Here is a 70,942-nt window from a genome sequence, read left to right on the forward strand (position 1 = left end):
GGAGGCTTCTGCTGGCGTGAATTCTCAGGCAAGAGGATAGGGTGCCAGTTGACAGAGGGCAGGTCTAGGATCCCTTCACAGATGGGAAGTGGTTGGAGGCCCTGAGCTTCTTGGGATGGGGAGGAATTCGGAAAAAATAGTGTTGTAACCAAGCAGGACTCTAAGGAGGCTTCCTAGGACAGACTCCACCCATCTCACCGCCCCTCCCTCCTGCACTGACTCCCCCACTCCCCGCCCAAGTGGCGGACTCCGCCTCGACCGTTGTCCATCTCCCGCCACCTCTCCTGTGGCCAAGGCAACTGGTCAGACTCCACCCAGCCTTCCCCTGAACCCCCGTGGGTTTGGTCCCTCGGAAGCGGCCGCCACCTGTCCTGCACCCGCTTCAGTGACTCCGAATCCTGACGGGGGAGTCCGGGCGGCTGCAGCAGCATTTCGTGACGCCGACCTGCCTCTCACGTCTCCGTGCCTTTCTTCCCTCCTGAGGGGATGCAGGGGGACGGCATCCAGCCGCGAGGGGAGCAGGAGCCCAGCGGGAAAGGAGCGCAGGGGCCTTTAAAAGCAGCGAGGCGGCGCAGCCGCGGTGTTCCCCGAACCGCCTCGGACACCCCGTTCCTCTCGGGTCTCAGGGCCCCATGTCCTCTCCTCCCAGGTTAATCCCCGAACTCACCGCCTCGCGCCGTGCAGAACCGGAGAGCCACGAGGAGCACCAGAGCCGCGAAACCAAGACGCGCTCCGGGGCCAGCCTTCCAGCCCATCACCAGCTGGAGACTGGTTGGATCCGACTTGGCGGGAGCTATTTATAGCCCGCCCCGCATTTCAGTCAGTTCTCCACCCCGGCCTCCTCCCCTCGTCACTGACGCCGGGCAGTAGCCGACCCTCGTGACTGACTCCTGTCTCCTCCCGTCCCTCAGCCTTTCTTTTCTCCTCCGAGTCCCTCTCGCCCCTCTACCTTCCTCCCCATTCCCGCCTGCAGTCTTCCTGCGGTGGTGGTTTACTCGCTCAGTCGTGTCCGACTCCTGCGACCCCGAGGGCTGTAGCCCGCCGGGCTCCTCTGACCATGGGGATTCTCCAGGCGAGAGGACTTCAGTGGGTCGCCATGCCCTCCTCCTTGGGATTTTCCTGACCCTGGGATCGAAGTCGGATCTCCTACGTTGCAGGATGAGTCTTTACTGACTGAGCTTCAATGGAAGCCCCGCTTTTCTTAAAAGACACAAGATTGCCCCCTGCACGCCCCAAAACACCACCCCCACCGGAAAACTCTGCGGATCTGTGGAAGGGCCTGGAGAGAGCCCTTAACTGCAGTGTCATCAGCAATATATTTTCTAGTAGTTTCTGTCCCAGGGTAGTCCTAGACATTTGGTGGGCCAAAGTAACTGCTCATTAGAAAGGGTTTGAGGACTGAGTCCGGAACCGGATTTACAGGATCCGCGTGGAGACGGGGAGCCTGTGCTCCCCCGGGCGCCCCCTGGCGGTCTCTTCCGGCTGCTTGTTCTACTCTGGTGTGGTTGTGCATGCTAAGTTGCGTCAGCCATGTCTGACTCCCAGTGCCCCATGGACTTTAGCCCACCAGGCTCCTCTGTCCATGGGGATTCTCTAGGCAAGAATACAGGAGCGGACTGCAATGCTCTCCTCCAGGGGATCTACACTGTGGCCTGTGTGATCCATTTTCTTCCCCCTCATAATTTACTTTTATGCTGTGTCCAAGTAGCATTGAGCATCTCAGGTTTACGTCTCAGGGCTATCCACTGATGAAGAGTGAGATCATCCATCACTCACTGGGGCTGACAAGACCTCCTGATTCTTGGGAAGTGGGTCTACCAATGACATTGAGAGGTCAACGTCTGTGACAGAGGGCTCCATCTCTCTGTTATCATGGGGCTCTTGGCCTCTGCTAGCTTCAGGGGTGACTGAGCCCTAACCTCCGAAGGTCGTGCTGACACCTCAGCATGGGTAGTGCTCCATTTCATGTCTTGTCACTGAGTGAGGCTGGGTTCCCTATTTACAGATGTGGAAATAGATGTGAGCAGAGTTTTACCGCAGTAGCAAGAGCAATCAGGTGGAGTTTCATGTTGTTGGAAGTATGCTAGTTGTCAACACTCATTAAAATCACCTCCCAGCTGATTCCACTCCCATCTGGGGTCTAGACTGTGTCCAGGTGCCAGGAGCATGCACGGGGTGGGGGGGGGGGGGGGGGTGGGGGGTATGGGGTGGGGGGGCAGGCCTGTCCAGAGAGCCCCATCTTCCCCCACCTGGCTGTCCTGACCAGGACACTAATGCTGTCTTTCTGCCTTTCTCCTGCTTTCCCAGTCACTTGCCTCTTTGCCAGCCTCCTCCACTGGGGCTACGTGGTCCCCGTGTTGCCTCTTGCCAGAGATTAAACCCAGGCCCCTGTCCCCAGGCCTATGCATGAGAGTCTTCCCCTGACACATAGGTCACCTGAACCCACCAGGTTGCTGCCTCACCCAAGCCTGAGTCCTGTCCTCCTCCCAGCCCCCATGTGTCTCTTGTTCCCAAATTGTTACACACCAGGCTCTTGGCCTCCTTCATCAATAGAAATCAACCAGAGGCCAGACAATAGAAATAAATCAAATTTCTTAATCAAAGGAAATTGAGGCAAGGGTTTATTGGGGCTCCTGCTGCAGCTGAGGGGAGAGAGGACAAATGACAATTTCGTTGCTTGCTCACTCCCCGAGGTAGTGGGGGGAGCTTGTTCCTTCTATGGGGTGAGGGGAGGGGTATTCCCAGGGGTCAGTCAGAGGGGTGGCTAGGTGGCTGGCTGAACCCTCAAGTGTTGTTGTATGCTGGGGGCACGTGAGGCATCCTGCTTTTGCTCTGGGCTCTTCAAAAGTGGCGGTTGGGTTTTTCATCTCTTTGTATCTTTTTCCCAGAATAGCTTCAGCTACTCCACCTAAAAAACACTCTAATAAAACCTTTTTATTTTATGTTGGGTATGGCTGATCTACAAACAGTGTTGGGATAGTTTCAGGTGAACAGGTTAGGGACTCACCTGCACACACACACACATATATATATATATCCATTTTCCCTACACTCCCATCCTGACAGGGCAGTCACATAACATTGAGCAGAGTTGTGAGTTCGTTCTTTGGGCTGGGAAGATTCCCTGGAGAAGGAAAGAGCAACCCACTCCAGTATTCTTGGTTGGAAAATTCCATGGACAGAGGAGCTGGCAGGCTACAGTCCATGAGGACAGAAAGAGTTGGACACACACAGAAAGAGAGCACACACACACAGACACACCATGTGCCATACTTAGGCCCTTGACGGCTATCCATTTTAAATAGAGCAGGGTGTACATAACCTTTCCACACTCCCTAATGATCTCTTTCCCTCATCCCTCCTCCAGCAACTAGAAGTATGTTCTCTAAGTAAGTCTGTGAGTCCCTTTCTGAGAATGCAAAACATCCTTATTGCTGATATGAAGGAAGTTTTATGGGTTTGACTTCAAGATCCAACCAGCCACAATATTTTCTTAAGCCAAAGCCTAATCGAGATCCAAGCCCTAACTCTCTTCATTTCTATGAAGGCTGAAAGAGGTCAAAAAGCTGCAGAGGAAAAAATCTGAAGATAGCAGGGGGTGGATTATGGAGTTTAAGGAAAGAAGCCATCTCCGTAACATAAAGTGCAGAGTGTAGTAACTAGACCTGATGTAGAAGCTGCTGCAAGTTTTCCAAAAGATTTAGCTAAGACAATCTATGAAGGTGGCTCCACTGAATCAGAGATTTCCAGTGTAGACAAAACATCCATCTATTGGAAGAAGATGCCCGCCAGGACTTTGATACCTGGAGAGGAGTAGTCAATGCCTGCCTTCAAAGATTCCAAGAACAGGCTGATTCTCTCGATAAGGACTAATGCAGCAGATTACTAGAAGTCAGTGGTCCCTTACCACTTGGAAAATTCTAAAGCCCTTTAGAATTAGGCTGAATCTGTTCTGCCTGAGCTCTGTAAGTGAAACAATGAAGCCTGGATGACAGCATACCTGTTTACAACATTGGCGCCAAGTGTTTTAAGTCCAATGTTGAGAACAACTGCTCAGAAAGAAAGATTCCTTTCTAAGTATTACTGCTGATTGACAAAGCATCCAAGAATGTGATGGAGAAGTACAATGAGATTCATGTTATTTTCATGGCTGCCAACACAACATCCATTCTGAAGCACATGGATCGTGGAGTAATTACAATGTTCAACTCATAGTACTTAGGAAGCACATTATAGGCTGTAGCTGTATAGATAGTTATTCCTCTCTTGGATCTGGGCAAAGTCAACTGAAAAATTTCCGCATTGAATTCATTAAAAAAACAACAACGATATAGTCTTTTAAAAGAACATTTGCTAATTTATTTTTTTGGTGGCATTGGTCTCAATTGAGGCATGCGGGGTCTTTGTTGGGTCGTGCAGGATCCTTCATCGCAGCACACAGACTCTCTAGTGGTGTTGCCTGGGCTCAGGAGTTGCGACACGTGGGCTTAGTTGTTCGGTGACATGTGGGATCTTAGGTCTCTGAACAGGCATCAAGCTATTATTCCTTGCATTGGAAGGTAGATTTTTCACCACTGGGCCACCAGGGAAGTCCCTTTACAGTGGATTCATGATTATAGATTCCACTGAGAACAGTGAATCACGGGAATAGGTTGAAATGTCAACATTAATGTGAGTATGGGAGAAGTCGATTTCTCCCTTCACAGATGACTTTGAGGGGTTCAGGAATTCACTGGAGAAAGTAAGTGCAGATATAGTGCAAATAGCAAGGAAGCTACAGTTAGAAGTGGAGCCTGAAGATGTGGCTGAATTGCTGCAGCTGCATCATAAAGCTGAAATGAAGGAGGGTTCATTCTTATGCATGAGCAAAGAAAGTGATTTCTTGAGACAGAAACTGTTCTTGGTGAAGAAGCTATGAAGTTTATGGAAATGACAACAAAGGATTTAGAATATAGCATAAACTTAGTTGAAAAAAGCAGCAGCAGACTGCAGAGGATGAACTTCAATTTTCAAAGAACTTCTACTGTGGGTAAAAACACTGTTAAAGGGCACTGCATGCTCCAGAGAAATCTGTGAAAGGAAGAGTCAAAGGATGTGGCAAACTTCATTGTTGTCTTCTTTTCAGATATTGCTCTACCCACCCCAACCTTCAGCAGCCACCATCCTGATCAGTCAGCAGACATAGAGACTGAGACAAGACCCTCCACCAGCAAAAAGATTTTGACTTGTGAAGACAGAGATGATGCTCAAACTACTTTATTTTAGAAACAAAGTGTTGTTAATGAAATCCTGTATATTATTTATTTAGTTGTAAAGCTATTGCACACTTAACAGATGTCGGACAGTGTCAATTAAACTATATACAAAGTGGGAAATGAAAAATTTGTGTAATTCACTTTATTATGATATTCATTTTATTGCCCTGGTCTGGAACACAGCCTGGACTATCTCTGAGATTTTGCTGTATCTACATGGCTTTTGGTCTACATTTTCCATCTGGAACTAACATTGGGTTGGTTGTGTAGTAAGATGGACAAATGATCTACTGTTGAGATACAGTGAAATATACATCTCAAGACAGGATTCAGTTTTACTCCTACAGACAATGTATGAGAACTCCTGTTATTGCATTTCCTGTACCACTTGATACAGATTTATTTTAAAGGCTGTCAGTTATATGAATATATGAGGATATCCCAGCAATTTTTTGTCAGGCTGATTATTCAAGATATGTTCAATCTTTTCACAGGTTTACAGTTCTATGAAGACCTACATGACCTTCTAGAACTAACACCAAAAGAGATGTCCTTTTCATCAAAGGGGATTGGAATGAAAAAGTAGGAAGTCAAGAGATTCCTGGAATAACAGGCAAGTTTGGCCTTGGAGTATAAAATGAAGGCAGGAAAAGGCTACTTTCAGTTTTGTCAAGAGTATACACTAGTCATAGCAAAAACACTCTTCCAACAAAACAAGGGAAGACTCTATACATGGACATTACCAGATGGTCAATACTGAAATCAGACAGATTATATTCCTTGTAGCCAAAGGTGGAGAACCTCTATACAGTCAGCAAAGGCAAGACCGGGAGCTGACTGTGGCTTAAATCATGAGGTCCTTATTGCAAAATTCAGACTTAAATTGAAGAAAGTAGGAAAAACCACTAGGCCATTCAGCTATGACCTAAATCAACTCCCTTATATTATGCAGTGGAAGTGACAAATAAATTTAAGGGATTACATGTGGTACACAGAGTTCCTGAAGAACTATGGACAGAGGTTCACGACATTTTACAGCAGGTGCTGACCAAAACCATCCCCAAGAAAAACAAATATAAGAAGACAAAATGATTCCTGAGGAGGCCTTACAAATAGCTGAGAAAAGAAGAGACGTGAAAGGCAAAGGAGAGAAGGAAAGATCTCTCCATCTGAATGCAGAATTCCCAAGAGTAGCAAGGAGAGGTAAGAAAGGCTTCCTAGATGATCAGTGCAAATAGAGGGAAACAATAGAAAGGGAAAGCCTAGAGATCTGTTCAAGGAAATTTGAGATACCAAGGGAAAATTTAATGCCAAGAGGGGCACAATAAAGGACAAATAGAAAGGACCTAACAGAAGCAGAAGAGATGAAAAAGGGGTGACAAATCAGACAGAAGAAGAGTACAAAAGAGGTCTAAACGACCTGGATAACCACGATGGTGTGGTCACTCCTTTAGAACCAGGTATCTTGGAGTGTGAAGTCAAGCGAGCCTTAGGAAGAATTACTAAGAACATAGCTAGTGGAGGTGATGGAATTCCAGCTGAGCAATTTAAAATCCTAAAGGATGATGCTGTTAAAATGCTGCACTCAATATGTCAGCATATCTGGAAAACTCCACAATGGTCACAGGACTGGACAATGTCGTTTTTCATTCTAATACCAAAGAATGTTGAAACTCTCATACCATCGTACACATTTCACATGCTAGCATGGTCATGCTCAAAATTCTTCAAGCCAGGCCTCACCCTGCTTATTTAACTTATACGCAGAGTACATCATGAGAAACGCTGGGCTGGAAGAAGCACAAGCTGGAATCAAGATTGCCATGAGAAATATCAATAATCTCAGATATGCAGATGACACCACCCTTACGGCAGAAAGTGAAGAGGAACTAAAAAGCCTCTTGATGAATGTGAAAGAGGAGAGTGAAAAAGTTGACTTAAAGCTCAACATTCAGAAAACGAAGATCATGGCATCTGGTCCCATCACTTCATGGCAAATAGGTGGGGAAACAGCAGAAACAGTGTCAGATTTTATTTTGAGGGGCTCCAAAATCACTGCAGATGGTGACTGCAGCCATGAAATTAAAAGACGCTTACTCCTTCGAAGAAAAGTTATGACCAACCTAGATAGCATATTCAAAAGCAGAGACATGACTTTGTCGACTAAGGTCCATCTAGTCAAGGCTATGCTTTTTCCAGTGGTCATGTATGGATGTGAGAGTTGGACTGTGAAGAAAGCTGAGCGCTGAAGAACTGATGCTTTTGAACTGTGGTGTTGGAGAAGACTGTTGAGAATCCTTTGGACTGCAAGGAGATCCAACCAGTCCATTCTAAAGGAGATCACTCCTGGGTATTCCCTGGAAGGAATGATGCTAAAGCTGAAACTCCAGTACTTTGGCCACCTCATGAGAAGAGTTGACTCACTGGAAAAGGCTCTGATGCTGGGAGGGATTGGGGGTAGGAGGAAAAGGGGATAACAGAGGATGAGATGGCTGGATGGCATCACTGATTCGATGGACATGAGTTTGAGTGAACTCCGGGAGACGGTGATAGACACGGAGGCCTCGCGTGCTGTGATTCATGGGGTGGCAAAGAGTCGGACACGACTGAACGACTGAACTGAACTGAACTGAGGCCTCAGCAGTAGGTGAACCGAGAACTTGCAATATACACTCTGGATTTAGAAAAGGCAGAGGAAGCAGAGATCAAATTGCGAACATCTGCTGGATCACAGAAGACGTAAGGGAATCTAGAAAAACATCTACTTCTGCTACATTGACTATGCTAGAGCCTTTGACTGCATGGATCACAACAAACTGGAAAATTCTTTAAAAGATGGGAGTACCGGACCACACTTACCTGTCTCCTGAGAAGCCAGTATGCGGGACAAGAAGCAATAGTCAGAACCGGACATGGATCAATGGAGTGGTTGAACTTCGGAAAGGAGTACATCAAGGCTATATGTTGTCACTCTGCTTATTTAACTTCTATGCCAAGTACATCATGTGAATTGCTGGGCTAGATGAAGCCCAAGCTGGATTCAAGATTGCCAGGAGAAATAACAACAACTTCAGATGTGCAGATGATACCACCCAAATGGCAAAAAGCAAAGAGGAACTAAAGAGCCTCCTGGGGGAGGTGAAGGAGGTTGAAAACTCTGGCTTAAAACTAAACATTCTAAAATCTAAGATTTTGGCATCCAGGTCCATCACTTCATGGCAATAATATGGGAAAAAGGTGGAAACAGAGGCAGATTTTATTTTCTAGGGCTCCAAAATCACAGTGGAATGCGACTGAAGCCATTAAATGAAAATTAATTTTAATTAAGAAATGAAAAGATGCTTGCTCCTTGGAAGAAAAGCTTAAGAAAATAAAAAAATAACGTAACAGTGGCCTCTACATGTCAGAGTGAGAGGAAGAATCAAACGTCTTTGTCTTTAAACCCAAGGGTAGAAATAGTTAAGGTTTTGAAAAAGACATGTCAAAAGCCAAGACAGGGCAGAAGCCAGGCCTTTCGCATCAAACAGTTGGTCAAGTTTTGAACACAAAGGAAAAGTACGTAAAGGAAATCAAAAGTGGTCCTCCACTGAACGCATGCATGATAAGAAAGCAAAACTGACCATCAAGGCAAGTGGTAAAACTGGTTTGAGAAGAAAGAAGAAAGATGTGGAGTAGAATGTGCAATGCAAAGACATTATTTTGCTGTAAAGGTCTATCCCGTCAGAGCTATGGATTTTCCAGTAGTCATGCAGATATGTGAGAGTCGGACCATAAAGAAGATGGAGCCCTGAATAAATGATACTTTTGAATTGTGGTGCTAGATAAGACCCTTGAGAGTCCCTTGGACTGCAAGGAGATCAAATCAGGCAATCCTAAAGGAAATCAATCCTGAATATTCATTGGAAGCCTGATGCTGCAGATGAAACGCCAATACTTTGCCTTCCTGATATGAAGAGCCAAGTCGTTGGAAAAGACCCTGATGCTGGGAAAAACTGAGGGCAGGAGGAGAATAGGGCAACAGAGGATGAGATAGTTGGATGGCATCAGTGACTCAATGGACATGAGTTTGAGCAAACTCCAGAGATAGAGACAGGGAAACCTGGCGTGCTATAGCCCATGGGGTCACAGAGTTGGACATGACTTAGCGACTGAACAACAATTCACCATATATGAACAGCTCAGTGGTCAAAAAGTTACAATTTATCTTATTTATTTGTAGTAATTCATTATCTATTCTGACTATGATCCTCTGTCAATGGGGAAATAAATCTACTTTTCAAAACAGAGATAGTGTGTGCTGTGAAGTCTGGCCTCTCCTTTGAGAGGGGGAGGCGCAGAGGAGCACAGGAGAGTCGCTACTGAGGGTGCAGATCTTGATGAAATAAAAAACGGTCTCATTGCACAAGTTCCAGGATATGTCTTTGGATCCAGGTATCAGGACTGGGGTTGACAGCTAGACTGCATGTAACTTTAAGAGCATTCTTTTTATTCTTGGCTTCCACAATAAATGTAGCTGAATCGTCAGTTCTATTTAATCCCATAAGGTGGAGAAAGGGTGAAATGTCCTGAGTTCCCTCCTTGATTAGAAAGAGAAAGTTGAAGTATTTATGTCTTTTGCAAGAGCGAGAAACTGACTTAAATATTTGTATTAGGAAATAAAATGACTAAAAGAGGCATTCAGACATAATATTTTATTTGTTGAAAATACTCTAAAGTTGTTTCTCTGAACATACAAAGAATCCCTGAGTCCTGTAATAGCCGATGGTACTTTTCTCCCATTATCATCATTTACAACAATGAGATTGCCATACAGAGAAGAGTCTGATTTTTCACAAACTAGAAGAAGACAGAAAGTGTCCTATTTGAGGAGATTTCTTGTTCAAGTAGTTGAACATTTCAAGTACATGGATTCCATCACTTAGCACCAAGAGAAAGAGGTAAAATAGGCTGGGAAGAAAAAAAAAGAGACTGAGGAGGCTGTTCACCAGATGTGACAAGAGACTCGAGACAGTGCAGCCACCTTGTCATCATAACTGGAAGGCAGGCTCCGAATTCCTGGGTCTCATCTCCTGGCTCTAAAGTGAACGCAGGAGAACAAAGGCGGCCAAGCAGAGACTGAGTCCTCAGGCTGACAGAGCCCGTTGGGCTTCCTGGGAGCACCGTCTCCTGCAGAAAAGAAACAGGTATGGGACCAGGAGGCTGAGGAAATCCTGTCACTTTCCTGGGGCTGCCCCTCCCCAGCCCCCCTGGTCCCGCATTCACTGAGGGGCTCCTGTGTCCTCCACCCCCAACCCCACCCCAGGCCCAGCAGCTTCTTGTCACCTCCTCCTTCCTTCCTGCATCACAGAGTCACCCCAGGCCCTGACACCCCCTGCTCAGGCTCAGGACTGGAGCCAGTGAGGAATCAATCTGCTCTCTTTACTGAGGTCTGGATCCTCCCTGAGGGGGGCTTAAAGGACCAGGGAGCAGGTCCCCAGAGGAGGGGTCTGGCTTCCTGACAGCCCTGGGGGACTGCAGGCAAAACTCTTTCTTTAGTTCCCCTCCAGCCTCTGAGCCAGCAGCACACACAGCTCTCGGGACTAGGATCCTTGCCCCCCACCTCTTCCTGGTCCCGCTCAGCTGGGTGCCTCCAACCCAGCTCAGGCCCACCATCCCCAAGCACCTCTGCTCAAGGCAGGGCCAGTCAGTGATGGAGGCTCTGGGTCTCCAGGAGGCTGGTGACATGCAGGCCACAGGCTGACCCACAACTGCTGCTGCTCCAGGAGCACAGGCCTGGCCTCAGCCCTTTTCCCAGTCTCTGCTGTGTGGCTCCTGCCTTGCCTGCTTGACCCAGGCCACTTCCTGTGAGAATGGGCCTTTGGAGTTGGGTCTGGGATGAGAGCCTTCCTCTTGGGATGAGAGCCCGACCCCTCTCATCTTGGGCCCTGGGTGGGTCCCCTCCCTGCTGACACATATCGTGGAGCCCCCATCCGGCTCTCAGCCCCGCTGAGTCCTGCCCTCACCCTGAGTGCCTGCTGTTCTCACACCACCTACCCTGGGCCCTGCCAGCCGGCAGTCTGTGCTCAGTCAGGGGACATGGCTAAACCCTTTAAGCATCAGTAGGCCCTCAGCCTAGTGAAGGCCCCTCCCTTTTCACAATGTCACCTGAAAGTGGGGACTTTTCAGCACTCAGGGCTGAGCTTGTCTGAGTTCTACTCTAAGGTGATATGGGGTCTTAATCAGCGGCTTATTTCCAGGATGAGGAGTTTCAGTGAGGGGCAGGGGTTGGCTGGGATTCACCTTCCCTGTCCTCACACCAGGCCCTGTGCCCCCGCCTTCCCTCTGAATTCTGCCCTCAGTACCTCTTCTTGTAAAGGATCCAGGCTATGATGCTTAGTATGATGAAAACGGCGAAAACCCCAAGGATGATCTTGGTTATCTGGTTGCTGGCTGGGGCCGTGGGCTGCACTGTAGGGGATGCTGTGGTTGGTGATGCTGTAAGGAGAGTAAGAGTGAAGCCCTTGTCCAGAACCCAAACTCGGCAGATGCCTCCTCGCCCCCCTGACTCAGTACCCCTACTGTGCAGATAGCCTGCACCCATCACTTGGAGGCCCCTGTGATAGATCCCCAGGTGAGATGGGGGGAAGGGAGGAGCCCAGTCCTACGGGGCTCTGATAGCTAATGGGGGAGCAAGGTTTCCAACACAGCCACTCAGTCCTGCTGTGACATCAGAGATGGTGACCTGAGGATGCAGTCCTCAGGAGCTACAGCAGAGGCAGTATTGACAGTTTTCCCGAAGTGGAATTGGTGACATTTAGAAGAAGATTCTGGAAAGAGGGTACAGTGAGAAATATATCCCAGAAATCAAAAAGATGTCTACAGGTTTGGGGTCAGCAAAAATCCATGTTCAGTGCTCGAAACGCCTGTGCTGTGAGGAGAGACATCAGGAGTAGAAGAGGAAAGAGGATGACAGAATGTCCCCGGGCCATTGCTTTCCCAGGAATAGCTCACCTATGATGGATCACATTCTCAAACACACACACACACACACACACACACACACACACCACATGGGAGTGGGTCCATGTCACCATGAGAGGACGACCACTTTCTCCTACTCTTCTCACTTACCCGAGGTCTTCAGCATTTTCTCCCAGCGCACCAAGAAAGCCTGAAGCCAGGCCCGACAGTCTCCCATGGAGACCTTCTTGAAGAAGTCGGTCACAGCCCTGTCATTCTCCCAGTTCTCTCTCATCTGGCTCCCTCCAGGATGAAACATTGTCCAGTGTCCATTCTCCAAATCAAAGAGGAGGCACAGCTGTCCATTGAAGCCAAACTCCCAGAATGCACTGGTGTGTCCATTGCCTTCACGCCAGCATGTCATCCTGGCCTGCAGGGTCAGAGGGCCTGATTCCTCTGAAGGAAAGAAAGAGCTCAGCCTCTGGGCTTGACAGATTCTTACCCAACTGGGTCCACCTCCCCTGGGCCCAGCTAATCTGGCCCTGGTCTCTCCTGCAACAGCTGCTCTTTCCACTGGACTACTAGGGAAGGACAGTATCCAATTTTTTTTTAACCCGAAAACAGTGGATGCAGCTAAGCCCCCAGTCCACTCCTCCTGCATTTGGATTTTCTAACTCACCCTTGTCTGTGTGTTTCTCTGGTGTAACATCAGGCATTTGTTCCTTGAGCAAGTCTCCAGTGTCTCTGAGTGTGACAGTCTGTGTTTCCCAGGTACTCATACTTTTCACTTCCTCTCCCAATGGACTCATGTACTTGATCTTAGCTGTACCGCAGTCATAGGAGAGAAAGACGTTTTGATCAACTTCCCCTTGAACCTCACACCATGGCTGATCATCTCTGGGCCAAGGACTGATGGTGAAATTATAGGAAAGAGAATGAGGGTCTGTGAAGGCAAAACACAGTGAGGGTGAGGTTGGGGAAAAAAACCTGTAGGCCCCTTTCCCTAGTTATGTGAGAGCGGAGTAAAGTGCAGGGCTGGGCTGACAGAGCAATAACACCCCACAACACACACCATACAGCCAGTGCCCCTCCTCTCCTTGTGGAGAAGGAGGAGTCCCCTACCTGGCAAATTTCACACATCCTGGCTGTGTCCCCTTGTCCACCAGGTCCGTTCCCAGCATCATAACCTTTGCAGAGACGTGCCATGCTGCTATGCAGGAAAAGCCTAGATGACAGAGGACTGTCAGAATCTAACCCCGGGTCCTGTGAGAGATAGGGAGCCTGTGGGGATGGCCCTGAGGAAGCAGGATCACAGGGAGGGGGCAAAGAGGCGACAGGTGAGCACAGAACCCCAAGTTGGAGATGGCAGAGTTCACAATTAGGGGTCACAGGACTTAGTAAGGCTGGGGAGATACTGCTGATCTCCCATTAGGATGGGTCTTGGAAGGCTGGAGAAAGGCCTGGTCCACATGGCATGAGAGAAAGTCCAGAACTTCCGAGGCAGGTAGTAGAAGAGGGGATCCAAAGCTCAGAGAAGTGAATCTGCCAGGGCAGACACGGTATGAAAGGGCAAGAAAGTGTCCAGGCCACCAGGCGCCATGGGAAAGCCTGATGGACTCTATCGAGCCTGAGAGGAAAGCGTGGATGAGAAGCATCTCCAACAACTCAAGGTTGAATTTTGTGGAAATCAGGGATAGTGGTAGGAGACCATGTTCCCGTGGGCTTCCGGCAGGAACAGGATGGAAAATGGGGAAAAATCAGATTCCAGGTGGAGTGTTGCATATCAGCAGCAAAGTTGGTACAATGGTCAAAGTGATTAGTGAAAGTTGCTAGTCGTGTCTGACTCTTGTGACCCTCATAGACTCTACAGCCCATGGAATTCTCCAGGCCAGAATACTGCGGTGGGTAGCCTTTCCCTTCTCCAGAGGATCTTCCCAATTCATGGATTGAACCCAGGTCTGCCGCATTGCAGGTGGATTCTTTACCAGCTGAGCCACAAGGGAAGCCCAAGAATACTGGAGTGGGTAGCCTATCCCTTCTCCAGCGGATCTTCCCGACCCAGGAATCAAACTGGGGTCTCCTGTGTTGCAGGCGGATTTTTACCAACTGGGCTATCAGGGAAGCTGAAAGTGACTGAGAGGCCCAGTGCCAGCCAGGGCCTGACTCAGAGAGCACAATGCTGGCTCAGAGCACAGGGTGATCTAGAGGCAGAGAGATGGCCAGTGAACCTGGATGCAAACTGCTTGATTGACAGAAACCAAGGAGAGACAATCACAAGACTGGATGATCAGCAGGCTGAAAGCAGCCATCCCTCCCAAACATCCCTACCAAAATTTCCAGAACTGAGCTACTTCTCAGAAGGCATCACCAGAGAAAGAAGCCCCGTCCCAGTGAGGAGGGCCCTTTCATCATCACAGCAAGTGCAGAAGTCCTTCCATTCTCTCCCGATGAGCCACATGGTTATTTACTGGGGTAAGTAAGTCCAATATTTTGGCCACCTGATGTGAAGAACTGACTCATTGGAAAAGACCCAGATGCTGGGAAGGATTGAAGGCCAGATGAGAAGCGGATGACAGAGGATGAGATGGCTGGATGGTATCACTGACACAATGGACATGAGTTTGAGTAAGCTCTGGGAGTTGGTGATGGATAGGGAAGCTTGGCCAGCTGCAGTCCATGGGGTCGAAAAGAGTCGGACACCACTGAGCGACTGAAGTGATCTGGAACTACTCCCACATTCATATGGGACCCAGTGCATTGCTAACATCATGCACAGGACTGTAGCATGATCATGGCCCCCGTGCTGTGAAGTGATGCTCCGAGGACCAGGCAAGTAATAGACACCTGTCCCAGGTCCTGCTAACAGTGGTTATCTCTGGGTCCACAGATCCATTCAGTGTCCATTGCACATGTCCTGGACTTCTGACATGAATGGACAGTCTGTATTGTTAGTAAACTACCATGGGTGAGGGTACCGTAGTCGTGAATTCCACATTCAGTCTTCTGACCCTGACTCCCCATCCCCTGATAGTACATGTAAACAACATCATCTCCTGGAGGAAATCATGGAAACGAGTACCAACCTACAATCTCCCTAGGCCTGCAGAGCTGTTGTCCCTATCTTATCTCCACACTGAATTAGCACTGAGGTCCTAGGTCTCCTCGAATGGTACATATGAAACATTTCAGGCTTCACAGACCCTAAGTCTCTGCTGCAACTGCTGTCCTGGCACAAGAGCAGTCACAACTGATGAATGATGAGTGTGGCTGGACCTGCTTCTTCGGCAGATGACCCAACAGAACCGGTGACGTCATAGCTATCTGTGTTTGGAAAGGGGCTACATGCTGTATGTGGCATTTTACTTGGAGGCTCACAACACAGACTCCTAGTGTCCTGAAGAAAGGATCCACCACTTGCAGTGAGAAAGCCCATACCATTCAGTGTGGCTCCTGGTATGGTCCTGGGGCCTGGCAGAGATGAGGCCTCTGGTCATGGAATGTCAGAGTTGCCCAGCATGATCTGGGTTCACCAACCCCTAACCATTAGTTCAGATAGGCCGGCCGTCATAGGATAGAAGTGATTATGTGGCTTGGCATAACCAGGGCCACAGGGAACAAATAAGATGTACCAGCAGGGGACCTAGGCCTGACACCAGAGCTGATACCGGGACACTATCCCCTGATCACACCTGTGGCTTCATGCAGTGTCCCCTACGGCTCCTTGAACCAAGGAAGCCAGTCTACAGCAGAGGGGGTGCATTAGCCCATAACAGCCAGATCCACACTCCTATCACAGTCCCACCACCAGAAGCTACAAGGCAGGACGGGGTATGTTTCTGGTTCATAAACAGACAACTGAGGCAGCTCTTGGATGATTCTCTATAGGATGGGTCACTCATTACTGGGGTCCGAAAGCAGGACCATGGACAAGTCTGGTTCTCAGTTGATTTACACGTTATATTTGGCTTCTGCTGCTCCACAAACGTGGAAGCTCCTTTTCCACCCAGAGACAGATACCAAATTGCCTAAAGAGACCTCGAGGTTTACTTTTTTCCGGAGAAAAACATCTGTCAACTCCTACCTTAATCAATAACCATTATAGGCTGCTGCTGTCCCAATTCCTAGACACTATGAATGTGGGAGCAAAGGGTAGAAGTAGGGATGCCCAGCCTCACCCTCGAGCCCTGTGTCACACTCTGGGAAACCCTGTTCCCGTCCCTCCTAAGTTAGGTCCTGGGGGGCAGGTTGGGGGGTTTTGCTGGGTGAGTTATCAGACAGAGGAATAAGATGCCAGTTGAGAGAGGGCATGTTGAGACTCTCTTCAAGAGATAGGAAGCTGTTGGAGGCCCTGGGCTTCTTGGGGCCATGGAAAAATGGGTAATAAATGGTCTTGTAACCAAAAGGGCCCTAGGGAGCCTGAGTGGGAAAGACCACCCCCATGCTATCTGTCTGCCTCTTGTTTGTAGAAAAGTTTTAGTCAGCAAGGCCTCCTGTGAGTCTCAAAATGGTGGTTTAAGACTTAAGGATTAGAACATGTGAAGATGGAGAAAGGAATACTCCTTAGGCTGGGAAACTGGTAACGATTTAGACTGTGAGCAGCCACAGAGCAGTGTCATGAAATTCCCAGTTCCATGAAAGATAAAAAAGAGCTGACTCAAGCCTCAAGTTGTTTCTACAGGAAGCAGACCCCCAGCACATCAAAACTGCTGGCTGCAAGCACGCAGACCCCCAGACTGGTTGAAACCATAAGCTTGTGGTGCTCAAACATTCGCCTTGTGCCAAAAACCTGACTGTGCTCAAGACACTGATGCACCCTGCAGCAGCCACCTCTGCCCCCTTTCTAACCTGGAAACTTGGAGGCAGTCTGAGGCCATTAGGTCACTATTTTCCCGGGGCTCCTGAGCAAACCAACTTGTCCTTTTTCACCACTTGTTACCTTCACCAGTGGTAGGATCTGGGTCATAACAAGCTTCAACTAGTAACAGCCTGAGCTGTCTGGGAGGAGCTTTAACTCCAGGGAGGCGCTGATCAGTGGCTAGGCACTGAGCGCCTTCCTCATGATGCATATGTAATTAAAAAAAAAAATTGAATTCTTTAATTTTTTCAAGTGTTTTAAAAAATCCATTTTATACTTAAGCCAGCCTTGAAGATAAGCACAAAATCTGTTTACTTTTTTTGTGTGTGTGTGCAACACAACTCGGGCACCCAGTCTGTGCATAGGACTATTCTAGGTGCAGTAAAAGGGATTCTTAACCTTAAAGCATGATTGCACCTTCTGGAATGGTGTTATCCTCCTTTTCCAGAAAGGAAAACTAAATAAAATCACCATTGTTTATTATTGACCTGCCCCAAATCCACTTCTGGCTCTCAGAACTGCTGCTGTTGCTGCTGCTGCTACTAAGTCGCTTCAGTTGTGTCTGACTTTGTGCGACCCCATAGATGGCAGCCCACCAGACTCCCCCATCCTTGGGATTCTGCAGGCAAGAATACTGGAGTGGGTTGCCATGTGCTTCTCCGATGCATGAAAGTGAAAAGTGAAAGTGAAGTCTCCCGTTGTGTCTGATTCTTAGCGATCCCGTGGACTGCAGCCTACCAGGCTCCTCTGTCCATGGGATTTTCCAGGCAAGAGTACTGGAGCCGGGTGCCATATGCTAAGATCTGCCAAATTTAAGATGTTTCAATGAATTCCGCTCCTACTTTCCCCCAAGTAAGAAGGCGGAACTCTTTATTAAAAAAAAATTTTTTTAAGGCAATTTTTCATGAAAGAGTAGTTTCTGTTTCTGTTGTATTTTTCTGTTTTTTCCTTCTATCTTTTAAGTTTTCTTCCTCCAACACTGCCTTTTCCTGTACAAGGCAACAGCATTTTTTCATTTTTCTTTTCCTAAGATGAAGTATTTTATCTTATAGACAATAATTCCCAAGACTAGTGATAAATATTAAAAAAAAAAAAAAGAAGAAGAAGAAAGAAACTTAAGGATTTCCCTGGTGGTTCAGCAGGTAATGAATCCACAGGCAATGCAGGAGACCTCAGTTCAATTCCTGGGTCAGAAAGATCCTTTGGAAAATCGAGTACTCCAGTATTCTTGAGCTTCCCTGGTGCCTTAGATGGTAAAGAATCCACCTGCAATGTGGAAGACCTGGGTTCGATCCCTAGGTTGGGAAGATCCCCTAGAGAACAGAAAGGCTACCCATTCCAGTATTCAACCCTGGAGAATTCCATGGACTGTATAGTCCACAGGGTTGCAAATAGTTGGACATGACTGAGCAACTAAGCCTGGCACATTCAAGGGAGAATCAACTATGTTACTTTGATGAAGTACAACCTAAAAGACACTTGACACTAAGTAGTCCAAGTATTTGTGTTGAAACAGTTTTAAAAAACTATTTATTTATAACACTGTTTAAAAATTTCTTGGTCAAACAATTTATACAAACCTTTTCAGTTCAACCTAATGAAAGTGATATCTAGAAAATATTCCATATCACTAAGTCTGTCTTAGAAAGTTTAGATGCTATGGCTTTCCTAAGGCACAGTGTTCTGGAAGACAATGTGCTTCTGCGGTGCTGGGTGATATATGTGACTGGCTGGCTCCAAGAGGGCCTCAGCAGGCACCTTTCCCCTGATGTTGGGGACACAACAGGCCCCCAGGGCTGCATGGAGCTCTGTGAGACACTGGGCCAGCTGCTGGAACTGGGCTTCTCCTCCGAATCTAAGGCCCAGCACAAGCCATCACAGCAAATGGTTCATCAGGACAGTTGATAGGCTGGGATATTTGATAACTTTCCATATCTCTAAAGAGTTGACATCTGTGTAGGGTATTTGACCCAGAGCCATGTACTCCTACAGTATCACTCTGAAGGCCCACACATCACTAGCACTGGAGAACTAAAATAAGTTATTTTTTTAATCTCTCTCTTTTTTTTTGTTTTGGTTGTATTGGGTCTTAGTTGTGGCACTTGAGATCTTTTTGCAGCATGAAGACTCTTAGTTGCAATATGCTGACTTCTTAGTTGTAGCATGCGGGATCCAGTTCCCCGACCAAGGATCGAACCGGGCCCCTTCATTGGGAGTGTGGCATCTTAGCGACTGGATCGCCAGGGAAGTCTGGAGACCTCATTCTTAACCATCATTAACCTCATTCTTAGCCATCCATCGATCCCACTTCTTCATTGTCCCCCACACAGTGAGAGTCCATGGGGAGGGAACAAGACTCTGGAGAGGAGCTATCTGCACTCTTAACTTGAGGTTGTCATCAATGGCAGAGCTCCTAGCAGCCAGGTCTTTGTGGAGGACTTCTCTTCTGACCAGGTAATCCATTCCACAGGCAATCTGACCTTGTGGACCAGGTCCTGTTGAGAAATTGCCTGCGGATTATTGGCCTCTACTAATTTGTGCTGCAGGCTCCCCTGGTGGCTCAGACAGTAAAGAATCTGCCTGCAATTCAGGAGACCTGAGTTTGATCCCTGGGTCGGAAAGATCACCTGGAGAAGGGAATGGCCACCCACCCCATTATTCTTGCCTGAAGAATTCCTTGGACAGGAGAGCTTGGCGGCCTACAGTCCATGGGGTGGCAAGAGTCGGACAGGACTGACTGACTAATACACACAGACACACAATTTGCAACGCTGTGAAAACTATTTACGATTCTCCTGATTCATGTAAGGCAATATCACCATGGGTTTTCTCTTTCTTCTATACACATAAGGGAAATAGGAGGAAGATTTCTATGATGAAGATCTCATAGCATGCAACATTCAGTAAGTATCATTGTCACCTGAATTTCAGAAGCTTAATCTCTGTTTTTACAAATGATTGCTGTTCTTTATTTGGATCTTTTTCATCTACATAAATCCCATGGAAAATACGCCCTAAACTACCTTCTTGGAGTACATTCTGTCTGTGGATAGAGTTATCCTCTCCTTGGATATTTGATATCCTTCACCTTAGCTCTGGCCTCCAAAAGAGTGGCACTTCTCAAAACACTCCTCTACCCAGCCACAAGGTAGGATAACGGGATGGAAGTACCACTGTTGGGTGTGTCTCCTCTCAGATACTGAGTCATCTGGGACATGGCTGAGACCACCTTTGGGAACTACTGGACACTGATGCTGTCTTCGAGTTCAATTCTTGTCATACTATGAAGGTGCCAAACAGCTGATATTATTACTACAGGAAATATACCTGCATGGCAAACCCCTGCACTGATATAAAACACACGGGTAGAAGTAGCTGGAGCTGCATGAACAGGATCATAAATAGTTCTGCTAGTGGCTTTGTCTCAGACCGAAGTTTTTTTGTAGCACATTTTCCTTCCTTTCAGATTTTTGAAGAAGGGAAGATTTTGAAGAATTTACTGTCAAGTTGAGCTGCATTTAGTATCATACCCTCATCATCTACTTTGCAGAAAAGGAAAGCTAGAGCCAATATAGTGCGTGGAAATCCCCCCACCCCGTGCCCCTTGCACGCCCCACCCCTACCAAGCAGAAATGCTGACCCGGGGCAGGTCCACGAAATTGTCTACTTGAAAACCAGCTTATATTCAACTTGGACTCTGCAGACCAAGTGAAAGACAGGACATCTGTTTCGCTGGTTAAAGGATAGACGTGGTGCCCAACAAGGCCACTTCTCTACTAAAAAGTTCTGCATCTAGACCAATGAGCCTAGGCACCAGGTCCCTGCTCAGGAAGAGGCTCACACCGGCCCTGGGATCCCGGGTGAGGCCCGGGAGCTGGGGGTGGAGCCCGGGGCCAGGGGTGGAGCCATGACTCAGCCTGATGGCCGAGAGTGCAGCCAGCAGCGACGGCTGGGACATGAGCACTCAACCCATTTAAGCCGGGAGTGCGCCGCCGCCGCCGCTGGGCACCCGGGTCCGCTCCGCGTTGATAACATACGGCCGGGAAAGAGCGCTGGTCCTTCAAGGGCCGGGAGATGGAGGGACCAGAAGGGTCTCTGTTGCACAGGTCGGGGCGTGAGGGTGTGCTTTCCGGGGCGGGTCTGGGTCTCTTCTCCGCGGGATGGCCGACTGGTCCCAAACCGCCCGGCTCCAGGGCTCCCACTTCTAAGGGGCGGTCTGGACCCTTGGGGGGCTTCAACCCTATTTCCTGCCGCGTCCCGGCCCCCTCTTCTCCCAGCGTCACTTCCCAAATTCCCGGCATTACTACTTCATCCATGTCACCCCGGTCCTGGCCCGGAGAGCCGGCAAGAAGCCGGGAGGAGCCTCCGAGGACTAAATGGGCCAGGGAAGGGAAAGAGGTGGGGGTGGCAGCGCCACCCTGTAAAATGTTTCGCGAAACCCTACGGACACCGCCCCCATCGCCTTCCCGGCTCATAACCCATCCAACCTCCTCGCCTTCCCCCGCCACGCCCCGAGCAGGGTCATGCCCGAACTCACCGCTGGACGTTCCGCTGAACAAGACCATCGAAAGCAAAACGAGGAAACCAAGACTGGTCTTGGAGCCATCCATGTCTCCCTTTGCCGCCTGGATCCCAATTTTTCAGGAGTGCGAGGCTGCCAAGCCAGAACCCGCGCTCCTCTCCCGCTAGCCCGCAGCTGCACTCTGGGCCTCCGCTCCTGCCCCGACTGCCTGGCCCGCCCCTCCGCCCTCAGGCCCCGCCCCAGGTTTCCTAGCAGTAACCACTAGGAACCCCCGCGCCGCCGGGGCTGGGCGGGGCATCCTAACAGCTCACTCCCTCCCTAGCCCGGCTTCCCTGAGTACTCGCCCGCCCACTTGCTTACGCGGTGCGCCAACTCTCAATGGTGACAGGAGACCGCCTAGTTCTTGTTGCTGAAGCTGAAACGCCAATACTTTGGCCACCTGATGCGAAGAACTGACTCACTGGAAAAGACCCTGATGCTGGGAAGGATTGAAGACGGTAGGAGAAGGGGGCGACAGAGGATGGTTGGAAGGCATCACCGACTCCATGGACATGAGTTTGAGTAAAATCGGGAGTTGGTGACGGGCTTGCAGTCCATGGGGTCCTAGAGTTGGACACGACTGAGCCACTGAACTCTTGTTTCTCACCTTGTTCCTTCTCAGTCTTAAGGCTCTTGTTCCTTATCAGATCGGGGGCACTCAGGCCAGTCATCTGAGTTGGGAGGAAACAAGGAACAAAAGAAAATTCTTGTTCAGGCCACTGGGTCGGGTCAGTCAGCGGACAAGCTTGTCCCTAAGTACCTGAATGGTCAGGGCATCAGTCGCAGTGAGGAAATCCCACCAGAGTCGCCATCTATTACAGAAAGGGGGACTCCTTGCAGGGTCTGACAGTGGGCTTTTGTCTAACACTGATAAGTGAATTGTTCTAGGAGACACACATGCTGACAGGGCAAGAGGCTTTTTTGGGAAGGGGCTACAGGGCGAAGAGCAGCAGGGTAAGGGAACCCAGGAGAACTGCTCTGTCACATGGCTTGTAGTCTCAGGGTCTTTGGTGATGGAGTTAGTTTCTGGGTCATCTCTGGCCAATCATTCTGACTCAGGTCGTCCCTAGTGTCAGATATGTGCTCTGGTGAGCTTTATTGATATTTCTGAGAGTTTATTTGTATAGCGCTTACTTTCCCTTAACCCAATTAAATCAAGCTCAGTTACAAATTCATTTTCATGTAAAGACAGAACCAGAGATCTCCTTGTTTTACTGCTTCGGTTTTTAAAATGCTATTTTTTTCCCCCTCACTCTGGGGGAGCACAGATGGATCAGATGGTTCCTGAGAACCCAGGTGAAAGACTTACATTTTGGAAGGGAGAAATGGAAGCTCCCTTTTTTGTTTGTTTTGTTTTTAAAGCCTTCCAAAATGATTGTGAACAGTGACTGCAGCCATGAAATTAAAAGATGCTTGCTCCTTGGAAGAAAAGCTATGGTAAAACTATACAGCATATTAAAAAGCAGAGACATCACTTTCCCAACAAAAGTACCTATAGTTAAAGCAACGTGAGAGTTGGCTGAGAACTGAAGAATTGATGCTTTTGAGCTGTGGTGTTGGGCAAGACTTGAGAGTCCCTTGGACAGCAAGGAAATCAAACCAATCAATCCTAAAGGAAATCAGTCCTGAATATTCATTGGAAGGACTGATGCTGAAGTTGAAGCTCCAGTACATTGGCCACCTGATGCGAAGAGATGACTCATTGGAAAAGACCTGGGAAAGATGCTGGGGAAGATTGAAGGCAAGAGGAGGAGATGACAGGGGATGAGATGGTTGGATGACATCACTGACTCAATGGACATGAGTGAGAGCAAGCTCCAGGAGATGGTGAAGGACAAGGAGGCCTGGTTCTTGCAGTCCATGGGGTTGCAAAGAGTCAGACACGACTGAGTGACTGAACAACAAGTAACCCATGCCCACAGTTGTAGCAGAGCTTTGCAGGAGCCATTGGACAGACAAAAGTACATAAAACAAAGATGCCTTTAAATGCACTGACTGAGAGAACCTATGAATGACAGAAAATTAACAAATAAGAAACAAGAGAGGGTCTTACTGGGAAGTGTCCTCTGGGGCACTTTGTCCAGCCCAGTCCAACTCTTCTCTCAACTGGGCCTTCTGCAAGGGGGCCAGTGGGAACCTCAAGCCTGAGGTGGGAACACAAAGCAAACAAGTGGTGGTGAAAATGGTGACCCAGCAGGGAGTCTCTTGAATGCAAAAGGACAGGAGTGTAGATATGAGGACCAAGGGGGAGCAAAAGGGAGGAGGCACAGAAAAGGCTGAAAAACGGAAAGGGAGCCATTGTCTTTTCAACCCCTGCACCTGTGGGTGTCTATTTATTCAGGCACCAACCTGCAGGCTTCCAGAAAGGCCAGTGAGGGAGGGAGCACCCTGTCCACTGCCCACTGGGGTGATCAAGCCCAGAAACCAGCCCCTTGTACATCGGCTGTGGGCCTGCAGCCCAGCGGTGGGATTCTCACCCAGGCGTAAACCAGCATATAGAGAAATCTGCCAGTTCACTGAGTTCCCAACGGAACTTCTCTTGGCGGCAGGAAAATAGAAGTGAGAATATCGGTATGATCAGACGTGCAGCCACTATCTAATTAGAGGTTTGAACCTCTATCATTCTCACAAATCTCCTATGAGGCAGAGCCTGCTGGACCAAGACCTGCAGGGTATGAGGTGGGTCTCTCCCACCAGCTTGTCACCCATCAAAGTGAGCCATTGATCAGAGGGAGCTTTGTCTCCTAAGTTGAGAGGAGTGATGCTGTTCTTGCCGAGGTCCACTCTCTCAGAAGGATAGGGCGGAGAGAGAAAAGGAGAGAAAGAAAAGTGGAGACATAATAGATGAGGGAAAGAGACAAATGGTGAGGGGGAGCAAGATGGCTGAATGAGGGCCCTGAGGCCCCCAGGGGCCAGGAAGTCAGACCAATCAAACTGGTGACTCTGAGCCAAGGTTCAGGTGGCCACCTGTCACCACAGGGAAGTTGCACCCCGAGGTCACAGAGATGCCTAGATGCTCTGGCAAAAAGGGGACAGTAGCCCTTCGTGGTTGCCACAGAGTATGTTAGCGACCAGGCTTCTTGGCCTGCTTAATCAATCAGTTCATTCAGTTCACTTCACTCAGTCGCTCAGTCGTGTCCAACTCTTTGCGACACCATGGACTGCAGCATGCCAGGCCTTCCTGTCCATCACCAACTCCCAGTGTTTACTCAAACTCATGCCCATTGAGTCAATGATGCCACAGGGGCAGGGACTCTGGGTTCGGCAGACTTGGGTATGGCTGGGTGCTGCAGACATGGGTATGGCATAAGTCCTCTTGGTGGAGGTTGCCATTAACCCCGCCAAAATGCTGCCAGAACATACACAGGACTGGTGAAATAAACTCTTGGAGGGCACAAACAGAACCTTAATCTATAAAAGTGGATAAGAGGCCAGATAAGAAATCCAGGTGAAGCTTCCCTGGGACACGTGCTGCAGTGTGAGGGCGCAAGCACCAGCAATGGGTCTCCTTGCTCATTCCCTTGGGAGGGGCGGTGGGGGGCGAGCTTGCCCCTTATATGGGGTGAGGGTAGGGGCAGGCCAAGGGTTAGAACCTGAGGGATGGCTTAGGTGGTCTGCCCACCATTATGGCAGTGCCCTGTGCAGGGATCATACCGTGTACCCTGCTTTTCCAGTTGGGTTTTTTATCTTTTCATTCATAATTAACCCCAACTTGGCATGCATACAGTTATTTTCATTCCCTTATAATTTCTTAGTATTTTGTTGCTGGAGGAGATCATTGTCCAGGTGCAAGCACTAGAGCAAAGGTTCACAGATCCCAGGTTTCAAGTCCTGGCAGATCTCAGTGGTGCTGTTGGACATGTTTTTCATCTGCGCTTTCCTCTCAGGCTCCATGGAGTCCATCAGGCTTTCCCATGGAGCTGGCGGTCTGCACACGTTCCTGCCCTTTCATACCATGTCTGTCCTGGCAGATTCACTTCTCTGAACCTTGGATCCCCTCCTCTCCCACCTGCCTCAGAAGTTCTGGACTTTCTGTTTCATGCCAGGTGGGCCAGGCCTTTCTCCAGGCTTCCAAGACCCATCCTAGTGGGAGATCAGCAGCATCTCCTTGGCCTTGCTAAGTCCTGTGACCCCCTAATTGTGAACTCTCCCTTCTCCAGCTTTGGGTTCTGTTCTCATTCTCCCCCACTGTGATCCTGCTTCCTCAGGAGCAGCCCCCAAAGGCTCCCCATCTCTCCTCAGGACACTCGGAGACATTCTCACAGTCCTCTGTCTTTAGGCCTCTCCTTCTGAGCTGGCCTGGCCCACCTCTGGAAAAAATTGTGTCAGTTCATGCTAGGTGTGGAGCTTTTGAACAGAGTGGAGATAGGCATATCCAGGACTGTGTGGTTTTTTGCGTGATCAAGGCTTCCTCCTCTTCCTCAGCCAGTAACTGGGGTGTGTTTAGGGTGGGGGGCGGCAGGCGGGGCCGTCCTGCTCTGTCAGCCCAGCCCTGCAGCCCTATTCTGCTCTCACACAACTGGGGGAGGAGGCCTATAGGTTTTTTTCTCCCAACCTCACCCTCACTGTGTTTTGCCATCACACATGCTCACTCTCTTTCCTATAATTTCACCATCAGTCCTCAGCCCAGATCTGGACAGCCATGGTGTGAGGTTCAAGGCCAGGTGGATGGAGAGGTTTTTCTCTCCTATGACTGTGGTTTTGCTATCATCACGTTCATCAGTCCCCTGGGAGAATTCTGGAGTTGAGGTCCCTATCATTTTCTGAAAATCAGAGGGGAGCCTGGTTGATATATCCCCTAAAAATGTCTTAGAGATGATCGTCCTAAACAGGACTAACACTAACAACAACGACCAAAAGGGACGATAATGACACACTGTCTTGATTCCTGATGTCTATTTTTATCTTATGTTCTTTCTTCATTTGCATGGACCTGAACACTTGAATTTGTATAGTTTCTGTGCTAGGGGAGTTTCCCTTTCAGTTCAGTCGCTCAGTCGTGTCCGATTCTTTGTGACCCCATGAATCGCAGCACACCAGGCCTCCCTGTCCACAACCAACTCCCGGAGTTCACTCAGACTCGTGTCCATTGAGTCAGTGATGCCATCCGGCCATCTCATCCTCGGTCGTCCCCTTCTTCTCCTGCCCCCAATCCCTCCCAGCATCAAAGTCTTTTCCAATGAGTCAGCTCTTCGCATGAGGTGGCTAAAGTACTGGAGTTTCAGCTTTAGCATCATTCCTTTCAAATAAATCCCAGGGTTGATCTCCAGCAGAATGGACTGGTTGGATCTCCTTGCAGTCCAAGGGACTCTCAAGAATCTTCTCCAACACCACAGTTCAAAAGCATCAAATCTTTGCCGCTCAGCTTTCTTTATAGTCCAATTCTCACATCCATACATAACCACTGGAAAAACCATAGCCTTGACTAGATGGACCTTTGTTGACAAACTAATGTCTCTGCTTTTGCTGTCTAGGTTGGTCATAACTTTCCTTCCAAGGAGTAAGCGTCTTTTAATTTCATGGCTGTAGTCACCAGCTACAGTGATTTTGGAGCCCAGAAAAATAAAGTCAACCACTGTTTCCACTGTTTCCCCATCGATTTCCCATGAAATGATGAGACCAGATGCCATGATCTTCGTTTTCTGAATGTTGAGTGTTAAGCCAACATTTTCACTCTCCTCTTTCACTTTCATCAAGAGGCTCTTCAGTTCTTCACTTTCTGCCATAAGGGTGGTGTCATCTGCATATCTGAAGTTATTGATATTTCTCATGCAATCTTGATTCCAGCTTGTGTTTCTTCCAGCCCAGCGTTTCTCATGATGTCCTCTGCAGATAAGTTAAATAGGCAGGGTGACAATATACAGCTTTGACGTATTCCTTTTCCTATTTGGAACCAGTCTGTTCTAACTGTGAGCTGTTCACCAGTTCTAACTGTTGTTTCCTGACCTGCATACAGGTTTCTCAAGAGGCAGATCAGGTGGTCTGGTATTCCCATCTCCTTCAGAATTTTCCACAGTTTATTGTGATCCACACAGTCAAAGGCTTTGGCATAGTCAATAAAGCAGAAATAGATGTTTTTCTGGAACTCTCTTGCTTTTTTGATGATCCAGCAGATGTTGGGAATTTGATCTCTGGCTCCTATGCCTTTTCGAAAACCAGCTTGAACATCTGGAATTTCACGTTTCACGTATCCAGGGAGAGGATAACTCTAAAAGATGTACTTTGGGGTGTATTTTTCATGAGGTTTTAGTAGATGAAAAATATCCAAATAAAGAGAAACAGTTAAAGAGCAAGCTTCTGGGTGGACAACGAACAACTTGAGCTGCTTACACTATGTCTGAAATGAAAGAGCTGTCGGAGCTCTATGAAGAGAGCAATGACCTGCAGATGGATGTGATTCCTGGTGAGAGTGACCTTCCGCATATCAGGGTAGGTGGCTGGAGCCCGGAGCTATCCCAGAACCCCTCCCGCGCGGCTGGTGCCCAGCCACAGCTGAAGGAGGAAGACCCCACCGATGAGGAGGCGGCCCAGCCAATGGCCCCCGAGGGGCCCCAGCCCTGGGGAGCAGCCAGGCCAGATCGCGGGCCCTGAATTCGAGAGCGAGAGCGAGATCGAGGGCGAGGGCGAGGAATTCGATGACTGGGAGGACGACTATGACTCTCCGGAAGAGGAGCCGCTCAGCGCTGAGGGCTACAGAGCATCAGCGGCCCTTGAAGAAGCCACCAGGATGTTTCTGAGAACCTCCAGAGCCAGAGAAGCAGCTCTGGATGGCGGGTTTCAGATGCATTCTGAGAAGACCCTGTTTGATCAGTTGGCTTTTATCAGAGAGTTTTCACTTATGGTTGTCAGTCGTCTGACTGAAGAACTAGGCTGTGATGAGATCATTGATAGAGAGTAGTTAAATGCTCTTAAGAGGGGAGGAAGCTGCTTGAGGAGAGACCCAGCATTCCACTGTCTTTGGGGTTCATTCCAAATAGTTCTGTGCCAATGAAAAGCTTGATCCTCCCCCCTCCACCCCACCCCCCACTCTCCCACTTCAAAAAAAAAGCAGAGTAGAAAAAGGTAGTGACTGCACAGTTATGAAAAAGGAGGAAAATTGTTAAAGCAAAGTACCTTAGTACTGTCGAAACCTGTTTTCAAGAATGTCCAGAGACACTTATGGCTTTGACTTTGTTGTTTATTCAGATTAATTTCCTCTTATTGGGGAAGATAATCTTTCATGTTTCACTGTAAGGAATGGCTTTGCAAGAAGTTACGACCAAGATAGACTGCCAGTCAAGAGCCCACTGATGATAATTATATGAGAAAAAAATGACCGATTTATCCACCTTAGGACATAAGTTTTGAGTTATTTAGACTGAAAGCATATTGAGAAAACTTTAAAGATTCAGCTTTGTGATCTATCCAAGCTGTGGTTATCAAAGGCTAAATTTTGGTGTAAAATAAATCTTCCACCCAGTATTCCTCAGGATCTCAAAGGATAATCTAGTCCCCAAAGAGGTATGTGTCATGTGTGCTATATCTTAAAACGTGTTTCCAAGGACAATGGAGATTTTGTTTGTATGTTTATCTTGATCATTTTTAAAGCTACTGTAACCTTTAATTAAAGAAAATTAGTTGCCTTGAACATTTTTAAAAGGCAAAAGTTAAGACATCCTTAATAATGTTTCAAATTTAGACTGTAAAATGTACATGAAGGTACAAAGAATACAAACTCTTTCAAACATCAGTATATACTAGGGAATTTTCTGTTTCTCTTGCTCTCTTTTTTCATTTAACTTTACAGGCAAAGGACTGGTTGAATTTCATAATGTAAGAAATGTTAAGTGAAAATTGTCCCGTAAAAGGAAAGCCCTACATCTAAAAAAAAGACATTATGAACAACCCTTAAAAGTTTTAAATCTTCCCAGAAATCCACCTCAGTATTTGAAGTTTCCCTCTGTCTCCTCCTCTGATTAATCTTGTTTTTGGTTATGCACCAGCATTCAAGATAATAAAAATTTCTTGTTGTGTAAAAAAAAAAATTAAGCTTCTGAAATTCAGGTGGCAGTGATGCTCACTAAAATTTGAAGGCTTCATCACAGAAATCTTCCTGATACCCATGTGTATATAGAAGGAGAAAAGCCCATGGTGGATTGCCTTACATGAATCGGGAGAATCTTAAATTGTTTCTATGGCAGCACAAGTTAGTAGAGGCCACAGGGAATTTCTCAACAAGACCTGGTCCACAGGTCTGTTGACATTGCCTGTGGGATTGGCTACCTGGTCAGAAGGGAAGTTATCCACAAACACCAGGCTGCTAGGAGCTGTGTGATTGATGCCAGCTTCAAGTTAAGAGTACAGACAACCCCTCTCCAGAGTCTTGTTCCCCATGGGATCTCACTGTCTGGGGAACAACGAGAACAATGGATCAATGGATAGCCCCTGAAAGTCTAGTTAATAATGAGTTCTCTGGACTTCCCTGGTGATCCAGTTGCTAAGGGTCCAGCATTCCCAATGCAGGGGCCCAGGTTCAATCCCTGGTTGGGGAACCAGATCCTACATGCACAACTAAGAAGGCAGCATCCTGCAACTAAGAGATCCCACATGATCATGACTTTGTGCCAAATGCTCTACAGGGACATCTACCCGTTTGAGATGGGCACGTACCTGAAAGGGGTTACCAAATAGCCCAGCCCATCAGCTGTCCTGATGAACCATTTGCTGTGATGGCTTGTGCTGGGCCTTCAATCTGGAGAAGAGGCCCAGTTCCAGGTCTTGTTGAGAAATTATAATAGTTATATATTGTTACAAAACAAATTATGCCCCAAACTAAATGGCTTGCATAACAGTAAACAGTGGTTACTGTTTCTTTGGGACTGGTTCAGCATGGGATATTGGCAAGGGGCCACCTGATGGGAAGAACTGACTCATTTGAGAAGACCCTGATGCTGGGAAAGGTTGAGGGCAGGAGGAGAAGAGGGCAACAGAGGATGAGATGGTTGGATGACATCACCAACTCAGTGGAGATGAGTTTGTGTAAACTCCAGGAGTTGGTGATAGACAGGGAGGCTTGGCGTGCTGCGGTCCATGGGGTTGCAAAGAATCAGACATGACTAAGTGACTGAACTGAACAGATACTACTGTGAGATACAGAGTCAGGTCAGAAGTATGAATGCGGAAATCCCTACTATGGTAGCCCTCACCCAGTGGTGTTTTACTAACTACAAAGATTGTCCATTCATGTCAGAAATCCAGGCCACGTGAAATGAGTGTGGTGTGGATCTGTGGACCCAGGGATAAGCACTGTTAGCAGGGCCTGGCAGAGCTGTTGACTGACTGCCTGGAGCCCCGAGCCTCACTTCAGAAACAGGGAGGCCATGACGATACTGTAGTCCCTGTGCATAATGCTCGTAACATGCCAGGTCCAACATGAATGTGGAAGTCGTCTCTGCTCCTTCAGGTTCACTTACCTGAGTCCATGGTCATGCGGCTCATTGGGAAAGAAGGAAAGGACTACTGTGCTTACTGTGGTGATCAAAGGGCACTCCTCACTGAAACGTAGCTTCCTTCTCTGGGGATGCATTCTGAAAAGGGGCTCCGTTCTAGAAATGAAATGCTCCTCAGAAGCAGCCCCCACATGCTCTCCATCTCTGGTAGGACACTGGGTTCGGTTCTGAAAGTCCTCTTCCATCTAGGCTTTTCCTGCAGGGCCGTCTGGCATGTATCCAGAAAGGCTGTGTGTTAGCCGATCCTGGGTACTGACCTGGTGGGCAAGGGCATATATCCAGGATGTGCAGTTTCTGCCCAGCAGGAGACTTCTCCACAAGGAAGGGAGGGGCACTGGCTCTATGGAGTGTTGGGGATGGAGCAGGAGGGACCATGCTTGCTCTGCCAGGCCAGCCCTGCACCTTCACTCTGCTCTCACATAACTGAGGGGAGGAGGCCTATGGGCCTTTTTCTGCCAACCCTGCCCTCACCTGCCTTTTGCCTTCACAGATGCTCACTCTCTTTGCTATAACTTTACCATCGATTCTCAGCCCAGACCTGAACAACCGCGGTGTGTGGTTCAAAGCCAGGTAGACGGAAATGTTTTTCTCTCCTATGACTGTGGTCATGCTAAGATCCAATTCACAAGTCCATTGGGGGAGGAGGTGAAAATGACAAAGGCCTGGGAAAGACAGACTGAAACACTCAGAGATGTCGGGGACTTGTTCAGGGAGCAACTGCCTGACGTTACGTCGGAGAACGACAGGGTCACAGGTGAGTTAGAAAGCCCAAGTGCAGAAGGAGCGTACTGGGGGCTTAAACTCATTCATTGTTTTCAGGGAAAAATAAAATAGAGGATATTGGTCCTTCCCTAGTAGTCCAGTGGAAGGAGCAGGCCTTGGAAGAGAGAACAGGGCCAGATTATCTGGGCTCAGGGGAGGTGGACCCAGGTGGGGCAAAGAATCTGTCAAGCCCAGAGGCTGAGCTCTTTGCCACGGCGGGGGGCAGACCCTCTCACCTTGCAGGGCAGGATGACATGTCGGTGTGAAGAGGATGGACACATTAGTGGATCCTGGCAGTTTGGCTTCAGTGGACAAATGTGCCTCCTCTTTGATTTGGAGAATGGACACTGGACAGTGGTTCACTCTGGAGGGAGACCGATGAGAGAGAAGTGGGAGAAGGACAGAGCTGTGAGCAACTTCTTCAAGAAGGTCTCCATGGGAGACTGTCGGGCTTGGCTTCAGGATTTCTTGGTGCGCTGGGAGGAAATGTCGACAACCATGGGTAAGTGAGGCTAGAAGAAAGAAGTGGTAGTCCACTCAAAGGGACATGGACCCACACCTGTGTGTGTGTGTGTGTGAAAGTGACCTATTCAAGGTGAGTAGTTCCTGGGAGAACAATGGCCCTGGGGATGGTCTGTGATCCTCTTTCGTCTTCCACCTCCTGAAATCTCTCCCTCATAGCACAGGCCTTTGAACCATTGTACGTGGATTCTTGCCGACCCCTAACATGAGGGCACCACTCCGATTCTAGAGATTTCCTTCTTATTGACTCTGTCTACAACCTTTTAAAAAATATCAGCTCTTCTAGTTCTGGAAATCTGTTGATACCACCTCAAACATCAGCTCCTGAAAGGACTTAATCTGTTCCCATCCTCATGTCACCTCATCTGATGTCACGCAGGACTGAGGGGCTGTGTGGGGACCCTCTCTCGCCCATTCACTGTCTGAGTTCTGTGGAGATGGGGCTCCTCCCTTCCCCCATCTCACCTCAGGACGTGTTTCAGGGGCTGCCATACAGTTGGTTCAAATGACTGCATGACACGAGACAGACTTGTGAACATAGCAGGGGAAGGACAGGGTAGGACGAATTGAGACGGTAGCAGTGACATATATACGTACTATGATGTGGAAAATAGCTAACCAGTGGGAAGATGCTATATAACACAGGGAACCCAAGCTGGTGCTATGTGATGACCTAGAAGGGTGGGATGGGAGTGGGAAAGAAGGCTCAGGATGGAGGGGATATATGTATCTAATTATGGCTGATTTGCATTGTCCTACAACAGAAACCGACACAGCATTGTAAAGAAATTATGCACTAATGACTCCATAGTAGGGTACCTGGGTCCGGGGGGCTGAGAAGGCATCTGCTTAGTTTAGGCGTCGGGACAAGGGCTTCACTCTCACTTTCCTTACAACATCACCAACTGCAGCTCCCCTGAGTCAACTCCACGGCCACAGCCATCAAGCACATCACCTGGATCCTCCATGTGGTCCTCACTAGTTTCATTATAACTGTCTTCCTGGGCTGAGTCCTTTCCAGGAACAGGTACGGAGGGCAGAATTCAGAGAGAAGGCAGGGGCACAGGGCCTGGTGTGAGGCCGGGGAAGGTGAATCCCAGCCAACCTCTGCCCCTCACTGAACCTCCTCACCCTGGAAATGAGCAGGTGGATAAGACCCCATATCACCTGAGAGCAAGAACTGCAGACCCAACTCCAAAGGCCTGTTCTCACAGGAAGTGGCCTGGGTCAAGCAGGCAAGGCAGGAGCCCCACAGCAGAGACTGGGGGAAGGGCTGAGGCCAGGCCTGTGCTCCTGGAGCAGCAGCAGTTGTGACTCAGCCTGTGGCCTGCACGTCAGCAGCCTCCTGGGGACCCAGAGCCTCCATCACTGAGCGGCCCTGCCTTGAGCAGAGGTGCCTGGGGATGGTGGGCCTGAGTTGGGGTGGAGGTGCCCAGCTGGGGGGACTAGGAAGAGATGGGGGCAGGGACCCTGGTCCTGAGAGCTGTGTGTGCTGCTCAGAGGCTGGAGGGGTGCGAAGGAAGGAGGTTTGCCTGCAGCCCCCAAGGCTGTCAGGAAGCAAGGCCCCTCTTCCAGGGACCTGCTCCCTGGTCCTTTAGGCCCCCCTCGGGGAGGATCCAGACCTGAGTAAAGGGAGCAGATTGATTCCTCACTGGCTCCAGTCCTGAGCCTGAGCAGGGGGTGTCAGGGCCTGGGGTGACTCTGTGATGCAGGAAGGAAGGAGGAGGTGACAAGAAGCTTCTGGGCCTGGGGTGGGGGCGGGGGTGGAGGACATAGTAGCCCCTCAGTGAGGGCAGGGCTGGAGGGGAGCAGGGCAGGGGCCACCCCAGGAAAGTGACAGGAGTTCCTCAGCCCCCTGGACCAAGGCCTTTCTTTTCTGCAGGAGATGGTGCTCCCAGGAAGCCCCTGACACGTGCCCTGTCTGCCTTTCTCCTGCTCTTCACTTTAGATCCAGGAGATCAGACCCCATGTATCCTGAGTCTGTTTTCCAGTTACGATGACACAGTAGATGTGTTATCCATGGGCTTTATCACATTTCACGAAATCCTACACAGCATCTTTAAAAAAAAAACAGGAACAATTTATTTTAACAGGAACAATTTATTTCGCCACTTTCGCCTGGTGCTAACTGATAGTATTTCTACACTAAAATATTCAAGTACTTGAAGAAATCTCCACAAACAGGACATTTTTCATCTTATTCTAGTTTGTGGATAATTAGACTCAGCCTTGGGACCTCGTTCTTGCAAATGATATTGCAAGAAGAATACCATCTGCTATTACGGAACTCAGTGATTCTTTCTGTGTCTGGAGAAATTACCTCCGCCTATTTTCAATAAAGTGAAGTTTTATTCATGACTGTTTCCCTTAATAATTTATTATGTTTAAAGTGAAAGTGTTAGTCACTCAGTCAGGTACAACTCTTTGTGACCCTGTGGACTGTAGCCTGCCAGGCTCCTCTGTCCATGGGATTCCCCAGGCAAGAATACTGAAGTGGGTTCCTATTTCCTTCTGCAGGGGACCTCTCTAATCAAGGACTGAACCCACGTCTGCTGTGTCTCCTGTGTTGGCAGGCAGATTTTTTACAATCTGAGCCACTGAGAAAGCCCATTTATTATGCTGCTGCTGCAGTTGTGGTTATTTGGGTCATGAAGTTTTTTTTTGTATAGCTTTTCTGTGTATTGTTGCCACCTCTTAATATATTTGCTTCTATTAGGTCCATACAATTTCTGTCCTTTATTGAGCCCATCTTTACATGAAATGTTCCCTTGGTATCTCCGATTTTCTTGAAGAGATCTCTAGTCTTTCCCTTTCTATTCTTTTCCTCTGTTTCTTTGTATTGATCAGTGAGGAAGGCTTTCTTATCTCGCTTATCTTTCTTATCTCTCCTTGCTGTTCTCAAGACTGCTGCTGCTGCTACTAAGTCGCTTCAGTCGTGTCCGACTCTGTGCGACCCCACAGATGGCAGCCCACCAGGCTCCACCATCCCTGGGATTCTCCAGGCAAGAACACTGGAGTGGGTTGCCATTTCCTTCTCCAATGCAGAGAAGTGAAAAGTGAAAGGGAAGTCGCTCAGTCGTGTCCAATTCTTAGCGACTCCATGGACTGCAGCCCATCAGGCTCCTCTGTCCATGGGGTTTTCCAGGAAAGAGTACTGGAGTGGGGTGCCATTGCCTTCTCCGATTCTCAAGACTACAGTTCAGTTTAGTCACTCAGTCCTGTCCAAGTCTTTGCGACGCCATGAATCGCAGCACACCAGGCCTTCCTGTCCATCACCAATTCCCAGAATTCACTCAGACTCAAGTCCATCAAGTCCATGATGCCATCCAGCCATCTCATCCTCTGTCATCCCCTTCTCCTCCTGCCCCCAATCCCTCCCAGCATCAAAGTATTTTCCAATGAGTCAACTCTTCACATGAGGTGGCCAAAGTACTGGAGTTTCAGCTTTAGCATCATTCCTTCCAAAGAAATCCCAGGGTTGATCTCCTTCAGAATGGACTGGCTGGATCATCTTGCAGTCCAAGGGACTCTCAAGAGTCTTCTCCAACACCACAGTTCAAAAGCATCAATTCTTCAGTGCTCAGCCTTCTTCACAGTCCAACTCTCACATCCATACATGACCACAGGAAAAACCATAGCCTTGACTAGATGGACCGTAGTCGGCAAAGTAATGTCTTTGCTTTTGAATATGCTATCTAGGTTGGTCATAACTTTTCTTCCAAGGAGTAAGCGTCTTTTAATTTCTTGGCTGCAGTCACCATCTGCAGTGATTCTGGAGCCCCCAAAAAATAAAGTCTGACCCTGTTTACACTGTTTCCCCATCTATTTCCCATGAAGTGATGGGACCAGATGCCATGATCTTCGTTTTCTGAATGTTGAGCTTTAAGCCAACTTTTTCACTCTTCTCTTACACTTTCATCAAGAGGCTTTTTAGTTCCTCTTCACTTTCTGCCATAAGGGTGGTGTCATCTGCATATCTGAGGTTATTGATATTTCTCCCGGCAATCTTGATTCCAGCTTATGCTTCTTCCAGTCCAGTGTTTCTCATGATGTACTCTGCATAGAAGTTAAATAAGCAGGGTGACAATATACAGCCTTGATGGACTCCTTTTCCTATTTGGAACTAGTCTGTTGTTCCATGTCCAGTTCTAACTGTTGCTTCCTGACCTGCATACAGATTTCTCAAGAGGCAGGTCAGGTGGTCTGGTATTCCCATCTCTTGAAGAATTTTCCTCAGTTTATTGTGATCCACACAGTCAAAGGCTTAGGCATAGTCAATAAAGCAGAAATAGATGTTTTTCTGAAACTCTCTTGCTTTTTCCATGATCCAGTGGATGTTGGCAATTTGATCTCTGGTTCCTCTGCCTTTTCTAAAACCAGCTTGAACATCAGGGAGTTCACGGTTCATGTATTGCTGAAGTCTGGCTTGGAGAATTTTGAGCATTACTTTGCTAGCATGTGAGATGAGTGCAATTGTGCGATAGTTTGAGCATTCTTTGGCATTGCCCTTCTTTGGGATTGGAATGAAAACTGACCTTTTCCAGTCCTGTGGCCACTGCTGAGTTTTCCAAATTTGCTGGCATATTGAGTGCAGCACTTTCACAGCATCTTCTTTCAGGATTTGAAACAGCTCAACTGGAATGCCATCACCTCCACTAGCTTTGTTCGTAGTGATGCTTTCTAAGGCCCACTTGACTTCACATTCCACGATGTCTGGCTCTAGATTAGTGATCACATCATCATGATTATCTGGGTCATGAAGATCTTTTTTGTACAGTTCTTCCATGTATTCTTGCCATCTCTTCTTAATATCTTCTGCGTCTGTTAGGTCCATACCATTTCTGTCCTTTATCGAGCCCATCTTTGCATGAAATGTTCCCTTGGTATCTCTAATTTTCTTGAAGAGATCTCTAGTCTTTCCCATTCTGTTGTTTTCCTCTATTTCTTTGCATTGATCGCTGAAGAAGGCTTTCTTATCTCTCCTTGCTATTCTTTGGAACTCTGCATTCAGATGCTTTTATCTTTCCTTTTCTTCTTTGCTTTTTGCTTCTCTTCTTTTCACAGCTATTTGTAAGGCCTCCCCAGACGTGGGCTCTAATATGTCCCACAAAATATTTCTCGTCTCTAAGCTTAATCTCCTACTGTAAATCAGATAACAAGGAGAAGATGGTAGTCTTATTTTCTGGAATATTAGCAGTCTCAATATGAGGAAACAACCCTACAGTATATCGGGAGTCAGTTAAAAGATTGAAGGTATGGTCTCTCAAATGTTGAAAAGCCCAAATAACTGCTCTTAACTCAGCTCTCTGGGCAGATGTCTCTTCAGTTACCTGAACAAGGGATTTTCCATTAATAATTGTGACTGCTGTACCATTAGAGGAACCATCTGTGAAAACTAGAATTGCCCCTTCCAAAGGTTGAATAGAAAGTTTCCTCACAAAAATCAGAGAATGTGTGTCCAAAAAATGCAAAAGGGGGCTTGAGGGGAAATGAAACAAAATTTGACCCCTGAAATGTATCAGGGCAACTTGCCAATCTTCACTATTTTGTAAAAGAAATTGCAGTTGATCATTGTTAAATGGAATCACTATATTTGCTACTTCCTTTCCAAAAAGTTCCACACTTCTTTTTCTACCTTTTATAATTAATTGTGCCACCAAGCTGGGATAAGACAAAACTATTTTTCTTGAGGTCACTGGTAGATGGGCCTTCTTGCCACAAGCACCCTGTAGGTGTATGATCGGTGGTGAGGATAATTAAATCCCATCCTCTGGTAATATTAATCCTAATTAACTAATCATTCAAAGCCTCATCCACTTTAACAAGAGCGGACTCCATCTCACTAGTCAATTTTCTCTTAGAACTGGGATCAGAGTAGCCCTTTAAGCAATCAAACAGAGGCTTTAAATCTGCAGTAGTCAGTCTTAAATGTGGGCGTATGCAATTAATATCCCCTAATAATTTCTGGAAATCATTTAAATTTAGTAAACAATCTCTCCACAGCTGCAAAGGGGCATGACTCACAGTATGGTTATTTAACACCCTCCCTAAATAAGAAAAAGGAGGATTTACTTGTATCTTATCTGGAGCTATCTTCAAACCCCAGTTTTCCAAGGCCTCAGTCAACTCAGATAAGATTTGTTGCAACAAGGCTCTATCCTTCCGGGCAGCCAAAATATCATCCATATAATGTATCAAATATAGATCGTTATACCCTCTTCTAACATTCTGCGCAGCTTGATCCACAAATTTCTGACACAAAGTGGGGCTATTTTGTATTCCTTGAGGCAAAACCTTCCATTGAAACCTTCTATAGAGCTGTTTAAAATTAGCTGCAGGGAGACTGAAAGCAAACTTTTTACAATCCTGAACAGCCAGGGGGGTGGTAAAGAAACAATCCTGTAGATCTATAACTATCACATTATATTGAAAGGGCACATCTACTGGGGAAGGGAGACCCAGCTGAAGGGCCCCCACGTCTTCCATAGTTGCGTTTATAGCTCTCAAATCTTGTAACAATCTCCATTTTCCTGATTTCTTCTTAATGACAAAAATAGGAGTATTCCAGGGGCTATTAGAAGGCTCTATATGGCCGGCTGCCAGTTCCATAACTAAATCCTCAGCTGCCTGCAGCTTTTCAGCTGTTAAGGGCCGTTGCTCCACCCATACCGAGTCATCAGATTTCCAGGTAATAGGGTTGGCAGCAAGAGCAACAGCCTCTAGGATAAATCTGAATATTCTAAACCTTTTCTATTCTTGTTAGAAACCATTTCTAATGGAGAAACAATTCCCTGCTGATCTTTACCAAGCCCCTTGTCAAGATTATACCTCATTTGCAGCATTTGGTTAGTAACCTTTCCATTTGGGATGTATAACAGCATTCCTATCTGAGATAATATATCTCTCCCCCATAAAGAAAAAGGTAGTGAAGGAATCACATATGGACAAAAGGTGCCTTGTGCCCCATTCTCATCTGACCATGTCAAAATTTGTGAGCTTTTAGCAACCAAGGGCACTGACTCTATTCCTACCAAGCCGGCATCGGTCAAACGTGTTGGCCAGGACGAGGGACAATCTTTTCCAGCAATGCAAGAAACATCTGCTCCAGTACTTAACAGCCCTGACATTCTATTTCCTTGAATTAAAAGGTCTTTCAAAGGCCTTGAAGCTGTAATTTCCTGCACCCAAAAGGCTAGATCACTAGATCCAAATCCTCTGGGGCCCCTAGCTTGAGGAGTTAAGGTTCTTCTTGTCTGATAATAAGGTAAAAGCAAAAGCTGTGCTATTCTTTGACCTTCACTAATTTGCACAGTTTTGGCAGGTGGTGAGATCAAAACTCTAATTTCCCCAGTATAATCAGAATCTACTACAACAGGCACCACCAACATTCCTTGATGGGAAAGCAAGCTACGCCCTAGCACAAGTCCTACAATGCCTTCAGGCAGGGGGCCAGCCACTCCTGTTGGAATCAGAGTAACCAGTACGTCAGGGGTTAATATTGTTGCGGTGGTGGAACTGAGGTCCAGTCCTGAGCTACCTGGGGTTGCTCTGAAGAGTTCTGAGATGGAACAAGGGGAATAAAGGGATTCAACGCGACTGCCCCTATTGTTGTCTGGGGCCGGGCCTGCTCCTGCTGCCCGTTTCCCTGAAACTGGGAAAAACTACTTCCTTGTACTTGGCGGGTGAGCGTAGTCCCATCCTTATGGAATTTAGATCTACAGTCTTTAACCCAATGATACCGCTTCTGGCATCAGGGGCAAGGTGTCTTTGGAGGGTTGGCTTTAGTCTGTTTTGGCACAACTTGTTGTCCTTGCTTGGCAGGACACTGCCGGCAAAAATGCCCCATTTGGCCACAAAAGAAGGAGAAACACTTTTTATTTGTAGAATCGTTTCCATTTGGATTAATCTTTTTTTCTCATTCCCTGAATAACTTGGGCAGCAGTTTCTCCCCTCAAGGCTGTGGCTAAGGCAACCCCCTGCATAAAGGAAGTTCTTACTTTCTGGCAGGTCTGTAAGTCCAAAGACTTCCTTTACTTCTAACAGGTCTAAGCAATGCCTGACAGGTAGAACTGGCATTCTCATAAGCCAATTGTTTAAGAACTATCTCTGCTGGCTCCATACTCTTAATAGTTCTTTATACAGCAGTTTTCAATCTGGCCACAAAGTCTTCATATCTCTTATCAGGTCCCTGTTTGATATTACTCAAAGTGGATAACTTTCCATCTGAAGGGGGCAAAGATTTCCATGCCAAGATACCTATGGCCATAATCTGATTCAGTGATTCTTTAGACAACCTTGCTTGGGCTAGGTTAGATTCATATTCTCCATCTCCTTTTAATGCTGCAGATCCCACTGTCCTGGGCTGTGCATCATTACAGGTTTTGTTTTCCGCTGACTGTAGTCTAGCCAACTTATCATACTCTGCCAACCACAGGAGGAACTCTCCTCCAGGAAGGCAAACCTTTGCCACCGTTCTCCAATCATATGGTGTCATCCACCTTCCGGCCAAGGCATCTAGCTGGGTGAGTGTATAACGGGAGGTAGACCCATAATCATGACAAGCTTGTTTAAGCTCTTTCAGTAGCTTATATGGGACCAGTTCCCATTTTCCCTCTTCATCCCTTCCCCCTTCTGTTTTGGTAAAGACTACTGGAAAGGCCATAGAGAATTCCAAGGCCCCCTGTTGTTCTGCTTCTCTTCTAGCCTGGGTGAGGCCCCCTTGAGGGGGTTTTCTCCAAGAAGCATGCTCTATATATTGTGCATGCATCTGCTTCAAAAGCTCCTTTGTTTCAGAAAACTCTTTATCTTCCTAAGCCTCAGGCAATGCTCTGGGAGGCTTTGGGGGCAAAGTCTCCCTCCTGGGCCCTGGGAGACACAAACAGAGGCAGTGGTGATTGCCTTAAATTAGAAAGTGATGGACAAATTTTGAAAGGTTTGCGTAGAGGAGGATGGGCCTCACTAGGGTGCCCGGCTGCAGCATCTTGCAAGTCTTCCCTCTCCTCCAGAGGTAGAGCAGAGTCTTCCTCCCTTTTTTTTTGTCAATGGCAGAAAACATGATCTGCGCAGAAGGTGGAGACCCACCATCCACCACTGTAGCCTCTCCCATAGGCTGTCTAACAGCCTCATGCCGAGGGTCCAGGACGTCCCTAATCATATTCCACAGAGCAAAAGCATCTACAGGAACATTTTCTGGCCCATGCAAAGTATAAAATGAATGTAACTGATCTCCAGCCTTAGTCCAGGTTTCTAGATTTACGGTACCCTCCTCAGGAAACCATGGGCATTGCACTTGGACAAAAATTAGAAATTTAGACAGTCTTCCTGTGCTTACTTTAATGCCTCTGTGGGCTAACATGTGAAGTAATATTTCAATAAACATTTGTCTATTCTTGGATGCAGAGAGACCCATTTTCCTAAAGAATATTCTTATCCTTTTTGTACCCTCCTCACCCTGCCTAAACTGCAGAGGAGTGCTGGCCACCCACAGTACAATCCTAACCACTCCACATTGCAGTCACGAAGTTACTTACCCTTCAGATGTCCCAGTTTGAGGGTGTCACTTGCCAGAGTCCAGCTCTGGCAGCCAGGGAATCAGCCTGAAGGGGTGAGCAGTGTCGGCGGACAATGATGTAGCCTCTGACTGGAGGTACGGGCCGACATGTTTATTTCAAGCTTCATGTTTTCTTTTATACTTTGACAAAAGCATTAGGTCAGAGGTTTGGCATTTTCAGTTCCCCTCACCCAGATTTATTGTCTCCAGAAATCATTGTTGCCCTTCAAACAGAGTTCCTGCTTCAGTGATTCTCTCAGAATCGGCTTTACTATCTATTATCTACTTTCTCTTATGTGTCCTATACTTACCTTGTGATTACATTGTAACTAATGCTACATTCCTCAGTTTATTTCTTATCTTTCTAAATTCTGTTTGCCCCTAGTATCTTAAAATCACTATCTCCTAAAAAGGCTTCTAGCTATTCTTAATTATTCCTAGACCCTAAACTCAGCAAACTTCTTTTGCCATAATATTTCCCTCACAAACAGGTCTCAGATAGAAATCCTTCCCATGGCCTCAAGCTGTGGCCTACGTGCTCATCCTGGAAGGTTCTTTGCAAAGATCCTTGAACAAATGCCAATGGTTACTTTATGGATTATTTTCTGGGCACAACTGCAGAAGGCTTTGTGCTTTCTCATGTTTCTCTCAAGAACAATAAACACCTTAACATTCTTTCCAGCCAACTCAACCAGAGAAAGGAGAAAACAAGTCAGAATCACAAGACCTAAATCCTTCATCCTGGGTCTGTGCCTGTGGGACAAGGAGAGGGGATTGGGGGCTGTGCCTCCATTTTGTCAGTAATGCCTAATGCAGCTCCCAATAGTTGCTTCCTGACCTGCATATAGGTTTCTCAAGAGGCAGGTCAGGTGGTTTGGTATTCCCATCTCTCTCAGAATTTTCCTCAGTTTATTGTGATCCACACAAGTCAAAGGCTTCGGCCTAGTCAATAAAGCAGAAATAGATGTTTCTCTGGAACTCTCCTGCTTTTTCCATGATCCAGTGGATGTTGGCAATTTGATCTCTGGTTCCTCTGCCTTTTATAAAACCAGCTTGAACATCTGGAAGTTCATGGTTCACGTACTGCTGAAGCCTGGCTTGAAGAATTTTGAGCATTATTTACTAGCGTGTGAGATGAGTGCAATTGTGTGGTAGTTTGAGCATTCTTTGGCATTGCCTTTCTTTGGGATTGGAATGAAAACTGACCTTTTCCAGTCCTGTGGCTACTGCTGTTTTTCAAATTTGCTGGCATATTGAGGGCAGCACTTTCATAGCATCATCTTTCAGGATTTGAAATAGCTCAACTGGAATTCCATCACCTCCACTAGCTTTGTTCATAGTGATGCTTCCTAAGGCCCACTTGACTTCACATTCCAGGATGTCTGGCTCTGCTGCTGCTGCTGCTGCTAAGTTGCTTCAGTCGTGTCCAATTCTGTGCGACTCCATAGATGGCAGCCCACCAGGCTCCTCCATCCAAGGGATTTTCTAGGCGAGAGTAGTGGAGTGGGGTGCCATTGCCTTCTCTGATGTCTGGCTTTAGGTGTGTGATTACACTGTCATGATTATCTTGGTTGTGAAGATCTTTTTTGTACAGTTCTTCTGTGTATTCTTGCCACCTTTTCTTACTATCTTCTGCTTGTTAGGTCCATACCATTTCTTTCCTTTATCAAGCCCATCTTTCATGAAATGTTCCCTTGGTATCTTTAATTTTCTTGAAGAGATCTCTAGTCTTTCCCATTCTATTGTTTTCCTCTATTTCTTTTCATTGATCGCTGAGGAAGGCTTTCTTATCTCTTCTTGCTATTCTTTGGAACTCTACATTCGGATGCTTGTATCTTTCCTTTTCTCCTTGGCTTTTTGCTTCTCTTCTTTTCACAGCTATTTGTAATGTCTCCCCAGACAGCCATTTTGTTTTTTGCATTTCTTTTCCATGGGGGTGGTCTTGATCCCTGTCTCCTGTACAATGTCATGAACCTCCATCCATAGCTCATCAGGCACTCTATCTATCAGATCTAGGCCCTTAAATCTATTTCTCACTTCCACTGTATAATCATAAGGGATATGATTTAGGTCATACCTGAATGGTCTAGTGGTTTTCCCTACTTTCTTCAATTTCAGTCTGAATTTGGCAATAAGAAGTTCATGATTTGAGCCATAGTCAGCTCCGAGTCTTGTTTTTGCTGACTGTATAGAGCTTCTCCCTCTTTGGCTGCATAGAATATAATCAATCTGATTTTGGTGTTGACCACCTGGTGATGTCCATGTGTAGAGTCTTCTCTTGTGTTGTTGGAAGAGGGTGTTTGCTATGACCATTGTGTTCTCTTGGCAAAACTCTATTAGCCTTTGCCCTGCTTCATTCTGCACTCCAAGGCCAAATTTTCCTGTTAGTCCAGGTGTTTCTTGACTTCCTGCTTTTGCATTCCAGTCCCTTATAATGAAAAGGATATCTTTTTTGGGTTTTATGACTAAATATCAGCCTCAGCCTCTATTTCACTCCTTTTCCTTCTTTAAAGGTAACTTTTCAACTTCTTAAGTTTTTTGATGTCTATTCTTTTGTAACCTGTAGTAATTATCTAATTATTTTTTCACTATCCTAAGTCAAGACTTAGCTCTCTCAGATTTCTTCACCCCCACCACATAAATGAACGTTTCATAAACACTCATTTTCCCACTATAATTTCATTATAATTCTAGTTAGCTCAATAATTTCACTGTATAAATGCTAGTCATAGCTGAGGCAAGTTGAGTCATTATGATAAGACATAATTAAAGAAATAGAGAATTAGAACATAGATTTAAATATTTCACCAGAATTTAGCTTATATACATAAAAAGAAGAGAAATTGTGAAATACAGGTTAAAGGAAAATGAAGGAGAGTAAGAATGCTCAACATATGCTAATGTGAAATTTGGAAGGAGAAAATTAAAAAGTTGAGGGGGAATTAAGAGTCAGATAATGTAGACAAAGGAAGAACAATCAAATGACTGGCAGGAAAATTTAAAACATCATCTACTACCTATTGAGACTAAAGGTGAAATAAAGATTTTTTTCCCAACAAAATCTGAAAGACTTGACCATTCACAAACCCTTAATATTAAAAGATGCTATGTGTGATTCAGGTTGATGTTTGGCAGAAGCCAACACAATACTATAAAGTGATTATCCTTCCTTTAATAAATAAATAGATTTAAAATTAAAAGATTCACTTCTGTAAGAAGGAAACCTAGAAAGAAGAATCTTTATCTAAGAAGTCACGTTGAACAAAGAAATTGGCAAACAGGTTGGTAATTTTAAAGATCCAGTGACTGTCTGAAAATAACCCCATAATAATAAGAGCAATTATGACAGTAGAAGGGGGCATAAAGTGGTATAAAGTATAATTAAAATAGAATTAAATATTATATGACCTATTATGGAGCACTGGGGATAAATATCTTGAGCTACAGAATTCTGAGTACTTTGCATTGTCAGGAAGAGTCTAAGCAAGTGATTACACTCAAAATATTAAAGCCAGGTAGGTATATTAAATCTTTCTACTAAAATAATTGAAATAAGATGTATATTTTCCAAGTAAATGGAAAATAGAAAAAGAGGGGGGGAAAGAAGCAAAAGGGAAAAAAAAAGAAGCAAAGAAAAATCAAAGTAGCTAGAACACTCAAAATAATGAAAAGAAATCCACATATATCTGTAGTAATCATAAATATGAATGGTTCAACATTCCTCATTAAGTGTAGAGGTTCCTAGACTAGATAAAACCCCAAATCCAAACTGTGTGCCATTTATAAGACATATAAAGGATAAAGACATGGAAAGATGGAATGTAAAAGAATAGAAAAAGGAAACCCAAGCAACTATTTGTCAAACAAAGGATAAAAATTCCTAGATGGCAGAAACTGTTTTTCTCCTCTTATTAACAGACTTCATTTTTAGAGCACTTGTAAGTTCAGTTGTAGCTTCATGGTGAAATCAAACATCAAGTACAGAGAAGTTCCCATTTATCCCCTCCCTCCATTCCCACAGCCCCTCCAACCATCAGCATCCACCTCTAGAGTGGTACATTTTTGTAAATCAGGGAACCAACATTAGCACATCATTATCACCCAAAGTCCATAGTTTGCATTACGTGTCACTCTTGATATTGTATATTCTATGGATTTTAATGAATGTATAGTGACAAGTATCCACCATTACAGTATCACATAGAATAATTTCACTTCCTTAAAAAAATCCCCTCTGCTTCACCTATTCATTGAGAGTATATTTTCTATTTATCTTTCTTACTTGCTACAGTGCCATGATTATCTTAGGGCTTTGAAGTCTATGCTAGTATTCAACTGTTTTTCTTAGTCTCTTCTGATTGAATTCATGATAATCAGAGAAAATGAAAAAAAATATTGACATTTCCAAATAGTAAATCTTTAGTGACAATGCTATTGCCACCACCACCAAGTAATGAAGTCTTTTCTAGACAATTCTCAGAAAATGATATTTCTTGCAAATAGAAAATAAACATTTTTGATATTATCTACTGTTTGGAAATGTCCCTTTAATGTTATTCAAATAATTTGAATGTTCTGTAAAGGATTATCAAATAGTCTTATTGTTTTTTTGAGTCTGTGATTATTGTTAGAAAAACTATCACAAGTCACAGCCCTATGTGACAACCATCAAAGATCCTTGGGCAGAAAGAGTGTCATCCATCAAGTTAACAATTTATCAATTGATTTTAGCAAAAGACTTCTATAATATTTATAGACCTAAATTATATTGAAATACTCTGTATTAGTTTTTTATTATGCATACTAAATTACTCTAAAACCTAGTGGCTTAAAACAATTTATTATGCTACTGATATTTAAAGCAACATCTCAATACTCCAGAAAACTTGAATATTTAAGATTTTTGTTTTCTAACCCACAAGAGAGGTCATGATGTCTCACCATTTCTCCGCCTTATGGGATTCAGTGCACCTGGTAGACTGAGGAAACAGGGTCTGAGAGGACACACATACCCTGTGTTCACGGCAGTGCTGTTCACGGTAGCCGGGACCTGGAAGCCACCTAAACGTCCACCCACAGGTGAGTGGATAAAGAAGACGTGGGACATATACACAGGGCAATATTACTCAGCCGTCAGAAAGAATGAGATAATGCCATATGCAGCAATGTGGCTGGACCTGGAGATTGTCATATTGAACAACATAAGTCAGACAGGGAAGCAGAAGCACCTTCTGACGTCCCTTATATGTGGAATCCAAAAAGTCGTGATACAAGTGCTCTTACTTACGAAAAGGAAAGAGACTCACAGACTTAGAGAATGAATTTATGGTTGAAGGGGGAAAGGATGAGGGGAAAGGGATAGTTAGGGAGTCTGGGATCAACGTGTACACACTGATTTATTTAAAATGGATAACCAGCAAGGACCTACTGTATAGCACATAGAACTCTGCTCAATGTTATGTGGCAGCCTGGGTGGGGATGGGAGGGGAGCTGGGGAAGAAGAGATGCATGTATGGAAGTGAAAGTGAAAGAAGGTTAGTTACACAGTCATGTCCGACTCCTTGGGATCCCATGGACTGTCAGCTGCCAGCTCCTCTGTTTATGGAAATCTCCAGGCAAGGGAGTACTGGAATGGGTTGCCATTTTCTTCCCCAGGGGATCTTCCCGACCTGGGGATGGAACCCGGGTCTCTTGATTTGCAGGCAAATTCTTTATCAACTGAGCCACCAGGGAAGATAGAGATGTGTAAGTGTGTATTAAATCCCTAACCTAGCTTCTTTGTGCTGCTCATTCAGGATGCCTACGCTCCTCTCTGGGTGTATGTGTCTGCCTTGCTTCCGTCTTAAATAAACGAACTATTTCTGTATGTCTCCAGTAATAACTTTGGTATCTGATTTTGCCTCCTTGAAACATTCTTGCTTTCAAAGATGGTAAGAGCCAAGGGAACTTTGCATCTTGCGCTTGGTGTTTAGTGTCTAGAACTCCTCATTTTACACCAAGCTCCCCAGGTTCAATTCCTGGGCAGGGAACTAGGATCCCTCTTTAGCACCACTCACTGCAGTCCCTCTAGATCAATATTAAGCAAATATACACCTTATATTACTACACCTTATATTAAGGTGTAAATATGCACCTTAAATATATAAGTAGAGGGGTTTCACAAATTTTTCATGAGAGATTTCGCCTTGGCCAAGAGTTTAAAAAAAAAAGAAAGTCCTCTAAAAGTTGACCTGTTTCTTCCCTTTCTAGGCCTTTTAATGGCTATTGTTCTTTCCTTTCTAGTCCTTGTTTATTTCACCTTTTGATTGACTTTGTGTCTGTAGGATCTACCAGTTTGAAATCACACTCCTGGTGGCTCAAGGAATACAGCCCGTTCCAGTGGAGGGTGGCCCAGATCCATGTAGGTCCTTGTGAGGGACTTCTGCACCTTGAGGGGAGGCTCAGTTCAGTGGTCCCTGTCCAGCAGCAAGAAGTTTTGATAGAAGAAAGCTTCAGCCCCTTAACCCTTAAGAATAAGGGTGTAGAAACCCTCAGTAGGTAACGAGACAGGCTGGGACAGTTTGCTGCAGTGAGTGTACCTGGACAAAAGTCATATCAAGCATCAAAATACAAAGAAATTATAAGGGGCTAAAAATAATTGCATGCATGTGCAGTTAGGGAAAATAATCAACAACAAGATGCAAAAAGACTAAAAACCCAAGGGGAGTTCAGAGTAGCCAGGAGCAAAAGCAGGGTACTGGTCATGATCCCTGAACACAGCATCACCAAGGGGGAGCAAACCACCCAGGTCACCCCTCTGGCCTGAACCCAGGACCTGCCCCCACCCCCAGCTCATATGTGGGACTGCTCCCCCACCCTCTGGAGCCAGCAAGGGAACATGTTACTTGTTTTGTTCCCTCATGTGTCCCAGTAAAGTTTTTTTCCCCCTGAATTTGTGTCTGGCCATTTATGAACTTCTATTGATCAAGTCCAGGAGCCCTAGTTGGTAACACAAGAGGGCTTTTGCTGAAGGTCAGGATGCTGCTCAGAGATGGTGTCTCCAATGGGCTTCCAGCAGAAGCAGGGGTTGGATGTATGCAGATCCCAGGTGGGGATGCACTGTGTCAGGAACAAAGCAGGCTCAGTGGTTGATATGAGTAGAGAGATGGGACGGCTGCCAGGTCCTGACTGCAGAGTATGATGCTAGTTCCCAGCACAGGGCAATCCTAGAGGCAACACCCAGATGGGCGGCCAACCTAGACACAAACTGCGCAACTGAAAGGAATGAGACAGGGAATGCCCTGGGGCTCCACTGGTTAGGACTCCGGGCTTTCACTGCCAGGTGCCCAGTTTAATCACTGGTCAGGGAGCTAAGATCCCAAAAGCCAGGCAGCCGAACAGAAAACAAAAAGCCCAAGAAAGGAGAAGAAAATAGAACACAAGCTGGATGATCAGGACACTGCAAACAACCATCACAACAGCTTGTCTGGATACTTTGCCCAGTTTCTAGAACTGAGCCAGTTATCAGAACCGAGACTCCATTACTAGAGAGAGATGCCAGTTTCCAGTAGGAGGGCCCTCATCACCATGGCAAGCGCAGTGCAGCAGTCCCCTGGCCTTCCCCATCCTTGGGAGCCACATGGCGATTAACTCAGGTAAGTGCACGCTGGGAAGCAGAAGCCTCCCCACATTCCTATGGACCCAGGGTGTGACTCACATCATGTCCAGGGACCTGAAGCATCATCGCAGCCCTGCTGTTATTAATGTGATGCATGAGATGCAGGGTACTGAGTACATAACCATCCTGCATCCTGCTTACAGGGGTCTCACGGTGTGTGAAGACCCACACAGTGGTTATATCACATTCTCCAGATTTGAACCAGTGATGTAAAATTCTCTGTAGTTAGGAATGGGGTGAAGGCTGCCATAGTTGAGAAGTATGAGTACATTCTCATATTGCTTTTCCAATGCTACAAACAGAATGTTGCAAGACTACCCTTTTCTGGGTAAAATGACAGATTAGTGAACAATCGTAATCTGAAAGCATGCAGGGCTGTGATCCCTTCACATCTCCTTTTTATATCTGCCTGGTGTAAAGCATTTCTATCAATGGCTGGACACTAAATATTTCAGGATTTGCAGACCAGAGGCCTCTGCAACTGCTCAACTCAGCTGTGGAAGGTGTTCATGGAAAGGACATGAAGGAAGGAGTGTGGCGGGAACTGCCACTGGGACCCTAGGACCCTGTAGCACCCATGAAGTCCATCAGCGGGGGAAATCGTGCCAGGGGTAACCTGCCTGCCTGCTAAGTCACCTCAGTCGTGTCTGACTCTTTGCGACCGTATGGACTGTAGCCCACCAGGTCCCTCTGTCCATGGGATTCTCCAGGTAAGAATACCCGTGTGGGTTTCCATGCCCTCCCCCAGGGACAGCTTGTGACATCCTAATCAGAGCATCACAAGCCAGCCCCACAGGGTCAGAGTTATGGCCATGCCACTTTAGTGAGGAAAGCCTAACATTTAAATATGGCTACTGATATGGTCCTGAGTCTGGTAGAGAAGGGACCTCTGGTCTTGATGAACTGGGCTCATCAACTCGGTAATCGTTAGTGAAAGGTCGGATGTCATAGGATAGAAGTGATTGTGTGGTTTGACATAAGCAGGGCCACAGGGGACAAGTAAGATGACCAGCAGGGGACCAAGACCTGATACCAGAACTGTGGTACCTCCCTGTCCTCTGCTCATCTCTGTGGCTTCACAGGGTGCCCGTGGCCCCTTGGACCCAGGAAGCCACTCTACAGCAGAGGAGAGGGGCGTTAGCCTGTAACTGCAGGAACCACCCTCCTATCACATTCCCACCACCAGAGGCCACAAGGCGGACAGCGCAGGGTTGGGATTCATAAACAGGCAGCCGAGGCAGCCGCTGCATAATTCCCCAGGTGATGAGTAGCCCAGTGCTGGGGTTCGCAAACCAGGGCAGTGGTCAGAGGGGTTCCTCTGGTTTTTCACGTTGTCTTTGCCTGTTGTCGCACCACAAACCTGGACGTGCACAGAGACAGACGCCAAAAGGCCTGAAGAGACGAACAGATTTGTCTTCTGTAGAAGACTTCCCCAGCTCCTGTCTTAATCAATAGCCATTACAGGCTGCCATCTCCACAGTCTGTGGACGATATGAATGTGGGACCAAAGGGCAGAAGTGGGGGTGCCCCTCCTCACCCTCAGTTCCCATGTCACACTTTGGAAGAATGGGCTCCCGACCCTCCTGGGGACCAGGCTGGGAGGCTTTTGTTGGGGTAAGTCCTCAGGCAAGGGGATATGATGTCGGTGGTGGAGAGTGTGATTCAGGTCCTTTCACATGTGGGAAGGTATTGGAGGCCCTGGGCTGCTCAGGATGCAAAGACATGGAATGAACTTAGTGAGCTGCGGGAGAGGAGCTGTGGCAACTAAGGGGATGTGTCTGGGGAAGAGAGAGCCTGGGCGGCACGGGTGGTTCATGGGTGGTAAAGAGGCCTGGGATTCAAGGGCAGGGTGTCGTGTGGAGGAGAAGGGTTTGTGTGGACAGATGAGATGAGTGGTGCGTGCTTTTCAGGGGGTGTCTGGGTTTCTCCCCACAGGAAGTTTGCCTGTCCCAGCCCTGCCACGGGGGCTCCCACTCCTGGAGGCATGGCTGAGGGCTGGGAGCTTAGGGATGGCAGTTTTTCCTGCCATGCTCTCCTTGTCCTCTCACCTCCCCACCTCCCATTGTCTGAGCATTGCTATTTCAACCAGTTTTCCCTTTTGCTGGCCTGAAAGTGGCCAACCAGCCCAGCAGCTGCCAACAAGGAAAGGAGCTCACCTAAGGATTGAGGAGGAGAAGGCGGAGGCAACACCGTGCCCGTGGGCTCTCTAACCAAGGCAGCTCAGATCCTGCTCTCTGGTTATAATGCATCATCCCCGCCCTTTCCCAGCAGGTTCACTGGGAGCTCACCACCCTGTGCTTTGTGGCACAGTTGGGCAGCAGAAGCAGGACCAGGAAACACAACTGAAGTTGATGCCAGCAGCCCTTGCCACCTGGAGCCCTGAGGTGACCCACCCTTGGGGAGGAGCCTGGTTGGCCAGTGGAGAAGGGAATCAGTCCCCAGAGTCCTCCCACTGGAGTCTCTCCTGGGGGCTCCCTCAGGCTCCCCACACCCTCTGTGGGACTGATTTTCCTCAAAATTTCAATGATCTGTCCCTCACCTTTCTTCTATCCAGCCCCTTCTCTGGATCCCCGTGTTCCTTGTGTTTTTTAGCAGCACTAACACCTGATAAGGGGCTTCCCATGTGGCTCAGCGGTAAAGAATCGGCCTGTCAATGTGGGAGATGTCTGTTCCATCCCTGGATGGGGAAGATTCCCCGGAGGAGGAAATGGCAGCACGCTCCAATATTCTTGCCTGAGGAAATCCCATGGACAGAGGAGGCTAGCGGCCTACAGTCCACAGGATCACAGAGACGACTTAGTGAGTAAACAACAACAACTCCTGAGACAGGGGTTGGCGAGTCCTCAGCGTATACACACTCGGGGCCACCTGCATGATCTCCTCAGGTCCTAAATGAATGTTCAGCCTCTGTTCATTCCCGTAGGTAGCGTTTCCCATTGACAAATGTGTAAGTTGAGGCATGGCAAGATGAGGAAACTAGCACAGTCAGAATTTTGTCCTGATTCCTGTTTCTGGAGGCATCTATAGTCCACATCCATGAACCTGCCTCAGGTACTAATTGCAACCTCCCCAGCCCGCACCTCTGACCTCACGCATGGGGATCTGGAGTGAGCCCGGGGGTCAGGGGCATGCACAGGGTGAGTCTGGGTGCCCAGGTCCTGGGCCCATGCTCCTCACTCGGGGCCAACCTGGCCCATCTGTGGCGGCAGCCTCTGACTTCCTCCTGTTCTCCCAGTCCTTCGTCCCTGTGGTCTGAGTCTACCAGGGGCTTCCATGTTACCTCCTCCAGAGGATTCAACCCAGGCTCTCGCCCCAGCCCTTCATAAAGTACTCTCTCCCCACACAGCTCACCTGGCCCCACCAAGCTCTTGCCCCACCTAACCCTGAGTCCTGCTCACACTTGTGGGTCTCTTATCCTCCAACCAGTCTCCCAGCACAGGTCCGTCCCACACAGAGACTCGAGTGAGTCCGTTGAGAACTTTCTTGTCTCCTTTGCACCTGCTGATTCACAGAGTTTGCTGCTCTCCGTGGGCGGTAGCTGGGTGACCCCAAGGTAGAGTCTGGTGGTGGACTGGGTGTAAGTCAGGGCTTCTACCAGATAAGCCTGTGTGTGTCAGTGCAGTCACACAACTCATCAGGATCCCAGGGACCTGCAGTGATTGTCTTAGCCTGGGCTGGCATCACATGGAGGTGGGGCAGAGCTGAGAGATTGGCTAGAGCCAAGCTTTGGCCTCTCCCTGTGTGTCTGTGTGTGTGTTGGTGGGGGGATGGTTTGTGGGGAGGCTCCTGCCTGGAGCTCTGTTGGCTGTGAGCCCCAGCCAATGCTAGGCATGGTCTCCAAATGCTGGCCAGAGCACCATACACTTGGCAATCTGCTGACTCTGCTGGGACAGGAAGCAAGTAATTCTGTGCCCATGGTCTCTAAGAGCGGAGTCTCCATTTCCCACAGTCCTCCAGTGCTCCAGATCATAAACCCTCTTGGTTTCTAAAACAGGAGTGAGGGAGGAGGGATGTGGGGCTGGTTCTCCCAGCGCTGCATCAGGGCTGGGGTGCCTGATGTAGGGCCAAAACCTGCTCCTCCTTAGGCAGAATGCTCCAGTTTGTGATGACCCCTCTGTTGGAGAGTACCTGACCAAAGTGTCCCAACTAGATCCCTTCTTTTCTGCTCCTGCCCTTCTCAGCATGGTTCTTTCTCTATGCTGGTTGTAGAGAGGATGTTCTGCTGGTTTCAGATCATTTTCTCAAAAAGAGAGCTGTTCTGTATGTGGTTGTAGTTTTGATGTGTTCATGGGAGAGTGGAGCTCAGGGTGTCCTACTTGGCCATCTTGATATTGCCTTTGTGTGATCAATGATCTTTCATGTTAGTATTGTGATTGTTTTGAGGTGCCAGGAACCATGGGCACATTGCCATCCGATATGTGTGTGTGTCCTGACTGCTCCATTGACCTGTCCATCTCTCTCCTGAGACTCCTGAGTCCCTGAGACACAGCAATATCGAAATTAGGCCAATTAATAACATTACCTCGACATGTCCCATTGACAGGAAGAATCATGCCTCTCTCACTTTAAATCCAAAGATAGAAATGGTTAAGCTTTTGAAGAAGGCATGTCAAAGCCAAGATGGGCCAGAAAGGAGGCCTCTTCCCCCTAATAGTCAAGTTGTGAATGCAAAGGAAATGTTCTCAAAGGCAATCACAAGTGCTCCTCTAGTGAACACACAAAGGAGAAGATAGCAAAACAGCCTTACTGCTGATATGGAGAATCTTTCAGTGGACTGGAGGAAAGATCACAAGACTGCCTTAGGCCAAAGCCTAATCCAGAGCCAGGCCCTAGCTGGCTGCAAGTCTATGAAGGCTGAAGGAGGTGAGGAAGCTGCAGAAAAAAAAGAGTTGAAAGCTGGTAGAGGTTGCTTCATGTGTTTTAAGCAAAGAAGCCATCTTCCTAACATAAAGCGCAGAGTGGAAGAGAGAGGGTTGATGCCGAAGCTGTAGCAGGTCATGCAGAAGAGCTAATAAAATAATCTCTGAAGATGGCTATCCTAAATTAGAGCTTTCCAGTGTGGAGAAAAGAGTGTTCTATTGGAAGAAGATGCCCCCGAAGACTTGCATGGCTAGCAAGGAGAAGTCAGTTCCTGGCTTCAAAAATTCAAAGGATAGGCTGACTCTCTTGTTAGGGCCTAATGCAGCTGGTGACTTGAAGCGAAGCCTCACTTACCTTCTGAAAACCTTAGTGATTCTCAGAATATGCTAAATCTGCTCTGCCTGTGCTCTGCAAATGGAACAACACAGTCGAGATGACAGCATCTCTGTTTACAACACTGGTTACCAAAAATAGTAAATCTGCTGTGGAGACCTAGTGCTCCCAAAAAAGGATTCCATTCAAGATATCACTGCTCATTGAGAATGCACCCAAGGGCCCTGATGGAGAAGTGCAATGAGATTCATGTTGTTTTCACACCTGCTAACACAACATCCGTTCTGCAGCCCGCGGATCAAGGAGTAGTCATGATGTTCAAGTCGTGGCATTTAGGAAATAGTTTCTGTAAGGCTATAGCTGCTGCTAATAATAATTCCTCTGATGGATCTGGGCAAAGTCAATTGAAACTTTCTAGAGCAAATTCACGATTAGAAGTTCCACCCAAAACATTCGTGATTCATGAATAGAGGTTGAAATTTCAACAATATTAGAAATTTAGAAGAAGTTGATTTTAACCTTCTTAGATGACTTTGAGGGGTTCAAGAGTTCACTTTTGAAGAAGTAACTACAGATGTGGTGAAAATAGCAAGAGAGCTAGAATTAGAAGTGGAGCCTAATGTAAAGATGGGACTGATTGTTGCAATCTAATGATAAAATTGGAATAAATGAGAGTTGACTCTAATGGATGAGCAAACAAAGTGGTTTCTTGATGTAAAATCTACTCCTGGTGAAGATTCTGTGAAGATTGTTGAAATGACACCAAAGGACTTAGAATCTTTTAAGTTTAGAATAAATTTAGTTGAAAAGGCAGGAGGAGGACTTAAGAGGATTACCTCCAATTTTGAAAGAAGTTCTGCTATGGGTAAAAAAAACGCTGTCAAAGAGCATTGCATGCTAAGAGAATTCTTCTGTGAAAGGAAGAGTCAAATGATGTGGCAAATTTCAATGTTGTCTTATTAAATTGTGCTGCCCATCAAAACCCTTAGCAACCACCACCCTGATTAGTCAGTAGCTACAGACACTGAGACAGGACCCTCCACCAGCAAAAAACATGGTGACTCACTGGAGGCTCAGATGATGCTCAACATATTTTATTTTAGAAACAAAGTGCTGTGTATTAAGGTCTGGACATTGTTTATTTACACATAAAGCTATTGCACACTTAACAGACTTCCATGTCAACACAATATTATGTGCAGTGGAAATGAAAAAGTTTGTGTGATTCCCCTTATTGTAAAATTTACTTTATTGTCCTGGTCGGAACCCAGCCCACATTATCTCTGAGGTTGGCCTCTATCTACATGGCTTTTAATCTATGTTTTCCAGCCTGGATCTAACACTTGGATGGCTGCAGAGTAGGGTGAACACATGACCTACTGTTGGGATATGATGAAATATACATTTAAAAATCCAGAGAATTTAAGGATCACTTCACAGCTGGACTGCATGTTACTTTAGGAATGATCCTTAAATTCTCTGTTTCCACAAGAAATAAAGCATTATCTTTGGTTTTATTTATATAATGTGGAGGAATGGGGAAATACCATGACACCACCCTTATGGCAGAAAGTGAAGAGGAACTAAAAAGCCTCTTGATGAAAGTAATAGAGGAGAGTGAAAAAGTTGGCTTAAAGTTCAACATTCAGAAAACGAAGACCATGGCCTCCGGTTCCATCACTTCATGGGAAATAGATGGGGAAACAATGGAAAGAGTGTCCGACATTATTTTCTTGGGCTCCAAAATCACTGCAGATGGTGACTGCAGCCATGAAATTAAAAGACGCTTACTTCTTGGAAGAAAAGATATGACCAACCTAGATAGCATATTCAAACGCAGAGACATTACTTTGCCAACTAAGATCTGTCTAGTAAAGGCTATGGTTTTTCCAGTAGTCATGTATGGATGTGAGAGTTGGACTATGAAGAAAGCTGAGCACCGAAGAAACGATGCTTTTGAGTGTGGTGTTGGAGAAGACTCTTTGGAGTCCCTTGGAGTGCAAGGAGATCCAACCAGTCCATTCTGAAGGAGATCAGCCCTGGGATTTCTTTGGAGGGAACGATGCTAAAGCTGAAACTCCAGTACTTCGGCCACCTCATGCGAAGAGTTGACTCATGGGAAAAGACTCTGATGCTGGGAGGGATTGGGGGCAGGAGGAGAAGCGGACGACAGAGGATGAGATGGCTGGATGGCATCACTGACTCAGTGGGCGTGAGTCTGAGTGAACTCTGGGAGATGGTGATGGACAGGGAGGCCTGGCGTGCTGCGATTCATGGGGTCGCAGAGTTGGACACGACTGAGCGACTGAACTGAACTGATGACTTTTCTCCTGGATTAGAAAACAGGCATGAAGTATTTAACTTTTCTGCAATATAGAGATGTTGATTTAAGAATCTCTATAAAGGCTTGCCAGGTGGCACTTGTGGTAAAGAATCAGCCTGCCAACAAATGAGGTACAGCAGACACAGGTGACATCAGTTTGATCCCTGGATCAGGAAGATGCCCTGCAGATGGAAATGTCAACCCACTCCAGGATTCTTGATTGGGAAATCCCATGGACAGAGGAGCCTGGTGGCCTCCAGTCCATGGGGTCGCAAAGAGTCGAACACGACTCAGCACCAATAGGGTAGTAAATTATGAAGGGAACCAGTCAATGTAAAATTGTATCCCTTTGAAAATATAATGAAGTTGTCTGGATAAGGGAAAAAACCCTGAGTCCTGTAATAGCAGATGTATTTTTCCACCAATATCATCATTTTTAAGAATAAGGCCACGATGCAGGGAAAAGTCTAATTTTCCCAAAACTAGAAGATTGAAAGTATTATGTTTGTGGAGGTCAGGCCTCTGGTCATGGAATGTCAATGTTGTCTATCATGATCTGGGCTCATCAACCCCTAATCATTAGTTCAGAGAGACCAACCATCATAGAATTAAAGTGATACTGTTGTTTGGCATAAGAAGGGCCAGAGGCAACAAATAAGAGAGAGCAGCAGGTGGCCTAGGCCTGACATCAGAATTGTTGTAGGACCACTATTCTCTGGGGCCTGCCCCTGTGGCTCAGCAGTAAGGAATCTGCTTGCAATGTCAGAGCTGGAGTAGATGTGGGATCTATCCTTGAGTGAGAGAAGATCCCATGGAGGAGAGCATGGCAAACCAGTCCAGTGTTCTTGCCTGGAGAATCTCTTGGACAGAGGACCTTCATGGGCTATAGTCCATAGGATCATAAAGAGTTGGACATGACTGAAATGACTAGGCATGCACACACTATTCTCTGCTCATGCCTGAGGCTTCATGCAGTGTCCCCTATATCTCAATGGACCAAGAAAGCCACTCTAGAGTAGAGGGGGTCAGAGGACATTAGCTCATATCTGCTGGACCCACACTGCTTTCACATTCACACCACCCAGAACCTACAAGGCAGGATAGGTCAAGTTTTTGGTTCACAAACAGGCAGCTAAGGCATCCCTTGCACTAGGCCCTAGGGGATGAGTCAGCTGTTACTGCTTTGTGACCCAGGGAAGTCACATGGTCTTTTGTGTTTTTTTCAGGTCGTCTTTTCCTGTTCTTTTTTTTTTTTTTTCTGCTGTTCTTGTACCACAAATGTGGAGATGTATAATGCACACAGACCCCAAATGGCCTGTCGAGACCAATTGTGTTACTCTCTGGCTTTTGAAGAAAAAGTTCTCCACCTCCTGTCTTAAATAATAGCTATTATAGGCCACTGTCTCCATAGTCTCAGGGAATATGAATGTGGGACTGAAGGGTAGAAGTGGGGGTGCTTGTCCTCACCCTCGTGCCCTGTGTCACACACTTTGGGAAGCTCTTCTCACATCTCTCCTGCTTTATGTCCTGGGGGCCAGGCTGGGAGGCTTCTGCTGGGGTGAATTCTCAGGCAAGAGGATAGGGTACCAGTTGACAGAGGTCAGGTTTAGGATCCCTTCACAGATGGGGAGTGGTTGGAGGCCCTGAGGTTCTTGGGATGGGGAGGGATACAGACAAAATAGTGTTAGCAAGCAGGACTCTAAGGAAGCTTCCTAGGACAGACTCCACCCATCTCCCCGGCCCCCTCTCCTGCACTGACCCCCTCACTTCCTGCCCAAGTGGCGGACTCCACCTAGACCCTTGCCCATCTCCTGCCACCTCTCCTGCGGCCAACGCAATTGGTCAGACTCCACCCAGCCTTCCCCTGAACCCCCGTGGGTTCGGTCCCTCGGAAGCGGCTGCCACCTTTCCTGCACCCCTTTCAGTGACTCCGAATCCTGACGGGGGAGTCCGGGGGGCTGCAGTAGCATTTCGTGAAGCCGACCTGCCTCTCACGTCTCCCTGCCTTCCCTCCCTTCCTGCTGGGATTCCTTTTTCACCCAGATCTTGTCTTTTCCCTGCAGGGGGACGGCAACCAGCCACGAGTCGAGGCGGGGAGCCGGAGCCCAGCGGGAAAGGAGCGCGCGGAGCTTTAAACCAGGGAGGCGGCCCAGCCGCGGTGTTCCCCGAACCGCCTCGGACACCCCGTCCCGCGACACCCCGTTCCTCTCGGGTCTTATGGCCCCATGTCCTCTCTTCGCAGGTTAATCCCCGAATTCACCGCCTCGCGCCGTGCAGAACCGGAGAGCCACGAGGAGCACCAGAACCGCGAATCCAAGACGCGCTCTGGGGCCAGCCTTCCAGCCCATCGCCAGCTGGAGACTGGTTGGATCCGACTTCGCGGGAGCTATTTATAGGAGGGCTTGCCCGGCGTTTGAGTCCATTCTCCCCCCCGACCCGCTCCCCCCCGCCCCCGCGCTCCTCCCGGTGTCGCTGACACCAGGCAGTAGCCGCCCCCTCGTGACTGAGTCCTTGCTCCTCCCTTTCCTCAGCGTTTCTTTCTCCTCCGAGTCCTTCTCGCCCCTTCCTCCCCATTCCCGCCGCAGTCTTCCTGCGGTGGAGGTTTACTCGCTCAGTCCTGTCCGACTCTTGCGACGCCGCCGAGAACTCTAGCCCGCCGGGCTCCTCTGACCATGGGAATTCTCCAGGCGAGAGGACTTCAGTGGGTCGCCATGCCCTCCTCCTTGGGATCTTTCTGGCCCTAGGATCGAAGCCGGATCTCTTACATTGTAGGCAGAGTCTTTACTGACTGACCTTCGAGGAAAGCCCTGCTTTTCTTCAGTTCAGTTCAATCGTTCAGTCGTGTCTGACTCTTTGCGACCCCATGAATTCCAGCACACCAGGCCTCCCTGTCCATCACCATCTCCCGGAGTTCACTCAGACTCACGCCCATCGAGTCAGTGATGCCATCCAGCCATCTCATCCTCTGTCGTCCCCTTCACCTCCTGCCCCCAATCTCTCCCAGCATCAGAGTCTTTTCCCATGAGTCAACTCTTCGCATGAGGTGGCCAAAGTACTGGAGCTTCAGCTTTAGCATCATTCCTTCCAAAGAATTCCCAGGGCTGATCTCCTTCAGAATGGACTGGTTGGATCTCCTTGCAGTCCAAGGGACCCTCAAGAGTCTTCTCCAACACCACAGTTCAAACGCATCAATTCTTCGGCGCTCAGCCTTCTTCACAGTCCAACTCTCACATCCATACATGACCACAGGAAAAACCATAGCCTTGACTAGACGGACCTTAGTCGGTAAAGTAATGTCTCTGCTTTTGAGTATACTATCTACGTTGGTCATAACTTTTCTTCCAAGGAGTAAGCGTCTTTTAATTTCATGGCTGCAGTCACCATCTGCAGTGATTTTGGAGCTCCAAGAAATAAAGTCTGACACTCTTGCTACTGTTTCCCCATCTATTTCCCATGAAGTGATGGAACCAGATTCCATGATCTTCGTTTTCTGAATGTTGAGCTTTAAGCCAACTTTTTCGTTCTCCTCTTTCATTTCATCAAGAGGCTTTTTAGCTCCTCTTCACTTTCTGCCATAAGGGTGGTGTCATCTGCATATCTGAGGTTACTGATATTTTTCCTGGCAATCTTGATTCCAGTTTGTGTTTCTTCCAGACCAGCGTTTTTCATGATGTACTCTGCATAGAAGTTAAATAAACAGGGTGACAATATACAGCCTTGACGGACTCCTTTTCCTATTTGGAACCAGTCTGTTGTTCCATGTCCGGTTCTAACTGTTGCTTCCTGACCTGCATACAGATTCCTCAAGAGGCAGGTCAGGTGGTCTGGTATTCCCATCTCTTTCAGAATTTTCCACAGTTTATTGTGATCCACACAGTCAAAGGCTTTGGCATAGTCAATAAAAGCAGAAATAGATGTTTTTCTGGAATTCTCTTGCTTTTTCCATGATCCAGTGGATGTTGGCAATTTGATCTCTGGTTCCTCTGCCTTTTCTAAAACCAGCTTGAACATCAGGGAGTTCATGGTTCATGTATTGCTGAAGCCTGGCTTGGAGAATTTTGAGCATTACTTTGCTAGCATGTGAGATGAGTACAATTGTGCAGTAGTTTGAGCATTCTTTGGCATTGCTTTTCTTTGGAATTGGAATGAAAACTGACCTTTTCCAGGCCTGTGGCCACTGCTGAGTTTTCCAAACTTGCTGGCATATTGAGTGCAGCACTTTCTCAGCATCATCTTTCAGGATTTGAAACAGCTCAACTGGAATCCCATCACCTCCACTAGGTTTGTTCGTAGTGATGCTTTCTAAGGCCCACTTGACTTCACATTCCAAGATGTCTGGCTCTAGATGAGTGATCACATCATCATGATTATCTCGGTTGTGAAGATCTTTTTTGTACAGTTCTTCCATGTATTCTTGCCACCTCTTCTTAATATCTTCTCCTTCTGTTAGGTCCAGACCATTTCTGCCCTTTATTGAGCCCATCTTTGCATGAAATGTTCCCTTGGTATCTCTAATTTTCTTGAAGAGTTCTCTAGTCTTTCCCATTCTGTTCTTTTCCTCTATTTCTTTGCATTGATCCCTGAAGAAGGCTTTCTTATCTCTTCTTGCTATTCTTTGGAACTCTGCATTCAGGTGCTTGTATCTTTCCTTTTCTCCTTTGTTTTTCACCTCTCTTCTTTTCACAGCCATTTGTAAGGCCTCCCCAGACAGCCATTTTGCTGTTTTGCATTTCTTTTCCATGGGGATGGTCTTGATCCTTGTCTCCTGTACAATGTCACGAACCTCATTCCATAGTTCATCAGGCACTCTATCTATCAGATCTAGACCGTTAAATCTATTTTTCACTTCCACTGTATAATCACAAGGGATTTGATTTAGGTCATACCTGATTGGTCTAGCGGTTTTCCCTACTTTCTTCAATTTGAGTCTGAATTTGGCAATAAGGAGTTCATGATCTGAGCCACAGTCAGCTCCCGGTCCTGTTTTTGTTGACTGTATAGAGCTTCTCCATCTTTGGCTGCAAAGAATATAATCAGTCTGATTTCGGTGTTGACCATCTGGTGATGTCCATGTGTAGAGTCATCTCTTGTGTTGTTGGAAGAGGGTGTTTGCTATGACCAGTGCATTTTCTTGGCAAAACTCTATTAGTCTTTGCCCTGCTTCATTCCGCATTCCAAGGCCAAATTTTCCTGTTACTCCAGGTGTTTCTTGACTTCCTACTTTTGCATTCCAGTCCCCTATAATGAAAAGGACATCTTTTTTGGGTGTTAGTTCTAAAAGATCTTGTAGGTCTTCATAAAACCATTCAACTTCAGTTTCTTCAGCGTACTGGTTGGGGCATAGACTTGGATAACTGACAGAATGTGGTCCACTGGAGAAGGGAATGGCAAGCCACTTCAGTATTCTTGCCTTGAGAACCCCATGAACAGTATCAAAAGGCAAAATGATAGGATACCAAAAGAGGAACTCCCCAGGTCATTAGGTGCCCAATATGCTATTGGAGATCAGTGGAGAAATAACTCCAGAAAGAATGAAGCGATGGAGCCGAAGCAAAAACAATACCCAGTTGTGGATGTGACTGGTGATAGAAGCAAGATTCGATGCTGTAAAGAGCAATATTGCATAGGAACCTGGAATGTCAGGTTCATGAATCAAGGCAAATTGGAAGTGGTCAAACAAGAGATGGCAAGGGTGAACGTCGACATTCTAGGAATCAGCAAACTAAAATGGACTGGAATGGGTGAATTTAACTCAGATGACCATTATATCTACTACTGCAGGCAGGAATCCCTCAGAAATGGTGTAGCCATTATGGTCAACAAAAGAGTCCGAAATGCAGTACTTGGATGCAATCTCAAAAACGACAGAATGATCTCTGTTCGTCTCCAAGGCAAACCATTCAATATCACAGTTATACAAGTCTATGCCCCAACCAGTAACGCTGAAGAAACTGAAGTTGAATGGTTTTATGAAGACCTACAAGATCTTTTAGAACTAACACCCAAAAAAAAAAAAAAGATGGCCTTCAAGAATACATCTGACAAAATGACTCTGATCCCATCTTCCTTTAGCTGAGTTGTAGTCCCAGTCTGGTTCTATAGTTGGGACCGCCTGATTCCCAGTGGGAAGGGCTGCTATCTCGTCCTCCCTCTTCCCTACTGATTCACTACCAAGCCATTCATCTCCATAAGCAACCGCTTTTCCCAAAACTCAAGTCTTTGAGTCAAGAGTCAGCGTTTGTCCCAAGATATACATCACATCCTTCCAAGTAAGGTCATAAAGCAGAGTAACACCTTTAAAACTCTAATATATTTTTCTCTGTCCTCTAAATAGTCTCCCAGATCCTCCTTGATTCTTTGTATTTCTTGATAAGAAAAATGCTTACTAACTCTCATAGACTGATTATTTCTCCCGGTGGGTGTTTCATAAAGAGGCAACAGCTTGTGTGGCTGTTCCTCAGTCTCTCTGGCTGCTCTGCACATATGATCCCAGGGATAGACTGGAGAAACCTGTTTTTCTTTTTCTCTTTGTCTCCTGTCCTCTATCTCATCTCTTACTTTGATGGTCTGAGTTTCTACTGAAACCAGAGTAGTCTGAGGTCGTACTGAGACAGGAGTTGTTTGGACCTCCACATGGGCAGTTTGAATCTCAGTTTGGGTTTCTATTGAGACCAAAGTGGTTTGAATCTCAGTTTGGATTTCCACTGAGACCAAAGCGGTTTAATCCCGGTTTGGATTTCCACTGAGACCAAAGCAGCCATTCTGAGGGGGGTTCTCTGGCTTTCAGTTAGCTCAGCTTGGAGCCCCGGGTATGGCAGCAAAGTAGGAGGACAGGAGGGAGCTGAAGGTTTCACACCCAAATCTATACCCTTAGGACATAAGTCTGGCATATTTCACAGAGAGAAAAAGGGCAATACATATGCTACTTCTACCCATTTCCCTTGTTCCTTACAGAACTGGTCTAACTGTAAAACAGTATTATACGTAAGAGACCCTCCAACCGGCCACCGTTCGCCGTCCTCCAATGGATACCGTGGCCATGCAGCATCGCATAGGAAGACCAGGTGTGTCTTCTTTAAGCCCTTGGGATTGAATCTATCCCAGTTTTTCAAGATACAGTTCAAAGGAGTGAGGCTGGATTGTTAGCTCCCATCTGTAAGAGAGAAAAAAGTGACTAGGGCCATTTTTCTACCGGAGGCTTCCCTCCCTGCTCTAGATGGGGGTGTAGACAGAATTTACACCAAAAGCTTTTCCTTCCTGGTCAGACTTAATCTGTCCCTTACCGACGCAGGCGCTGTCTCGACCCTCCCGGTTCTACCACCGAGATGGGGTGGGGATGTACCAGGGGTAGACCTGATAGCATCTCTACCTGATGTCCAGCTCTTCACCTTTAACCTTGCTTGCCTCTGATGCCACCCAGGGTGCCTTCCAGAATGCCTCCCAAGCTAAGGCTGCTGGGGGAAACATTTGTCACCTGAGTGCCTGTGCACGACCCTGAGTATATTCCTGACCACAATAAGACCGATATGAACATAAAGCTGAGATGTTCTTTTCAAGCATCACCACACCAGTATGAGAGCCTCCTCTGGTCCACTAAGAGCCAGTGTTACCAAAGGAGAAAAACCATTGCAGTCGCAATCTGAGTAACCTTTAACCTCCGAGATGTTCTTGGGGCTAAAGCTCCATCTAGCTTCCAAACTTTCGATTCCTAGCGACGCTAGGCGCTTTCTTGACTACCAATCCAAGTTTGCCACAGTACACAACAGTATAGATCACAAGTCCCTTGAAAGTCTATGATCCAATAGATTAGGTTAGTGCTTCTAATTCCCAAGGAGTTATGAAATGGTCAAACAGAACGAAAGGTTTGGCCGAGAAAGGAGAGTTCGGTCCACATGCTTTGCCCATTTCTGGTCGGTTCCCAAAAGAGACATTGGGTCCCTCTTGGCCTTGGCAGGTCGGTAGAAACCCCCGACAAGTTTTTGCCATAAGCCGTATGAGATCACCGTGGAACTGCAGAGCAGGGCTCCTCACTTGCTTAGTGCAGGGCGTGTCATTCATTCACACAAGCACACCGTAGAGTTAGTAAAGCACAGCAGAAAACGTGTTCGCTAAGAGAACAAAGAACAGGAGCTCCAAGCATCCTTACCTTGTCCTGAAGAATCCTGGACAAGCCCCCAAGATGAAAGGTTGTTGTAGAATGACGATGCCGGGATTCTTGGCCCCTGGAGAAAAATTCAATCTGGGACCAGAGACGAGGCTTGATCGCTCAGAGCTTTTGTGTAAGAAAGTTTTATTATAGTATAAAGGAGATAGAGAAAGCTTCTGACATAGGCATCAGAAGGGGGTAGAAAGAGTATCCACTTGTTAGTGTTAGCAATGAAGTTATATACACTCCAGTAAATCCAAAGAATGTCTGGAGGTTGTAAAGACCTCATCAGACCTACTCCCATAATTTACATTTTAAGATAACAGAATTAGCCAGAAGGTTTAATCCAGAGACTGTCCTCAGGCATAATACATTGTTGTTATATAATCCTAAGGAATGTAGAGAAGGAAAAAAGTTTGTCCTTTCTTCCTCCTTGAGAATTCCAGACCCCTCTTTCCTTGGAGACCCCTAGACTTCTTATCAACCGGCCTAGGAAATGACTCTCTCATTATCAGTCCAGGATCATCAATAGATAGTAAAATTATGGGCTAAAATATTGCCAGGGAATAGGATATTCCTGTTTTATAATAGAGGAATATTACGATATTCCTATTATTATTACTGTTTTATAATAGAGGAATATCCCTCTATTCTAACACAGAAATGAAGTTACAACCCACATTTTTTTTTGTCTGTGCAAACATCAGAATCAAACTCACCTTTTATTTTTATCATCATCATCATTGTGATCACTTGCTAGTCTGTATCTTATTGACATTCTGGAGACCTTGGTTTGACCTCCTTTATCCTGACTATTGAGGACTTTTTCTTCTTTATGTGAGTTGCTGTGTGGTTTCCACTGGCTTTTTTTGAGAAGTGTGACCAGGGTAACCTTAGTATTTCTTTTAGCTGGACTAAACTTGAGATGAAGCTTGAGCTCATTCCTGGCTCTAGGCCTCTGACTTCCCTTTTCTTAGAACATTTTATTTCAAAATCTTGTCCTCACTTTTCCTCTTACCAGTTTTACAACTCAGGCCTGTTTTCTCCAGGCCCTGGGAGCCATCTGTATCTTTCTTTCTCTTAAGTTGACTTACTAAGGCCATTTATTACTTAAATGTGCTAGCACACTCTATGACCAAGCCCACCCAGATGAAAGGAAGAATGAGAAATGAAGAGAATCTATACACCTAGTAGAAAAGGAATCAGTGAAGGATACTGATTTGCCAGTCTATGTGACATGAGCTTTCCTACTGGGTATTATCTCATAAGATATAACTTCCTTTGCTGCTGTTGCTGCTGTTTAGTCCCTAAGTCATGTCCAACTCTTTGAGACCTCATGGACTGTAGCCAGCCAGGCTCCTATGTCCATGGGATTTCCCAGGGAAGAATTCTGGAGTGGCATCTGTTTACAGATTTTTTTTTCTTTTTGGTTACCCTGGGTCTATGTTTCTGCGTGCAGGCTTTCTCCAGCTGCAGCTAGCAGGGGCTCCTCTCTAGTGGCGGTGCTTGGGCTTCTCACTGAGGTGGCTTCTCTTGCTGTGGAGCACTGGCCTGAGGCATCTGGGGTTCAGTATTCACGGTATTGGGTTCAGCAGTTATGGCCTGCAGGCTCTAGAGGGTGGGCCTTGGGAGCCATCTCTTTGAATCTGAAGTATTAAAGGAGATAGTACTGGCATCTCCCAGTCTCTGTAGGAGGGTAGGAGCCTATATTTGGCTCCCAAGTAGCTCAGCTGGTTAAGAATCCACCTGCAAGGCAGGAGACCCTGGTTCGGTTCCTGGGTTGGGAAGATCCCTTGGAGGAGGGCCTGGCAACTCACTCCAGTATTCTTGCCTGGAGGATCCCTGTGGACAGAGGAGCCTGGAGGGCTATAGCACGTGGAGTCGCAAAGAGTCAGACAGGACTGAGCGACTAGGCACAGCACAGCACAGGAGCCTATGCTAGTCGGCTGGTCCTGCCATACAGAGGACCACAGACTGGATGGCTTACACAACAAACACAGGCTTTTCTACAGTTCTGTAGGGAGGAAGTCCAAGATCATGGTGCTGGAAGGTTTGTATCTTCCTAAGATCAATGTATCTTATTTCTTGATGCATTTCAAACTTGAAGACAATACAACATTTGCCTCAGACACTTCATCATGTAGTTCAGTAACTAATGGTCTTTTCTGCCTTTGAATCTGTACTCTGTTTCCCCGTGTCACCCTGAACTTCTAATTTAATGAATACTGCTGCATTTTCTTTAATGGACTGTATGAATTTTGTAGTTTTAATATTTAAAGGTTAAGGCTTAAAATTTAGTTTCCCTAGATAGAAATTAAGATGCATCATTTTTATTTTCTGGCTGTGCCATGAGGCATGTAGGGTCTTGTTCCTTAACCAGAGGACAAACTCCTACCCCCTAGCAGTCTAAGCATGGAGTCTTTACCACTGGACCACGAGGGAAGCCCCCCGATCCACCATTTTAACATATATATATTGACATATATATTTATAATGTAGATATTATAAATATATTTTATATTTACCCTTTATCTCAGTAAGAGATAAATGATCACTAAAGGGAGCCTCCCCAACTGCATAAATAGTACAAATTGAAGAGCTCTGGTCCATGGATGGAAATGAAGAAAGAACATAAGATAAAAATAGACATCAGGAATCAAGACAGCCTTTCATTACCGTCCCTTTTGGTTGTTGTTGTTAGTGTTAGCCCTGTTCAGAATGATCATCTCCAATACATTTTTAGGGGATATATCAACCAGGCTCCCCTCTAATTTTCAGAAAACGATAGGGACCTCAGCTCCAGAATTCTCCCAGAAGACTCATGAATGTGATGTTAGCAAGATCACAGTCATAGGAGAGAAAAACCTCTCCATCCACCTGGCCTTGAACCTCACACCATGGCTGTCCAGGTCCGGGCTGAGGACTGATGGTGAAGTTATAGGAAAGAGAGTGAGCATGTGTGAAGGCAAAACAGTGAGGGTGAGGTTGGGAGAAAAAGACCCATAGGCCTCCTCCCCCAGTTATGTGAGAGCGGAGTAGGGCTGCAGGGCTGGCCTGACAGAGCAGGACGGCCCCACCTGCCCCACCCCCAAGCCCAAACACACCCCACTTACTGACTGAGGAAGAGGAGGAAGCCTTGATCAGGCAAAAAGCCCACACAGCCCTGGATATGCCTATCTCCACTCTGTTCAAAAGCTCCACACCTAGCATGAACCGACACAATTTTTTCTAGAGGTGGGCCAGGCCAGCTCAGAAGGAGAGGCCTAAGCACAGAGGACTGTGAGAGCTGGCAGCTCTTTGGTGGTGTTAATGGCAACCTCCACCAAGAGGACTTATGCCATACCCATGTCTGCAGCACCAAGCATACCCAAGTCTGCTGAACCCAGAGCCCCTGCCCATGCAGGGTCACTGACTCAATGGGCATGAGTTTGAATAAACACTGGGAGTTGGTAATGGACAGGGAGGCCCTGGGTGCAGCAGTCCATGGGGTCTCAAAGAGTTGGACACGACTGAGCGACTGAATGAACTGAACTGAATGAACTGATTGATTAAGGAGGCCAAGAAGCCTGGCCGCTAACATACTCTGTGGCAACCATGAAGGGCTACTGTCCCCTTTCTGCCAGAGCATCTGGGCATCTCTGTGACCTCGGGGTGCACCTTCCCTGTGGTGACAACTGGTGGCCTGAACCTCAGCTCAGAGTCACCAGTTTGGTTGGTCTGCCTCCCTGGCCCCTGGGGGTCTCGGGGGCCTCACTCAGACATCACGCTCCCCTCACCCTTTGTCCTTTTCCCTACTCTATTCTCCCTCCACTTCTCCTCTCTCTGTCTTATCCTTCTGAGAGAATGGACCTTGGCAAGGACAGCATCACTCCTCTCAACTTAGGAGACAAAGCTCCCTCTGATCAATGGCTCACTTTGATGGGTGACAAGCTGGTGGGAGAGACCCACCTCATACCCTGCAGGTCTTGGTGCAGCAGGTTCTGCCTCATAGGAGATTTGTGAGAATGATAGAGGTTCAAACCTCTTATTAGGTAGTGGTTGGACGTCTGATCATACCGATTTTCTCACTTCTATTTTCCTGCTGCCAAGAGAAGTCCTGTTGGGAACTCAGTGAACTGGCAGATTTCTCTATATGCTGGTTTATGTGTGGGTGAGAATCCCACCTCTGGGCTGCAGGCCCACAGCCGATGTACAAGGGGCTGGTTTCTGGGCTTGATCACCCCAGTGGGCAGTGGACAGGGTGCTCCCTCCCTCACTGGCCTTTCTGGAAGCCTGCAGGTTGGTGCCTGAATAAATAGACACTGGCAGGTGCAGGGGCTGAAAAGGCAATGGCTCCCTTTCCTTTTTTCAGTCTTTCCTGTCCCTCCTCCCTTTCACTCTCCCTTGGTCCTCATACCTACACTCCTGTCCTTTTCCATCCAAGAGACTCCCTGCTGGGTCACCTTTTTCACCACCACTTGTTTGCTTTGTGTTCCCACCACAGGCTTGAGGTTCCCACTGGCCCCCTTGCAGAAGGGCCAGTTGAGAGGAGAGTTGGGCTGGGCTGGACAAAGTGCCCCAGAGGCCACTTCCCAGTAAGACCCTCTCTTTGTTTCTTGTTTGTTAATTTTCTGTCATTCATAGGTTCTCTCAGTCAGTGAATTTAAAGGCATCTTTGTTTTATGTACTTTTGTCTGTCCAATGGCTCCTGCAAAGCTCTGCTACAACTGTGGGCATGGGTTACTTGTTGTTCAGTCACTCAGTCGTGTCTGACTCTTTGCAACCCCATGGACTGCAAGAACCAGGCCTCCTTGTCCTTCACCATCTCCTGGAGCTTGCTCACACTCATGTCCATTGAGTCAGTGATGTCATCCAACCATCTCATCCCCTGTCATCCCCTTCTCCTCCTGCCTTCAATCTTTCCCAGGTTTTTTCCAATGAGTCAGCTCTTCACATCAGGTGGCCAAAGTATTGGAGCTTCAACTTCAGCATCAGTCCTTCCAACGAATACTCAGGACTGATTACCTTCAGGATTGACTGGTTTGATTTCCTTGCTGTCCAAGGGACTCTCAAGAGTCTTCCCCAACACCACAGCTCAAAAGCATCAATTCTTCAGTTCTCAGGCTTCTTATGGTCCAACTCTCGAATCCATACATGACTACTGAAAAAACCATAGCTTTGACTATAGGGACCTTTGTTGGGAAAATGATGTCTCTGCTTTTTAGTATGCTGTCTAGGTTTGTCATAGCTTTTCTTCCAAGGAGCAAGCATCTTTTAATTTCATGGCTGCAGTCACTGTTCACAATCATTTTGAAAGGCTTTAAAAACACAACAAACAAAAAAGGGAGCTTGCATTTCTCCCTTCCAAAAATGTAAGTCTTTCACCTGGGTTCTCAGGAACCATCTGATCCATCTGTGGTCCCCCAGAGTGAGGGGAAAAAAAGCATTTTTAAAACCAAAGCAGTAAAACAAGGAGATCTCTGGTTCTGTCTTTACATGAAAATGAAGTTGTAACTGAGCTGGATTTAATTGGGTTAAGGGAAAGTAGGCACTATGTAGGAAAAGGAGGATGTCAAGGCTGTATATTGTCACCCTGCTTATTTAACCTATATGCAGAGTACATCATGAGAAACGCTGGACTGGAAGAAGCACAAGCTGGAATCAGGATTGCTGGGAGAAATATCAATAACCTCAGATATGCAGATGAGACCA

General features: G+C 46.8%; 2 protein-coding genes and 2 pseudogenes across 2 annotated transcripts; 2 read left to right on the top strand and 2 right to left on the bottom strand.

The window, feature by feature from the left end:
• The window catches only part of LOC128053166 (UL16-binding protein 1-like), a 5,677-nt pseudogene extending 4,922 nt beyond the window's left edge, over positions 1-755 (bottom strand).
• Positions 756-10,296: 9,541 nt separating this feature from the next.
• LOC128053437 (UL16-binding protein 1-like) lies at positions 10,297-21,723 on the bottom strand. The gene is made up of 5 exons (XM_052645955.1): positions 21,587-21,723; positions 12,874-13,137; positions 12,366-12,650; positions 11,597-11,729; positions 10,297-10,421 (listed from the first exon to the last, which is right to left on the bottom strand). The coding sequence occupies exons 1-5, from the start codon at positions 21,657-21,659 to the stop codon at positions 10,379-10,381; spliced, it is 798 nt and encodes a 265-aa protein (XP_052501915.1). The 5' UTR covers positions 21,660-21,723; the 3' UTR covers positions 10,297-10,378.
• A 3,182-nt stretch (positions 21,724-24,905) lies between these two features.
• On the top strand, positions 24,906-33,392 carry LOC128053167 (UL16-binding protein 1-like). The gene is made up of 6 exons (XM_052645621.1): positions 24,906-24,909; positions 26,150-26,274; positions 31,669-31,852; positions 32,087-32,366; positions 32,660-32,667; positions 33,304-33,392. Exons 1-6 carry the CDS (start codon positions 24,906-24,908, stop codon positions 33,390-33,392), a joined length of 690 nt encoding a protein of 229 aa, XP_052501581.1.
• Positions 27,944-28,508, top strand: LOC128053447 (EP300-interacting inhibitor of differentiation 1-like; annotated as a pseudogene).
• Positions 33,393-70,942: the final 37,550 nt, after the last annotated feature.

Source organism: Budorcas taxicolor, chromosome 9, assembly GCF_023091745.1.
Source record: "Budorcas taxicolor isolate Tak-1 chromosome 9, Takin1.1, whole genome shotgun sequence".
Taxonomy (NCBI): Eukaryota; Metazoa; Chordata; class Mammalia; order Artiodactyla; family Bovidae; genus Budorcas; species Budorcas taxicolor.

What these genes read in the sequence shown, in the direction of transcription:
- LOC128053437 (XM_052645955.1), bottom strand. Translation starts at nt 21,659, where the DNA reads ATGGATGGCTCCAAGACCAGTCTTGGTTTCCTCGTTTTGCTTTCGATG. An exon ending in GTTCAGCGGAACGTCCAGCG is followed by an intron (nt 13,138 to 21,586) that starts GTGAGTTCGGGC and finishes TTGCCTTCACAG; the next exon opens with ACCCTCATTCTCTTTCCTAT. An exon ending in AGAGAAACACACAGACAAGG is followed by an intron (nt 12,651 to 12,873) that starts GTGAGTTAGAAA and finishes TCTTTCCTTCAG; the next exon opens with AGGAATCAGGCCCTCTGACC.
- LOC128053167 (XM_052645621.1), top strand. An exon ending in GGTGTGAGGTTCAAGGCCAG is followed by an intron (nt 26,275 to 31,668) that starts GTGGATGGAGAG and finishes GTTCAAAGCCAG; the next exon opens with GTAGACGGAAATGTTTTTCT. An exon ending in GGAGAACGACAGGGTCACAG is followed by an intron (nt 31,853 to 32,086) that starts GTGAGTTAGAAA and finishes GGCGGGGGGCAG; the next exon opens with ACCCTCTCACCTTGCAGGGC.